Raw genomic sequence first — 72089 nt, forward strand, 5'->3', positions numbered from 1 at the left:
GCTTCTTGCTCAGATCTCTGAGATGCGGCACTAGAGTGCACCTCTCTGAGCTGTCTGGTTTCTTTCCTTGTTCTACGCGGGGGTTTTCTACTTCAGGATTGAAAATTAATTCGCCTGTACGGGAAGAACGAGACATAAACTAAAAAAAATACCAGAAATTTAGAATAAAATTGAAATTAAAAAGAAACAAATAATTGATGCTAGTCCCCGGCAGCGGCGCCAAAAATTGGCAGGTCGTCGAACCTGTGCAATAATAATAGTAAGAACCTAAACACCACTAAAATCAGTCAATAATTAATCCTAGGTACTGGAGCAGGGACTCTAGGTGTGCAATGGGTTACTTGAGTCACCTTGTTCCCTAAGAGTTTGTTTAATCCGATATACCAGAATTAATTAGGTGACAAAAATTACTGAAAAGTAGACAGTGGCAAGTAGGGTCGTCTCCTCAGGGACTGGGGATATTTTTCTCTTTTAAATTGCAATTGATAAGGGGGGATTTCACCGGAATGAAACTAAAAGCAATTAAATAATTCAAATAAAAATCAATAATTAACTAGCACGAATATAGCAAGAAGTAAATCAAGAATAAGTAAATTCTAGCCAATGATACAACTACTCAGACACAGTCCATTTATCCGATCATTGATGCAAGAAAGGTTCGCTTAATTTATTAATAGGCTAGTTATAGTCGCCGATAGACTCTAACGACCAATTTTTCCTTAATTTATAGATGACCAAGGTACGACCATTGATCACCCCTAACCAGAAAATACTCCCAAGTACGACCGTAGGAATTAATTTTTCAATTGCATTAATAACTAAAAAAACCTAACCCTAATCAATAACACGCTACGAGAGTTATTTAAATTAGATTGCACGTTCCCCTAATGTGTACACACACCAGTTGCCACTAATATTAATCAATCAAACAATTAAGGATTTAATTGACTAAATTGGCACGAGGTTAATAAATCACATTGAACATCGGGCCCCTAATATCCAATTAATAAAATAATTCCATGAAAATTCAAGCAGACAACATGCAAATATTGATAAATTGAGGAACGCATGAAAACTAATTAGATCTCACAGATTTTTCGGGACTGCGCCGTCGAGTTGGCCCTTGATAGATGGAAGGCTTAGCCACGCCGCATAAAATCACCACACGAATTAATGGATTGCAAAGGCATTGCATTTTTTTTACTAGAAAGCAAGGAATAAAAGATGTTTTCCCGTTGGGAATTTTGTCGAACATCTGGCGTGTGTCAGAGGCCAGTCAAAAAAGAAAGAAAACTAGAGCTAAACTAAAAGCTAAAACTAAAGCCGTCCGTCTTATGTACGTTTGTTGCCCTCTTAAAGAACCAAAAGAAAGATTACTAAAAGCTATCTAGGTGGTCCCCACACATGTGGACAAAGCCCCCAAATTACTTCTTGTTTCAAGTCTTTGTACGTCCCTTTTTTTGAAGAGCCCAAATGACTAAATGCCTTTCACTAGCTTTGTGGTCCCCACTACTTCAAGGGCCCAAGGATTGAAACCCGTAGAAGTCTCCATTTTCTCCATAAAGTCCCTCCTTTTTGGTAGTTTTCTGCTTCATTCCTGAAATTAAGTCCAGATACCAAATATAAGTAGATATCAACAATTAACACAATATTTGGCAGGGATAAAAGGGGAAATTACTAATAAAATTACTAACAAATGATACCCTTTCACCAATTAAGCAACCCTAAACAAGCTCTTAGGATTTAACCTATTGACAGCATTAATAATTAGAGAAGCTACCAATTCTAACCAACAAACACACAAACTCGGTTCATTTAAGTTAGATTATATATTCCCATGACATAAATTCGAAAGTCTCTTCTACAATCAAATTATATCACGCGCCACAGATACTAAAACCATCAAATAATTACAGATTTGATATTTTAGATGGCAATAGACTATTTCGACAATTAAATATTGATCAGGTATTTAACTATAGAAAATAATGAAAATCATGAATGAACAGAGAATGTATAAATACTCATAAATAAATGAAACAAACAAATCAAATTAGATCTCACAGTATTGTTGAACCAAAGTTTCAATTATCCTTCAACTAGAAAAGAAACTAGTTGCTCCTCATGATGGATTTGCATTCAAAACTAAATCAGGGTTTATTGTTTTTTGAAGAGAAAAAGAAGAAAAGGAATCCAAACTTTTTAAAGCCGAGAGCCTGTGTCCCCTTTTTTTCCTCCTACTAATAAGGAAAGGATTTCTTATCCTTTCTAGCTTCCTACCGAAGATCAACTACCCAATTAAAACATATCAATTGGTTTTCAAAGTACATTAAATCATAACCAATTAGGATCTCCAATTTCGTGACTAATATGGACAACTGAGAGACGTATTTGATTTCTCAATCAAACTGCTTGTTCATCTTTTGTCGCGTGAACTCTTGAATTCCTCGTAGTATAAGACGTGGTCACACTTTATAGAATGTAGTCTTTTGGAATTCCATCTTTTGATTTGTCTTTTACTCCATTCTCACCAACAATTCCTAAAAATAACATCAAAATTCAAATATGAGTAAAATTCATCGATTGACACCATATTTTAGCAAAATAAAGAGGAAATTATTCACAAATTATATGCATAATTAGTCACTTAACAAATTTCCTCACACCTAAACAATGCTTGCCCTCAAGCATTCGCTACCCAAGAATCACAGTCAAGATGACAAATATTTCATAACACAGTGCATATTAACACAAGTATCATGTCTTCTCAACAATTTTATCAAAATCAGGATGCACAAGATTCAACAGCCCTCACACGGATAATAGTGTATACATTCTGAACTCAAATGTTTAAGGGACATTTAGCACTTAAATCAATTCCATGAAATGACATTACCATAAGCTTGCTAATATATCATATTTCCACCACTTAAAATGAATTTAATGCAAAAATCAAAGGGTCTTTATAAGAGTTATAATAGGGCTTGGGTTAAGGGTTGGATAAAAGGGAATATTTTAAGTGTAAATATATCAAAGGAAAGACCAATAATAATTTGCATGAAGTCAAACTTCTTTGTCATTCAGATGTATGGCTAGTTTCAAAGCATGTCAATAACTTCTCCAAACTTGGCAGGTGCAAACGCAATTTAGACATTGGCCCAACTACCACAAAACAACACAAGTGCACTTCACAACAAAATTTTTTTTTCTTTTTTTTTTCCAATTTTTTTCAATATTTTTTTTGTATTTTTTTCATTTCTCTCTTTTTTTTTTAAATGCATAACATAACTAGCACACTTGCCAACCATAAACGTACTTTTGGAACACATTTGAAATTTTCATGCAAGAATATTAATGTATTCCTTTGACACAAGGTTCAAATGAGAAGGTTCAAACGAAACAGATTTAAGGTAACAAATTAGGTTATTAAACAAAGAAAAGGATTGAGACTCAAACAGGGTTAACTATGGATAAACATAATTAGGGACAGCATTTAGAAAGTTAAAGGGGTTAAACCTAGTTGTCCTTATCATTTAAATGTTTTGAATTCAAGCGTGGTCTCAACATGCATAACAAAGCAAGTTCTAGAATGTCAAATCATGTGTGATATCACTCAACAAAAGAAGATAGAGCAAAATGTACTAAATAGTTCATAAAGCCCAAAAACTCACAAAGTGATTAAAATTATGTCAAATCTCACACATCCATCATTCAAATCAATTGCAAGAAAATAACATGCTCATGCTAGTAACATTACACTATTTATATTTGCATCTTCATTGCTTTTCATAAAACACAATAGAAGCTCCAAAACTAGATTTGAAAAATTTTTATAACAAATTTTCACAAAAAATTTTCACTAATTTTTTTCACTGGAAATATTCCCTCCATCATACCTAAATCAAACATTGTCCTCAATGGATGAAACTTAAGTGCAAAAAGAAGAAAAGAGGACTTCCCTGATTATTGAACTAAACATTCGGGAGGGAATAAGTTACTTAAAAATCAATGTAGGTGAAGCATGTAGTGAGGTTCAACTTGAGATCGCAATATTGGAGGTTTTGTTGTAAGACGTGGGCACACTGTATAAGAAATAGTCTTCTGTCCATCAATCTTTAAAAGCACCAATTTGCATTTGACATAAAGCGTGGGCATGTCTTATAACAGGAAATCTTCTGTCCAAGAATTTGCCTTTAATCCAAATAAAAACTTCACAAACACACCTGAGACTTACAATAAAAAGTTTTTTTTTTCTAAATAGGAAACAAAATAAACTTATCTTTAACACAAAACATGAAATAAAAACACAAAATGACCAAAAATTAAAACTCTTGGGTTACCTCCCAAGTAGCATCTTTCTTTAATGTCTTTGGCTAGACAATACTAGTACTCAATCAGGGTGTAACTCAAAATTCTTTGCAACTCTTGACATTTCTTGCGACTCCAAATTGCGATCGATTACAACCTTCAACGCATCTCTGCCATTTAATTCAAACTTTTACTGCATGACAGGGTCAATTACATCTATAACAAAAACAGAATGTGTCTCACTAGAACATTTAATGACATCACAAATATTGAATTTTATTATTTCATCATCAAATTCCATTTTCAAGGCTCCTGAATAAGCATCAATTTTTGTTTTAGGTGTCATTAAAAATGGCCTGCCTAACAAAATTGGGGGTAAAACAGAAAAATCATCATCCATATCTAACACATAGAAATCTGCAGGGAAAACCAATTTATCAACTTGAACTAGAATATCCTCCAATACCCCGTCAGGATATGCATTAGACCTATCAGCAAGTTGCATAATAACACTCGTTTCTTTTAATGGTCCAAGATTCAGAGAATTATAAATGGAACGAGGCATGATATTTATTGCAGCTCCTAAATCTATCAATGCTTTTGCGACCTTAACATTTTCTATTTTGCAAGGAACAGTAAACATACCTGGATCCTTATATTTCGGAGGCAATTTCTGTTGTAGCACCGCTGAAACATTTTCTCCCATATAAATCTTTTCAAAACCCTTTAACTTTTTCTTAGTGGTGCACAATTGTCTATGAAATTTTGCATATTGAGGAATTTGCTTAATGGCATCAAGAAGGGGAATATTTACCTCAACTTTGCAAAAAATATTAAAAACTTCTTGCTCTTGCTCCTCCTTCTTGGATTTTGCATATCGACTGAAAAATAGAGGAGGAGGTGTCGCCACTACTGAGGATTCATCTCTGGGCTCTTTTCTTGGAAGGGATTGAGTTGGAGATTTCATTGTTTCTTCCTGAACTTGCTCTTCAAGATCATGCTTAGATACTTCTTTTTGATACTCTTGCAATTCTTTGCCACTTCTCAAAGTAATTGTACTCACATTTTACTTGGGATTGACGATGGTCTGTGAAGGCAATTTTCCCAAAACTTGGGACTCCAATCGACTCACTATAGACGCCAATTGACTCATTTGATTCTCCAAGTTTTGAATGCTCATTCTTGTCTCCTGTTGAAATTGTTGTGTGTTAGTTGCTAATGATTTAATAATTTCTTCAAGAGGTATACCTATTGTAGAAGCTGGTTGTTGATGTGGAATTGGTAGCCTTCTGCATAATTAGAGTTTGAGTTATCTCTCCATCTTTGAGTGTACATGTTCGAATAAGGATTATACCTCCTTTTGGGGAGTACCTGGAAAGCCTCCAACAACATTCACATGAGCATTTGGCTCATCTTGAAGTGTAGGGCACTTGTCAATTGGATGATCCGAGACTGAACAAATTCCACATATTTTATTCTGCTGCACTTGTCCTACAACCAACTTTTCTACAAGAGTAGTTAGAGAATCTAATTTTTGTTCAATTAAATGAGCACTTACCTCATTAACTTTACGAGGAATATAGTCTTGTTTGTCATCAAGCCATACTTGAGATCAGTCCTCTTGCTTCTGTGGGCATTTTATTCACCAATGCTCCTCCACTAGCAGCATCAATTATTTTCCTATCCGTTGATGATAGTCCCTCATAGAAGTACTGGATAAGAAGTTGGTCCGAAATTTGGTGATGAGGGCAAGTTGCACATAATTGTTTGAACCTTTCCCAATACTCGTGCAAGGTCTCTCCATTGAACTGTCTGATCCCACATATATCTTTTCTAATACTTGCAACTCGAGAGGCAGGGAAAAAATTTCTCAAGAAACTGCTGCTTCATGTCGGTCCACGTGGTAATTGATCCAGAGGACAAATAATAGATCCAGTCCTTAGCTTTATCAGCTAAAGAAAATGGAAAGGCTCTTAATTTTATTTGCTCCTCAGTGACTCCTTAGGGCTTCATGATCGAGCATACCACATGAAATTCCTTGAGGTGCTTGTGAGGATCTTCACCTGCAAGTCCACGAAAAGAAGAAAGTAAGTGAATTAATCCAGATTTCAATTCAAATGGTACTTCTAGAGTAGGATATGTTATGCAAAGAGGTTGCTGATTTAAATCTGGTGTAGCTAGCTCTCTCAAGGTTCTCTCACCCGCCATGGTTTCAATCTCCTCTTCAAATTCACAAGAAGGTTCAACCAAGTTAGACGACCTTGCTTGTTGCTTAGTTTTCTTTTTCAATCTACGTGTTGTCTTCTCAATCTCAGGATGGTATTGCAATTCACTTGTACGAGAAGATCGGGGCATAAACTAACAACAGAATAAAAAATAATAAAAATAAAAATCCAAAGAAAATAAATTAACAAAGGCACCAGTCCCCGGCAACGGCGCCAAAATTTGTTAGCTTGTCAAACCAGCAAAAATAAAAATTTCTACTCTAATAATATGAATTCGAGTGTAGCGGTGAGTAGGGTCATATTCACAGGGATTGGGTGATTTATTTCTTTGTGAAGGCAATAAATAAAAAAAGGGGATTATGAGAAATTAACTAAATAGCTCACTTGAATAAAAATAAAGACAATAGTACAAAATTAAATAAAACTAAACCAATAAAAGGCAATACTCTTGTCGAAGGTCTAATCTCCACTTTGATTCATTTAACTGATCATCGATGCAAAGGTGACATCAATTATTTATAAATAAACTGATTATGGTTGTCAACAAACTCTGACAATCTGCTTCTCCTTACTGTTTCGATAACCACAACAAGATCTGTGGTTATTTCTCTTGCCAATTAAGCAACCCTAAACAAGGTCTTAGGATTTAACCTATTGACAGCATTAATAATTAGAGAAGCTACCAATTCTAACCAACAAACACACAAGCTCGGTTCATTTAAGTTAGATTATATATTCGCATGACATAAATTCGAAAGTCTCTTCTACAATCAAATTATGTCACGCGTCACAGATACTAAAACCATCAAACAATTACGAATTTGATATTTTAAATGGCAATAGACTATTTCGACAAATAAATATTGATCAGGTATTTAACTGTAGAAAATAATCATAATCATGAATGAATAGAGAATATATAAATACTCATAAATAAATTAAACAAACAAATCAAATTAGATCTCACAGTATTGTTGAACCAAAGGTTCAATTATCCTTCAACTAGAAAAGAAACTAACCAGTCCTCATGGTGAATTTGTAGCCAAAACTAAATTAGGGCTTATTATTTTTTTAAAGAGAAAAAAAAGAAAAGGAATCCAAGCTTTTTAAATCCGAGAGCCTGCATCCCCTTTTTTTCCTTTCTACTAATAAGGAAAGGATTCCTTATCCTTTCTAGCTTCCTACCGAAGGCCAACTATCCAATTAAAACATATCAATTGGTTTTCAAAGTACATCAAGTCATAACCAATTAGGATCTCCAATTACGTGACTAATATGGACAACTGAGAGACGTATTTGACTTCTCAATCAAACTGCTTGTTCATCTTTTGTCGCGTGAACTCTTGAATTCCTCGTAGAATAAGACGTGGTCACGCTTTATAGGATGTAGTCTTCTGGAATTTCATCTTTTGATTTGCCTTTTACTCCATTCTCACCAACAATTCCTAAAAACAACACCAAAAATCAAATATGAGTAAAATTCATCGATTAATACCATATTTTAGCAAAATAAAGAGGAAATTATTCACAAATTATATGCACAATTAGCCACTTAACACAAGTTCTTCGCATGTTTGTATTGTCGAGAAGCTGTAAATCACAAGATAATCAGCCTAATACCTTTTGACAATTAACTTTTAAATCTAGTTATCCTAGAAGAAAATTTAGTACTGCTTTTACAGTAGGTAAAACAGATGGAAAAGAAACGCTCCGATTCAAATATTAACCAAATACTTCAGCTTCTCAGTTACCATACCACAAGAGAATTCTCGTTTGTAAAGATGGCAAAGGATCAAAACATTTATGTATTTTGTGCCTAAAAAATCACAACACATTGAATAACACTACCCAACAACAATACACATTTTATCCAACTTCTTGTTGCAATTTGCTCAAAAAAAAAACTTCTTGTTGCACTTTGTCATTACCGCTTCAAAAGCTCGTCACTGTTTTGCACCAATGCGACTACTCAAGAACCAAGGGGGTGGGGGACTTCAAATCAGGCATTGCTAGATTTAGAAAAAATTAAAGAAGTGTTCCAATTTTATCCCTAAAATCTATATTAGATTGTTATCCTGAAACTATTTTACTTCATTTTTAGAATGTGTGAGAGACAAAAAAAGTTTTTTTTTTTTCAAAATATGGAGATACATTGATGAAGGGTAGCGCGTTGATCTTGCAAATAAAGTTTTTTCTCAATACAAAAGGCAGACACGTTGATCTGGCATTGAGGACTCTAACCATCAAGGGCATTGCAGCCAAGAGTCAATGAACCCTAACATTATGAAGCCTTGGCTGGCACCCGCTCTACATATCATATATTTGTTATCCAGAGACTTCTTTGCTGAATTTTGGTGGTCCTAACATTTTTGAAATGGAAAAATAATTGATGAAGACTAACATTATTTATTGTAGCATATATGGTTGACTAAGGCTGCTTGGTGACACAATGGTCTGCAGCTGCTTGATCAACCATCAAGGGCAGCATAGCCAAGTAATAAGTCAATGACTCCTAACATTATGAAGCCTTGGCTGGCACCCTCTCTGCATCATATATTTGTTATCCTAAGATTTGTTATGAAGTCCTGGTTTGGTGGTCCTAAGATTTTTGAAGCGGAAAAATAATTGATGAAGACTAACATTATTTGTTGTAGCATATATGGTTGACTTAGGCTGCCTGGTGACGCAATGCCCTACAGCTGCTCGATCAACATCAAGGGCAGCGCAGCCAAGTAATGAGTCAATGACCCCTAACATTATGAAGCCCTGGCTGGCACTGATGCAGAAGTCAGTGGAGATCTCCTATCTATGACCTTGAAGCTACATATATGGCGGAGAAGTAACTTCAAAGAACAACAGATGAAGAAAAATGTTATTAGATGAATGGCATAGAGATTACAAGGGGAAGAAGAAATGTAAAAAAAATGTTACAAGCTATTATCAGAATGTTGATCCCCTTTCCCAGCCCCCAATTCCTATTTATAGCAGTTTATGTCGGTTACTAAGTTGGTTGTCAGGTCAGGCTAGTGCTGACCTCTGCTGACGTCACTAGATCCTCACTAACAAACTAGCTAACCAACTCCAGCTAACAAACTCCAGCTACATGGCCATAACTGACGTATGCATGGCTATAACTAACGTATACATGGCCATAACTGACGTCAACTAAGCTGCCTAACCTCCCCATCTGCATATCTGTGGCTTCTCATACGCACAATATGAAAAGATTCAGCATGTGCATCAATACCCTCCCCTCACAGAGTCCTTGTCCTCAAGGACTGAAATTGGGAAATTGCAACTGTAAATCCTGAAGATACTCCCACGTTGCATCCTCCGGGAAGCTGTTGCTCCACTGGACCAACACTTGAGTAGCAGCAACCCTCCCTCGTCTAGCGAAACGCCTGTCCAATATAGCTATAGGCTCCATTAGAAGTTGCCCCTGATGAGAAGCTCCAGCCGGAATGTGAGTCTGAATGTTCCCTGAGCCTACCTTCCTCTTGAGCACAGACACATGAGAAGTATGGTGAATATGAACATGTGAAGGTAGTGCCAACCTATAGGGCACAGAGCCAACCCTTGCTAACACTTGAAATGGACCAAAGCAGCTTGGAGATAGCTTCTGACAGTGATGATTCCGCAATGAGTGTTGCCTATAAGGCTGAAGCTTAACATAAACCCAATCACCAATATTGAATTCCCTTTCTGTCCTATGTTGATCAGCCAGTTGTTTCATTTTGGGTTGTGCTTTGGTCAAGTTATGTCGTAGAGAATGAATGACCCTTTCCCTTGCATGCAAATTTCTATCAATAGATTCAACTGAAGTGGCTTTAGGCAGATAAGGAATGTGAAGAGGGGGAGGCTGTCCATAGACTATTTCATAGGGAGTGAACTTAGCAGATGAGTGATAATTGGTGTTGTACCAATATTCTGCTAGTGGTAGCCATAAGCTCCATTCCTTAGGATGATCACTAGCCATACACCTCATATAATTCTCCAAGCATCTGTTAACCACCTCCGTCTGACCATCACTCTGAGGATGATAAGCAATAGACATATTCAACTTGACATGTTGTAACCTGAAAAGCTCTTGCCAGAAGGAGCTAAAAAAGGTAGGGTCCCTATTACTCACAATTGTCTGCGGTAAACCATGCAATCTGTAAACCTGATCCATGAATAGCTGAGCAATTGAGATGGCTGTGTAAGGATGAGCCACTGCCATAAAGTGTGCATATTTGCTGAGCCTATCCACCACCACAAGAATCACCTTCTTGCCATGTGAGAGTGGCAGCCCTTCAATAAAATTTATAGAAATGTCGGTCCAGACTCTATGAGGTATAGGCAAAGGTTGCAGCAATCCAGGATAAGCTGCATTATTTGACTTATGCCTCTGACATACATCACAAGAAGCTACATGATGAGCCATATCCTTAAACATGTGTTGCCAATATAAAACCTGTTTAAGTCTCCTATAGGTCACCTCTACTCCAGAATGCCCTGCCTGTGAACTAGAGTGCCACAAAGAAATCAGTTTGTTCCTGCCTGATCATTGCCTACCACCAGTCTACCTTTTCTTTTTAGTAGCCCTTGCTGTCAGGAGTAACTACTAGGGTGCTGCTTATTGTGAATTACCTTTTGAATCAGCTCCTGAATATGCATATGCTGCTACCAACTTTGCTGTATATCTTTGATCAGTGAGGATGTGATAGTGACCAAAGCATACATAGAGCCTCCCTCTAGTCATCTTCTGGAAAGTGCATTTGCAACAATATTATCACACCCTTTTTTGTATTGCACCTCATAGTCAAACCCCATTAGTTTGGCTATCCATTTCTGTTACAAAGGTGTGTGCACCCGCTGCTCCATTATATATTTTAGACTTTGATGATTAGTTTTAATAGCAAAGTGCCTTCCCACCAGATAAGCTCTCTATTTCAAAACCGCAGTCACTATAGCCAATATTTCCTTTTTATACACAGATAAGGCCTGATGCTTGGGACCCAAATCCTTGCTGAAGAATGCCAGAGGTTGCTTCCTCTACATCAATACTGCTCCAATTCCATTTCCAGAAGCATCATGAACTCCTGAGTGAAATCTGGTAGAGCCAAGACAGGAGGCTTGCTCATGGCTTCCTGCAATTGCTTGACAGCTTGAGTGGCCCCCTCATGCCACTGGAATTGGTTCTTTTTAAGCAAATCTGTCAGTGGCTTTACAATTTTTCCATAGTCCCGTACGAACCTCCTGTAGTATCCAGTGAGCCCCAAAAATCCTCTTAACTCCTTGGTTGTCTGAGGTATTCACCAATCCATGATTGCAGAAATCTTCTGTGGATCTGCTTGAACTCCGTTGGCATCAATAACATGTCCCAAATAGTCAATCTGTTGTTGAGCAAAAGCACACTTGCTACTCTTCATCTTTAGGGAATGTTGCCTTAACAATCCAAACACAATTTTAAGGTGTTGTAGATGTTTCTCCCACTCCCTATTGTATATAAGAATATCATCAAAGAAGATCAGAATGAATTTCCTCAAGAATGACATGAAGATATCATTCATCAAGCTCTGAAAGGTTGAGGGAGCATTGGTTAGCCAAAAGGGCATAACCAGAAACTCATAGTGATCATCATGAGTTCTGAAAGCTGTTTTCTCCACATCTTCAGCCTTCATCCTGATCTGGTGATACCCGGACCTTAGATCCAACTTAGTGAAGAATTTTGCCCCATACAATTCATCCAGCAGCTCCTCTATCAGAGGAATAGGGAACTTATCCTTTACAGTGGCATTATTCAACTGCCTGTAATCAACACACATCCTCTATGAACCATCCTTCTTCTTTACTAACACTACTGGAGAAGAAAAAGGACTAGAGCTGGTTCTGATAATGCCACATGTGATAGGTTACAATTTTTTCATTTATTTTATAATTAATTTCCCTTATTACCTGATTAAATGCCTATTAATTGTCAGATTCTACTCATTTGTGGCATTTGTACTTATTGCAGGGAGTTGGAGCAAAATGTGGTAAATAGGCGCAAATTTCACACTACAAATACTGCTTGGCGTGGCCACATCAACTCAGGCCTTAACATGTCGAGAAAGTTCAGGAAAGACGTGCGACACCTACTCGTGTTTGGAAGTGCAACATGGGAGCCGCAACTATTCCGTTAGTTGGTTATTTGAGTAGTTTCGGCAGAGGAAGGAAACTTACTAATAAGTAAGTTTCCTTATTTTTTGTGTAGGGCGGCTGAATAGAGAAAAAGAAGAAATGGAAGTTAAAGTTTAATTAGGACTCTAGGCTGTTGGGAGTAGGGCTGGCCGCATAGTAGAAGTAATAGGATTTAGATAGAAAACATAGCAGACAATTGGGTGACAACCTTTAGATTAGCTTTTCTCTTTTGACTTTTGGCTTTTTTGTCTTTAGTGGTTTTCTTCCCTCGTATGTCAGGGACAATTAGCAACAATTGAATCATTCCCTGTAGTTTCTCGTTTTCTTTCGTCATTCAATCAAATTGAATTCTAGCGAGCAAGGACAATGGCCGCTATTGTTGTTTCAATTTTGTGTGGGTCTTTTTTGTTAGGGATAAACTAAATCCCCTTTTCTAGTCAAGAAACAACGGAGGTTTTGGTTCACCTAAAAATTGTGAGATCGATTTAATTTTATCTTTTTCTTTTATTTATAAGTATTCGCATATTCTCTTATTACAATGCTTATGGTTGTTCAATTAATTGATTGTTTTCGATCTCAATAATTAGTTAATTTGGTAATCTATTGTCAATTGGGACGTTAAATCCGTAATTGTTTAATTGCTCTGAAATAGTGACAACTGGCATGATTGGATTTGTGTCAGGGAAATACGCGGGCTAACCTAAAATAACCCTGGTAGTGCGTTATTTGGTTAGAATAAGGCTCCTTTAATACGTAAGGCAATTGAGAAATTAAATTTTATGGGCATACCTACGATTATTTCTCAATTAGGGCAATGATTAACGGGCGTACCTTAATCACCGACACAGTAAGGAGGGGTTGACTGTTATCGCTTGTTTGGCAGTTATAACCTATTTATTAGTAAATAATTGGAATTGCATTTGTATCGATGATCAATTAGGTGAACCATTGTTGAAGTTATTTCTTGGCTAGACCTTTAATTATTATTACTTTAACTTTAGTGAATTGTCATTTAATTTCTAGTTAACTATCTATTTTTGTTTGAACTTCTTTGATTGTCATCGTTTACACAAAAACACCCCCTTGTTACTGTGAATTTGAAAAGAAACGAAATATCCCCAATTCCTGAGAATACGATCCTACTTGCCCTGTTTACAAATCAATAATTAATTGTGAAAAAGCCATCCCATTCGGGTATATCAGATCAAGCAAACTCTTCAGGAACATGGTGAATCAAGTAACCCATTGCATATCTAGAGTCTCTGCTCCAATACTTGGAATCGGGTTTTGGTTACTTTACTTGGCAATTAGGTTTTTTTTTATTATTGGCACAGGCATCGACAACCTGTCAACATGCAAGCATCTCAGCCACTAGCCTTTCAATCTCACATTTCTGGAAAACAGGATATCTATAAGGTCTCACATTAATAGGTCTAGTTCCCTCCTTAAGAACAATTTTATGGTCATGAGACCTTTCTGGTGGCAAACTGTTAGATTCTTGAAACAAATCCCTATACTTCTCCAACAAGTTTTCAAGTTCCCTTGAGTGACTTACATGTTGCTCTCTTATGTCGGTAGAAATGATGCAGAGAGGTAGTGGCTCTGAGGTAGATTCCTATATCACTCTGATCAAGCATAATTGTGCCTCAACAATCTGCTCAGGTTTTTGAAGGAGTTTCTGCATCTTCTTTTGTCTGATCAACTGCAATCCTTGCTATTTGATCCCTCTCAGGACCACCTTATGACCAGTTTCCACCCTAAGTTTCCCAAAGTTCCACTTCACATCACCTAGGGTAGTCAGCCATTGCATCCCAAGAACTATTTCACATCCTCCTACGAGTAACATTAACAAAACTGCCTTAAATTCTTGTCCCTGCATTTTCCAAGTAAATTCTTTACAAAGGTCCCGAGTAGTCAATTTATTCCCATCAGCTACCTTCACCACTAAGGGATCAACCCTCTGTGTTTTTAGCCCCAACTTCTGTACCACCTTGGGATGAATTAAGTTGTGTGAGCTACCACAGTTTATGAATATGTTCACAGATTGTTTTCCCACATGGCCAGTGACTCTCATGGTCCTAAAGTTAGGGACAGTCATGCTAGTCACAGCATTAAGGGAGATGTGTGCTAATTGTTCTTCATCCATTGTTTTTCTTTCACTTTCTGACTCCTCGTTCTCTCTTGTCATGTCATCCCAGACCTCCAACCTATGAAATTGCCTATTACCACACATATGTCCTGCAGTAAATTTCTCGTCACATCAAAAACATAGCCCCTTATCCCTTTTTCTCGTCCATTTCTGCGCTGCTCAGCTTTCTAAAAGGTTTCCTGATGACTGGTTCCTCTGCTTCTCATTACTGGGCAATGCTGGAAAGGTGGGGAGAGGTAATACTGGCCTAGAGTCTGTCTTCCACTTGTAACCAGGCGAGTTGGCATGTGAGAGAATAGAAGTATTGGTGTGGTCTGAATAGTGTGTAAAAGGTTTGGCTAACCCCCTTCCTTTCTGCTGCATCAGCAATTTAGTTTCCTCAATTTTGGCCAAGATTCTGGCATGCTGCACATTCTTAGGCATAAACATTCTTATAGTTAACTGGATTTCTGGCTTCAATCCGCTCACAAAACAACTAGTAGCATAGTCCTCAAGGAGATCTACCCTGTTGAGAAGTTCTTCAAACAGGTCGTGGTATTCTTGTACTGGACCAATCTGCTTCAAGCTCTTGAGTTCTCCCATTGGATCATTGTACTAGAAGTCCCCAAATCTCGAAGACAACTTCCTCACATGCTCCTCCCACGCAGGAATCTCACGCGTAAGTCTGGACCTCATGAAAATCTGGTGCCACTGAAGAGCCTTCCCTTCCAAGTTCATTGCAGCTATTTCAACCTTCATGGAGCTTGAAGTCTCATCCACTTCGAAGAACTACTCGCTTTTGTACAACCATCCCTTAAAGTCCTCTCCTTTGAATTTTGGAAAATCAATTCGTGATAAGCGATAATGAGCCTGGTAACCCTCTCGATTGCTGGTGGTTGTGTCTGAATTATGGGGAGAGTCATTCCCCTCCGCTGGACCTTTTACGTGTGCAACTCGATCACCAAATTCCTTAAAGCTGCCACTTCTCTTTCAAATTGTTCTCGCTGCTCCTTCAGCATGGAACGAACGTGTTCCTCCATCTTCCTGATGTCCTGGACCTAGTGTCCTCTGCCATTGATGAACTGAGCTGGCTCAACCCAGCTCTGATACCACTAATGCAGAGGTCAGTGGAGATCTCCTATCTATGACCTTGAAGCTACAAAAATAGCGGAGATGTAACTTCGAAGATTAACAAATGAAGAAAAATATTATTAGATGAATGGCATAGAGATTACAAGGGGAAGAAGAAATGTAAAGAAAATGTTACAAGCTATTATCAGAATGCTGATCCCCTTTCCCAGCCCCCAATTCCTATTTATAGCAGTTTATGTCGGTTACTAAGTCAGTTGTCAGGTCAGGCTAGTGCTAACCTCTACTGATGTCACTAGATCCTCACTAACAAACTAGCTAACTAACTCTAACCAACAAATGCTAACTAACTCCAGCTTACAAACTCCAATTGCATGGCCATAACTGACGTATGCATGGCTATAACTAACGTATGCATGGCCATAACTGTCTTCAACTAAGCTGCCTAACCTCTCCAGCTGCATTTCTGTGGCTTCTCATACGCACAATATGAAAAGATCCAGCATGTGCATCAGGCACCCCCATTGCATCATATATTTGTTATCTAGAGGCTTCTGTGAATCTTAGTCCCTAACTTTTGATGTTTACAAAACAAATGGATGATACTAATATCTCTTCAAGAAATACTTTCAGTCATGACACAAATCAGATTCAAAGATCAAGTGTAAAATGAAAGAAACAAAGGTTGCTGATAGATGTCAGACGCTTGTGAAGACAGGACCGGACGTCCGATAATCATTGTGCAACTTCGGACGCATGAAGAACTCCACCACCGGACGTCCGAAGGAATTAAGACATTCTCTCTAACTAATTAATCTCGTTCGGATGCTAAGCATCAGAGCACCGGCCGTCCAATAAAGTTTGCGAAACTTCGAACGTAAAGCATTGTGGTGCCGGACGTCCGAAAGAACTGAAAAAGATTTCAAAATGATCATCTGCTTTTGAACGTAAATACCAGAGACGCCGGACGTCCGATAGAATTAAAGAATTTCCCTCAAACTCACTGCCTATTGTCGGGCGTGAATTTTAAATGGACCGGACGTCTGATACTCTCAACGGCTAGTAAACTTTTCAACTACCTTCTATCCGTTGGAAGCATTAATGTGACATTTTTTGATCTCATATATATAGTGCATAGTCAACTACTCTAAAATGACTTTTGTAAATTAAAAATACGAAAGATTAAGAGTAGTTTTAGTGAGAAAATATTCTTCAAAGAAGATTTGTACTCTTAGTTGTGTAAATGTCGTATAACCTTTTCTTGTGTGAGAAAAATACTTCAATAGTATAGTTTTATGAGGGTTATCCGAGTGATTATAAAACTTTTTAAATTGACAAACTGTAGTTCGGAGTAAGGAGGAAGTGATCATTCTTTTGTACACAAAAATTGGTTGTATTTGATCAACTTAAGAAACTTGTTCTATAAAGTGATACTCGATCTCAAGAGGAGGTTGGAAGTAAATTGGTTTGCTATTCTTCCTTATTACTTTTTCTCTTGTGAACATTAACTGCTCATCTCTTCCACTCACAAGTAATCTTACTTTCTTATTAATTGTTCCATTGAGTGGCGATTTAGAAAAGATGGTAAATTTTATATTGAGTCAAAAAACGTCTCATAACCTGATTAGTTTTAAAATTACTTAATTCACCCCCTCTTAGGTTGTCTTCGATCCTTACAATTGGTATTAGAGTCAGGTCTCCTAGAAATTAAGTTCAAATAGTTTTGGAGTAAAATAATAACCAACAATGTCATATTTTTTGAAGTACAATCTATCACTAGACCCCCAATATTTAATAGATCCAATTATGTGAGTTGGAAGGAAAATATGATTATCTTCTTGCAATCTATTGATATTGAATTGTGATTTATTGTTAATGAAGGTCCATATGACGCCTCTGTAATAGATGAAGTCACTCATAGATCAAGACCAAAAATCAGAAATAAATTGACTGGTGATAATAGAACCCACCTCACCTTGAATGCCGAGACTATGAATATTTTGTATAGTGTTTTAGATTCAAATGAGTCTATTAAGATCAAAAGTTGTAGGTCCACTAAAGAGATTTGGGATAAACTGAGCGAAATTCATGAAATGAGAATGTGAGAAAACAAAAGAAATCTATCCTAGTTACCAAGTATGAATCATTTAAGATGGAACTTCATGAAAATATTGATAAGATATATTGTAAATTCAATGATCTCATTAAGAATTTAGAGGTGCTGAAAAAGGAATACTCCTTAGGTGAGAAAAACAGAAATATCTTGAATGCCTTGTCCAAAGATTGAGAGAATAAGGTGACTGCTATTGAAGAGGATAAAGATTTGAATTCTATACATATTAAATCTTTTATTAATTCTCTAATCTCTTATGACCTAAAACTTAAGTCTAAGGTGCAAAAGGAAGAGGATGCAAAGGTGAGAAGGAGTATTGCTCTAAAAGCATCTCAAGATGAAGATGACTCGGTTTTCTTGGATAGAGAAGATGTAAAGGTCGATGACAATGATCTTGCTCTCATCACAAGAAATTTTAAGAGAATTCTCAACAAAAGGAGATTCAGAAAAGAAGCATCTAAAAATTCATTTCCAAATCAGTTCAACAATGCAAGAAACAAAGGAAAGCAAGAGGCCAATAAAAAGTAAACTGACAAATGCTTTGCGTGTGGCCAACTTGGACACTACATGAGTGAGTGCCCAATGAAGAAGAAGAAAGAAGAAAAAGTTGAACGACAATCAAAATTCAACAACTTTCAAATCACATGGAATGATTGCAACTCGGATGGTGATATTGAAGAAGAAGAAGAATCTACTCAAATGGCTTTCATGGTCATTAGTGATGATGAGGCAATTACTTGCAACTCTTAACCTGTTAGTGATGATGAATCTGATGATGATATTGAATCTTTCATTGAGAGATTGCATAATAGTTTGAAAGAATTTTATGCTAGAAACAAGGAACTAAAACTGAAAATTAGTTTTTTGTTTCAAGATAATACTAATCTTTTTCAACAAAATAAAAATCTGAAAGCTGAAAATGACTACTTAAAAAAGAATGGAACTGTTTTACTTTTTGAGATTGATAGAAAAATAAAACTTTGTGATTTGTTCAAAAAGGAACAAAGTGATTTGAAAAGAAGAATGAATTGTCTAAATGAGTTACTTCAATGCAAGAAACAAAAATGTTTTAAAGGAATGAATCAAAACCTCATTTTGGCATTCATGAGAAAAGATTGAATTGTAGTGCAAACGAATTTAACATTTATAAGAGAAACCAAGTTACATTTGTTAAACTTGTCCATGCAAGTAATTCACGGACTGTGTGCAGTTTTTGTTGTCAAATTGGTCACATGAAAAGTAATTGTTATGTAAGGAAGAATTTGGAAATGACATGAAATGCATGAGGATAGTTAGAAATAATGCTAACTCTCAAGAACCCAAAAAGTAAAGGGTACCAAATATTATCTTGTGAACTTTTGTGTAGGTAAATTTGGTGAATATCATTAAAGAATCAAAATGGTTCATAGATAGTGGATGCTCAAGACACATGACCTGTAATCTATCACAATTCATCAAACTCAAACCAAAATCAAGTGAAAAAGTAACATTTGGAGATGATAATAAGGCCAAAACAATTGGAGTTGGAAATGTTGGTAAGAATGATCAAATTTTTGTTCACAATGTTCTTCTAATTGATAATTTGAGTTATAACTTGTTAAGTGTTAGTCAATTGTGTGATAGAAATCTATTTGTATTATTCAAAAAACATGAATGTCTTGTTCTTGACTCAAAGTTCAATATTATCTTCAAAGAAAAAAAAGTAAATGACATTTATATAGTTATTCTTGAAAATGTTAATTTATCTAACTTTAAATGTTTTAAAGTTACAAATGAAAATAATTGATTGTGGCACAGAAGACTTTGTTATTTCAACATAGATTTGTTAAAAGATATTTCCAAAAAGGAACTTGTTAGAGGTTTGCCAAAAATTAGATTTGAAAAGGACAAAACTTGTGATTCTTGTCAATTTGGAAAACAAGTTAAAGTCTCTTTTAAACCCAAAACTGTGTTTCTACTTCAAAACCTTTGAAACTTTTATATTTTGATTTGTTTGGTCCTACACAAATTGCTAATTTGGGTGGTAAAAGATATTGTTTGATTATTGTTGACGATTATTCTAGATACACTTGGGTGATATTTCTTACTCACAAGGATGATACTTTCAGAGTTTTTGTTTTCTTATTTGTAAAAGTTCAAAATCTGATTGGGTTGAACATTATTAAGATTAGAAGTGACAATGGCTCGAAATTTAAATTTTGTGATTTTTCGAAATTTTGTGATAATTATGGTATTACACATGAATTTTTGATTGCAAGAACTCCTCAACAAAATGGTGTTGTTGAAAGAAAGAAAAGAACTTTTCAAGAAACCGCAAGAACCATGTTAAGTGAATGCAATTTATCAAAATATTTTTGTATTCCATTTGAGCAGGTATTTATTATTGTACGGCTCGACGACCTGTCACTGATTCTTGAATTCACGCAGAGCAAGACGATCAGTCTCATTTTGAAAGTGTTTAGAAGCTGAAACATGGCTTACTGAAAAGTCCATGGCAACTAACAGTATTAGAAAAATGTTTGCTAACGTCGATGATTGAAATTCGCACATGGTATTCGGAATTTGAATGAGCCGTGAATACCAAGGTGGATTAATTTGCAACAGCCTGATGATTGAATGATAAAAGTTTCTGTGGATTGGGGACATGTTTGAGCTGTGACAGATTCTTGTAGTTTTGCTTATATTAGCCCAAACCATTGTAACAAATGGGACTTAATTTTCTTGGTATATTGTCGAGGAAAATGAACTAAAAACTTTGTTGTCAGAACTTAATACAGAAATGTTCAGCAAGCTTCCGCCACTTACAATTTACGCATAAAGGATAGGATCGTGAATTACGTACTTTTCAATGGGGATTAATCTGAAGTGCCAGTTTCAAGGTTTTCTTAACAAGAGTCGAAAAAGGATGTCTTGTCCGATCTCTTAAATCTTAATTACTGTGGGCCGTTGTTCAGACTTGGTTCTACAAGTAAACTCCTCCGTAGCCGTCCTTGTGATCATAACAGGAAACCTTTCGATGTGTGCAATTCTAATCTTTCCAATGAACACAAACCACAAGATGGATAATAAATGTTGATGCAAGAATCTGTCAGTATTGGTAGCTGGAGTGGACTAATTTAAAAAAAAAAAAAAGATTTTAATTGACTTTATAAAGCAGATCACAAATCTAACGCTATCATGGATGTTTATAAAGCTTTCGGGATAAAATTGTGCTAGAATTTTCATGTTAATTAATCATACCAATTTTGTTCGTAGCATGAAGGGTGATATTTTAATTCTTCAAGTCAGTTTCACTGGATTGTTTTCATGCATGATTTTCAATAATCTGCAAATATTCTGCAACTTTACATCAATTTCCTAACTGGCTCTACCATTATATTTGTGCCTCATGCATTTTAAGCATATCAGTGACCAACTTCTACCAATCCTCGTACATTTCACAATCAATACCCAGGCAGCCTAACGCCTTGTGTGAGGCCCGCCGTCAACTAGTTGTTAGTAACTTAGTATTATAATGGAGGTTGTTATCTTAGTTTATTTGTCACCATGTCTCAAACGATGTTTTATTGGACAACAATGACCTTAGCTTTTAAGTTTATTTGATAGTTTTTATAATTTAAAGAAACATATATTTACGTAACAAAAAATAGGAAAAACAAATGTCTGCATTGCAGTAGAGGATATTTTCAAACATTTTGCAAGTGCATAAGAATATCAATTTCTAATTTAATATCAATTTATCAATTCAGAACATTTCAATTACTAATAACGATGTAAATAGCAATGTCTATATTTTTAATTCTACAAAATTAAAACCTAAACAGATTTCAAGGTGGAATATGCAAATATATTGACTTAATACAAACGCGCGTCTCCATTTGGTTACACTTGATTATGTGTAAGTGTTAAAAAAGAGTTTAACAAAATAAAGGTGGTAGATCACAACAGAAAAGAGGAAAATTATAAAGAAGCTCTTGAGAAAAAATAAATGTTGAAAAATAAGAATTTCTATATAAAACTCACAATAAAGATTAGGGAGTGAATATTTTCCTTTAAAAAAGATTTTACCATAAAAAGTTTCAATTTGATATTTAAAATCTAAGCACATAAGTGTTTAACACATGTATAAGTTGTAAATTTAGAATGAACGGGTGTGGATTTAACCCCTTCCAAAAATAAATTGAATTAATTGAGAGGACAGTAGTCTAAGCTTGTTAACGATCTAAATCGTCCAAGACTCATGATATATTTAGAGAGAGTTGGTATTTTTATTATTTCATTTTATTTTATTTTGTTGTTCCTTGCATACCCTGAGCATGACTTGAACTAGAACAAGGCACTGGATTTTGTTGAAGTAAATTACAGTCTGACAAATACTTTGGGATGATATTGTCCTTTTTGCTTTGTTCTAGTCTTTCGCCGCCCTTTTGAGTTCAGTCTGCAATCAAAACTGTTAAGAATCTCATTAATGTGCTTGGGAAGCAACAAAGAAAATTCTCTACCAACAATTTTTGAGCAAACAGAGATGATTCAATTTTCAGGTCCTCCTCCCCTAAAAAAAAAAAGTTAAAATCTTGAAATTAGAGAGACCCTCTTAGACCCCTCATTTCGGCCGTCAATACTGGCCAATCTGAATACTCTGAAAATTTCTATGTCCGTGATCCACAATTTATTATTCTTTCACATCAATAAATAAACGACTTGTCTGTGGCAAGTGGGAAGGACCAAAATATCGATGGTGACTTGCTGTCAAGTCTCTATATATCCACTTCACTCAACTACTTGCTACGAAAGACCAAAGTTGCTGTTGACTTACTGTTCAAGTCTATAATTTTAAGCTGGTATTTTTGTACACTGCATGTCTACTCTGCACGGATTAGAAGACTTCAGTCTGATGCTGTAAATACTAGGAAGATGAACAAAGAAAGAATAGGTTTCAAATAATAAATTATAATCACTTTGCTTTAGACTATATTTGTCCATTATTAATGTGTCCAATACAAGGGATAAATATCTTTTAGAATAAGAGGAAGTTTATTTGTCTACAATGTGTAATTTTATAGTATTATAAAATGTAAAAAATGATTTTCTGCAGTAAATCAATCCTCTACGTGATCTTATATAGTTAGAATTGTTGCCATTCAGGAATTGTATCTTATAGTCAACTGTCGAGCCACTCTTCCAAGTTTTGTTTCATCCAAATAAGTGTTTTACATAAGAAGCCTGAGCGACCAGAAACATTCTCTGAAGTTAAGGCACCATTTGGTGGTAAAATAGCCACTTCTAATCGTAAAAACGTGCCAAAACAATTTTAAAGACTTTTAACCATTAACAAGGATCCGACCATGGATCCAACATCAAAAGACTCTTCTCAATTCTCAAAAGTGAGTTCGGTCCTGAGATCCAGCTTGAAACAAATCATATCCAACGTCAAATTTAGTAAGGAAAATTTTCCTTACTTATCAGAACAGGATCTGGCCCGAGATCGGGTTTGAAGCAAATGCCAGATCTTCGAGTGGGTGCAATTTTCTTACTATCTCATTCATAGGCATTAAATATCTACTTTGATAATGTGGGTGGAGCCATGCTTGACGCTGCTCTTCTTAATATGAGAATTCGTGGTCGGATTGCTCTTCTTAATTTTCTATTATATATTGTTTTTTTGAAACTGCTGTATTTTTTTTTCACTCAATTAATATTTATTGAATTTTAAGGAAACAAAATTCAATAAAAAAGCAATATATAATAGAAAATTAAAAAATATAGCAGAAAATTCATAAAAATCTCATTTTTTTTTATGCATTTTGATTTTTTGAGTTTGTTAAATTTTGTGTATTACTCAATTAATACAAGCAGTAACCCGATGACCCACCTCTTTCACCGGGTTCCTCTCCGGACCGGGTTTAATAACTATGATATTATGGAAGCATAGGATCCAACATAGTATGGAAGCATAAAGATGCTCAAGCAGAATTGAGCCAATTGACTGCCTTTCAAAACATACAATTCTTGTAAAGAAAGACTAGGAATATGTTTTAATCATCCATTTATTTTTTCAAATAAAAAGCCACAGATGTCTTCTTTATCAGTTCAACTTCATCTTGGTGATTCAGACCAGTAAGCAGCCGCAAATCAAGATTTCAAGCATTAGTACGAGATGACATCCTTTTCCATGCTAGTGGGCACAACCCATGTAGTATTACTTTTCTCTTGTTTCCTTTTTTTTTTTGGGTCTACAATGGATTCTGAATGATAGAAACCAGTTAGCTTACAAGACTTCGTCCAAAATAAAAGAATTCATCTAAATTAGAAAAAAAATGAACTTCAACTTGTGGGCTGTATTAAATTCTCGAGTATACCTGTGGCTATTAAGCTTGAACATTTTCTTGTTGTGCCCTGACATTAAGGAAAACATCCTTAATGAAATGTAATTTTCTGACAGCTTCATTCATATGCATCCTATCATTTGGTAATCTTGCAGAGCACTTAAGTCCAATTTTCAGTAGGGAAATAATGCACTCCATCTCTTTTCCACCATTAATAGTTTCCTCTCCATGAGTAATTCTACTGTTTTCATCTCTTCCTTCAGAAAGATGCAATGGGTCCACGATCTCGGAAACTTGTTCATGCAAAGCTCTGTTAACATAGTTATATATATCTAGCTCATCCATGAACATATCATCTGTTGGCCTCCTCTTTGTGATCATCTCTAGTAAAAGAATGCCGTAGCTGTAGACATCCCCTGGAGTTGATGCCGCATGACCCATGCCATACTCTGAATTTTTGTTTCTAGATATATTAATGTTATGTTGTAAAGGAGAAACTATATATATATATATATATATATATATATAATCTAAGGGAGTAAATTAAATATAGCTGCTATGTTTAAGTACTAGTTTATATATATATATATAATCTAAGGGAGAAAATTAAATATAGCCGCTATGTTTAAGTACTAGTTAGTAAATAAGACTTGATTGAAATTGTTAAAATTAATCACTATACATTTAGGTCAATTGCTTAATGTCCCTATTGTTTTATTATCAATAAGTATCTCCTTAAAACTAATGTCAATTATACATGATATATCATCCAAGAACTTGACAAAAAGTCATTTATAACTTTTTACATTAAGTGCAGCAATTAATTTGCTATTCCTCATCTTTTTTTTTCTTATCCATATGGACATGCCGTATTTTCTTGCCTTTTGTTTCAATCATATGTATATCTTCTTGTTTTGTCCTATTATTATTATTATTATTATTATTATTATTTAATATTAGTTTCAATTCGCATTAAAAATTTGTGGTATTAGAATAGATTGTTACTTCAAAATGTGCTTTAAGATAAGAGCTCTGTGTATATTTTTTTATATATTATCCTGCAGAAAAAAGAGATTGAGAGAACATAGAACTTGGAGAAAGTGTTTTAATTTTTTTTTCTTTTCAAATCTTCGAAGAAGAATCTTAAAGAATCAAATTAACAATCAAAAAAGGAAACGCATTAGTACAGCTATTTCCATATGAAATTTATATTCATCAAGTTATGCTTCGCAAGTTTGAGTAATCATCAAATCATTTAATGAATCAATGATGAAAATGAGAAATAGCAATCCAACAAAACCTAAAGTTATTACAAAAGGCTATTCTGAAAAAAAGTCATATAAGACCGTTTATTGAATAGTGGTTGACCATTTGCTTTGGGGCAAAGTGATATTTAAATAATATCAAGGGCACAAATTGCCCCTAATTACAAGAGTAACTGTTGAATTAACCCTAACAAAAACAAAATGCATTTTACATTCAACTTTTTCTTGCATATGCAACAAATTGTTAACATGTACCGACAGATCCTTGGCATGTAACGATTTAACCCTCTAAGGTTTTATTAATTCCGTTTTAAACTTAGATTATTTCATTTCATTGAAGCCATTTATCTTTTGAATCTTCTTCAATTGGCAAATATGGTGAATAGGGTTAAAAGATAGTAAATGCAAACATAGGCTAACAATCTTTCAAACATAGGCTAATTACATCGCAACATTTGATTTCAAATTAAAAGATCAAGAAAGGGATTTAATGGTACTAACTCAAAGCTGAAAAAATCACCATATGAACATAAAGTCTGGGAGCAATGAAAAGGATGATTTGAACTACATGCGTTGAGTTTCAACAACATTATTGGAAAACGCAATTTAGTTCTTTGAGATTATGTTGACCTATAACCGTTTAACAGAATTTTATATTCAAGAGGAAGTATAAAAAGTTTTAAAAAAAAAAATCTCATGGAAATTCTGATAAAGAGAATAAAGATAACCGGTGATTATATCTCTGCTTCACTATGTTTTATATATCTAAACCTTATAGTCTGTGCACAATTAAGTAACATTCGTGATTACCTGGAGCTGCGTAACCGATTGATCCTTTCATGGCAATAGTACTGCTGGTTCCTTGCTCGGAAGATATGTTGATGGGTTTTGGGAGGAGCCTCGCCAATCCAAAATCACCCACATGGGCAACAAGATCATTGTCAAGAAGAATGTTACTTGGTTTTAGATCACAATGAACAATCTCTGCTTCGCAGTGGTCGTGAAGATATTGCAATGCTGAAGCCACATCAATTGCAATATTTAGCTTCTGAAGAAGATTAAGACTTGTTGAGTGATCAGTTGTCTCTGCAGGATGCAACCACAAGTCCAGATTCCCATTTTCCAAAAACGCATAGACTAGAGCTTTGAATTCATCACCCTTGGAATCAATACTGGAGCAATAACTCACGATAGAGATGAGGTTTCTATGGCGAATGTTTCTCAATGTTTTGCACTCGGCCTTAAAACTTTTGGAAGCCCCATTCTTTTGAAGATCAAGAACTTTGACTGCTACAAGCTTATTGCCATGTTTTTCTAGTGTGCCTTTGTAGACAGCTCCAAAATGCCCTGAACCAATTAAGTTTTCTGGAGAAAATCCTGAAGTTGCACGATGCAGTTCATGGTAAGAAACTCGCAAGAGCTTATCGACTCTTGTAGGCATGCTAGAGAATCTGGCCACCAGTCTTCTTTCTCTTTTTCGATATACCAAGAAATATAACAACACTGTAACAAGAACCAGAAGCGTTGCCGGTAAAACAATGGACAGCAATATGACAACCTTCAGCTTTCCTCTGTTTTTCCCCTTAATCACTGGGCAAGGAGGGAACTCCAATTCTGGAATGCCTCCACAGAGTTTGTTGTTGCCAATCAATGATATTTGACTTGCATTGCTGAAAATCCCCGTGTTTGGTATCTCACCCTCGATGTCGTTGTAGGAAAGGTTTAAGTACCTCAAATATTGAAGCTTCTCAAGTTCTTTTGGTATTGGTCCAGTCAAATTATTACTTGAAAGATCTAATTGCTGGATGCTCTTCCAAGAAGCCAAATTTGGTGGAATTGTTCCTTGGAAAAAATTGGCCTGCATAAAAAGATTCTCCAGATTTGAACAATCAGCAAGTGAGATGGGTATATCTCCAGCAAATTGATTTTGAGAAACATTGAAATCCACCAAATGTATAAGCTTTCCAAATTCAGGAGGCAGAGAACCACTAAATGAATTTTCATCTATTTTGATGTACATCAGTGATGAGTGCGTCTGCAAAAATTGTGGTGATATAATTCCAGTGAAGTTGTTATGAGATATATCCAGATATTGCAAATTTTGACAGTTCATAAGAACGTTGTCAAATATATTACCCCCTTCAAACTGGTTAGTTGATAACTCTAGAAAGTATAGAGCAGTGGCATTGCATAGGGTGGGGACGATCTGTCCTGACAACTCATTTTGGTCTAGACTCAGAAGTTGCAAATTTTGTAATTTGGCAAAATCTCTTGGAATGAGCCCAAAAAGAGAGTTTGCTTCAAGGTTAAGGATATCTAAATTGACAAGATGTCCAAACCCTTCTGGAATAGTTCCTGACAGTTGATTCCACCCCATGTACAATTCAGTGAGTTGATGTGAGAGATTGGCCATGACTTTAGGTACATTACCTCCAAATGTATTGGCACTCAAGGAAAGAATTCTTAGATTGCTGCAGTTGGTCAATGATGCAACAAAGTCCAAGTCTCCGGTAGGATTATTGCCGAAGAAATTAGCAGCAAGATTTAATAATTTAAGTTGTGTCAGATCTCCTAAATTAGTTGGAATTTGGCCTTTAAAATTATTTCTAGGAAGATCGAGTACGTCAAGCCCAGAAGCATTGGTGATTGAAGTCGGAAAGTTTCCATAGAACTTGTTTCCCCCAAGATATAATTTTTGCAGATTTGGTAGGGTGTGACCTACGTTGGTTGGGAGATTGCCATGAAAGGAATTGGCGGCTACTGAAAATGAAATAATGGCTGAACTATTAAAGATGGAGGCAGGGATTATACCAGATAGTTTATTTTCTGCTGCTGAAAAAAAAGATAACCTTTTTAAGAGCCCCATTTCCACGGGCAAATTTCCCTCCAGATTGTTTAAGCTGAATCCAATCCGGATCAATGATGATAAGTTCCCAATTGAGGAGGGAATCTCTCCTGTGAAATTGTTTTTGTAAAGATAAAAATTTTCAAGCTTCTTCAAATTGCTCAGCTGATCAATCGGAATTTTCCCTTCTAGCTTGTTGTCACGTAGGCTAATATTTATCAACTCTGTGCAGTAGCTCAGGTTTGCTGGGATTTCTCCAACGAGTGCATTAATTGACAGGTTCAAGGCTCTTAGCCTGAAGAGGCGACCAAATTCTTGGGGAATCTCACCATGGAATTGATTCCCCGGAAGTTGGATGAACCTCATGAAGCTTAGATTTCCGACATGAGGAGATATGGTTCCAGACAAGTGCTTTTCCCTTAGAGTCAAGGCCATGACCCTTTGATGTCGGGCACTGCATGTGACTCCTTCCCAGTGACAATGGTGTTGTGAATGGTTCCAGGACTTTAGGACTCCAAATGGATCATCGTATATCTGATTCTTGAATTCAAGCAGAGCAAGACGATCAGTCTCATTTTGAAATTGTTTAGAAGCTGAAACATGGCTTACTGAAAGGTTCATGGCAACTAAGAGAAGGAGAAATATGTTTGCTAATGTTGATGATGAGCGAAATCCCCACATGGTATTGGGAACTTCAATGAGCTGTTGGATGCGAAGATGGAATAATGTGCAACAAGCTGATGATTGGATACTAAAAGTTTCTGGGTATTGGGAACGTGGTTGAGCTCTTACAGATTCTTGCGGTTCTGCTTATATAGCCCAAACAATTGGAAGTAATGGGACTTAGATTTTCTTGGTTTATTTTCAAGGAAAATGCTCTCAGCGATAAGCGGTCTCTTAAGGACTCTTGTAATCTTGGGTTCGAATCTTACTCTGGACTTGAACCCCCGTGACTTGCCGGGGTCGCTGCGTGGGGCTGTGGTGCACTCATCCAGTTTGGTGTGCCAGCTCGGGTCCTAAGGGTTTGAGTCGGGGTATGTTCCGGGTTACAAAAAAAAAAAGTTGTTTAAAACAAAGGACAAGAAAACTTGCACAAATATCAAATATTTTAAAGATCAAATTACACTTTACCTCTTGTGGTATAGCTAATTTTCACATTACTCTCCTATGGTTTTAAAAACTATATATATCCCCCTCATAATTTGGATTAAAATGTCAAAGTGACGGAAATAATCATTTGTAACAAAATCTATGAAAATATCGAAATTACTCTTGTTTAAAAACTAAAATAGCTGAAGTGACCAAAATATATAAATATAATATGCATGACACTTTAATCTCGTATGATTTTATATTTTACCACATAAACTCCTTACGGTTTAGTGTTTTATCATATAACCTCCTTATGATTTTCAATATATATACATAACCCCCGTATGGTTAATAAATAATTTTTAACTTTACATAGGAGTATTTTTGACATTTTAGTTGACTCCGTTATAGTTTCCAAATTTCGTCACTCTGACACTTTAATCCAAATTATAAGGAGCTTATGTATAGTTTTTAAAACTATAAGGAGGTTATATAAATAAACACTAAACCATATGGGGTAAAGTGTAATTTGCCTTATATTAGATCAAATAATAAAAGAATTAAAATATCTGAAAATTCTTAAATTAAAGAAATTAATTATCTGATTCTTCTCTTCAAAGGACTTTAATTGAATGGCTGAGCATGCTTATTCTCCTATTAAAAGGGTGTTTCTTACAATTTGAGCGTAAAAAATGAATGATTTGGTGATGACATTTGAACACTTGAATATTCAATCTTCAAGCCTTCAAGATGAATGGACTTGATTTGGATTTGAGGGAATTTGAAGCCTTCAAGACGAACAGAAGGAAGGATTTCTTTGCCTTGGATTTTATTTGGATTCAAGGGACTTGAAGGGATAGAGTTTTATCGATTTGGATTTAAAATGTTTGATAGAATTTTTTCAGAATTTAGGGATTTCTAATGTGTCCCTTTTACTTCAAGGAAGATCTCTATTTATACCAAGCTTGACCTTTAAAAAAATCTTCCCGAACCTTCCTGCATTTTGGATGTCTTATAACTCAAGAAACCTATTTAATTCTTATAACTCAAGAAATCCATTTAATTTTTACTTTAGTAATAGACTGATCCAAATTGTTCACTCTGAATTAATAAACCTATTCATTCACTCTAATTTAAATGGACACTACACAGTTAATTGATTTAAGCCCCACATAATTCTGACCCAATTCATAAGTCCAAATCTTAATGAACTTTCATAATTTAATTTAAATTAAGATCAATTCAATTTATTTATCTAAATAAATTAAATAAATTTTTATTTAATCTTGACTACATAAATTTTCTTTGTGTACAGTCAGCCAATTGAAAGGTTTTCTTACCAAGTCCAAAAAGATACATGATGCGATGTCTTAAATCTTGAGTAAGGGTCGTTGTTTGGACCTGCTTGTACTAGTCAAGACGCGAGAATGTTGACTACTGTAAAGCTTGACAAAACAAACTTGGAAGAAGGGAAAATTGCTACTTGTTAGGGTATCAGGCCAATTATTTGAAAAGAAAAAGATTAATAATTTAATAGAAAATAATGTCTCGCATGAACAATGAGCAACGCACAAGAATTAACGTGGTTCGGCTTAATCATCAAGCCTACGTCCACGGAGAGAAAAACTTATTCTTACTATGAGAAAAAAACACCACAAGATTACAACTTGATTCTTAAACCCAACTCTTGTATAACCCTCTCACCCACTAAGAACTCTCTCACTCATTTCTTGTATCTTTGTAGTATGTCAATCCACCTATTTATAGAGAACATTACTTGGCAAAAAAACCAAATAACAATTGGAAACCAATACTAATTTCTAAACTCATATAGAGTAGGAAATAACATCTAATTCTAAACCAAATAGGACTTTACTTGACTACTATTTCAAGTAACTAAAATCTAAGTAGGAAACTAGTTACTTTCCACACCAAATAAGGATCTTGACTAAAAGAAATTAAACTAATTTCCTAACAAATCTCCACATTGGCGAATATTTCTTTTAGCAAACACAGCAAACCATCCCAAAAACTCCATTTGCCATTTTCCACCAAATACCTTGGTGCCTAGCTACACACCCGAATCAAGACGGTCTTCTTTTCAACTGATTCAATCGGCAAATGAACGTGTGTAGCTAATCGAGTCTAACATCTAGTTGATTCGTGAGAGGGGCCTCAATTCACCCTCTCCCACAGCAGGACTTTTCCTCTCACCACCATTTGTAATTTGAGAGCATTCCTGGATCCCCTTCCTCTCCCAATCCATTGAGGTATTGTCTATCAATTTGAAAAATGACCTAATTGTCCAAGTTACATTTCAATCTTCCTGGCGGCCGGGGGCCTTGGCTCATTCTCATTTAGCAAACAACTCCGCACTGTGCAGTAATTAACTCAAAGCTGAAATTCTTTCCAAGTAACCCTGCAATGTCCATCACTAGACAGGTTTCTCTTTCGAAATTTGATTATAACCCTGCAATGAAGCCAAACATAGTAGTATTTGGTCACAAGTTCTTCACATGTTGTTCCTCTGTATCTTTGGATGGGGAGAGGACTGTTTGTATTGTGGAGCAGCTGTATATCACAAGATTATCAGCCCAATACTTTTTGACAATTAATTTTTAAATCGAGTTATGCCAACAGAAAAATTATTGCTTTTATAACAGGTAAAACAGAATTTTTTTTTTTAAAGAAAGGAACGCTCCAATTCGATGATTCATGCATTAACCAATTTGCTCCCCCAAATAAAATTTTTTTTTTCTTGTTGCAATTTGTCATTATCACTTCAAAAGCTTTTCACTGTTTAGCACTAATGCAACGACTCCGGAACAGGACCTCAAATCTGCTTTGGTGTCGCCTAATTAACATCAAGAAAGGTTTCATGTCCATGCGATCTTTCGATGATTTATGGCAACATCCCAATCCAACTTGAAAGATCGAAACAAGGCATTTTTGCACCTGGTTTACATCACCTAATAGACCTACATCCTCATCTTCTGTAGCAACCTGAAATACTTGCCGATTTTTTGTTGGGTGTGCCTTTGTATTTCACATCGAAAATTTTATAAAGAATCTCTATTCTTCATAGTTATAAATATAGTGGACTTATATGAGTTTAAATGTGCTAAGAGTATCAATTCAAGTGCTGTATACACTAACTCAAGAGAGTTTTACGGACCCACGTCCTAATCTAAGAGAGGCTTTGGTTAGATATCAAACCAAAAGAACAAGTTATGGGCATTTGAACCGTTAAGTATTTTGTATTATTTAACCTCTTTTATGTTTTCAATTTTGAGTGTCTTTCGGGCCTTGGAATTGTTTTCTAGAGTTTTGTACTCTCTCTTTTTATACTCTCTTTTATTATAGTAAATCTGTTACTCCTTTGCCTGTAGGTCAATTCGACCGAATCACTTAAAATCCTATGTTTTTTATTTGCTTTGCCAGAATCCTATTGTTTTCGTTAGTCAACTTCATAGGACCAGACCTAACATTTTGTTCTATTTCTTCTGCAAGTAGCGAAGGGTCGACGATCTAACAAATTTGTTCAGGCAAAGCCATCTTAACATAGTTATGCAAATCCTAGTCATTGACAAATGTAACAGGCGCCAACCAACAACTCTAGGGAGAGCTTTAAAGTTCTCATTAGGTGTAGATTAAGGGATCAAATCACTTGATCTGTTTTTTTATTCAGGATTTATTAAAAATTTCATCGGTTGGTGCAAAGGCATCCATCAAAAAAAGAAAAATGGTCCCTTTCCTGAGAACATCTCTTGCAAAAGCATGCCATAACTGTAGACATCACCTTGAGTTGATGCCTCCAATTTCAACTCATACTCTGAAAAAGTTGATTCTGATCAACAGCATGGCAAAGAAAAAAAAATTTGTGGCTATTGTAATTGATGATTTACACTTTCTATGAGCCACTCAATTCCATTTTAATCTTGACTTCAGATTTAATTACACCTTTTTCTATGAAGAAAGTTTTGAAAAATTTTATTAAAAAACGTAATTATGCAGATATAGCTAGAAACATAATTATGACAGTGATTGCAAATTGGCTGGATTTTCAAGATTTCCCTCATTTTCAATCAGAAAGGTAAAAAAAAAGGAAAAAAGAAAAAAAATCCTTGCATTTGCCCCCATGAACTATGACCGTGTCCCTAAAGAACTTTATAGGCAATTTACCCTTATTGTTTTAATTATTTTTGTCTTTTTAGCTTTCCTTTTAATCTTTAATTTCTTTTCTGCCTCTTATTTTTTCTTTTATTTTTGTTTTGTCTGCATTCCCTCGTTATATTGAAGTCTATTATATAACTGGTAGTAATTAATTAATTATAAGTTCTAAGCTTTATATTTGTATTTAAATATGTTTAATATCTAGATTGCATATTGTTTGTGATACAAGCAACAAACTAAACTAACTACAAGTTACAACAAAGTTAACTCTGGAGTTTGTGAATAATCATTAATGATGAAAATTAATGAATAAGCAACTTCTACGAAAACAAATGAATGATGTGCAGAAAATAAAGAAAGCTAAACTTTACAGTACAATAATGTATATGGTAATTGTGTTACAAAGACGTAGAACTAATCGAAACAATAAAAAACAAAAAGGGTAAAGACGTAAAAGGAAAATATGAAAAATGAAAATAAGTTAAATATTATGGTTAATTCCTCCATAAACATGAATTTAGAGGTAAATTGTGTAAATAATTCTTTAGGAAGGCTAAGCGCAACCGTAATCATAATTCATGATGGTAAATTACAATTGCTAACTTTAAAGGTACGTGGGTTGATTCACTGAACATTCAATCTATGGGGTATAGTGATTCGTCAGGGGACGAAGTGATTTTGGGACCAAATTGCAAGGGGGCTTAATGCAATTAACCCTATTGTTTTCCCACTCTTGTTTTTTTTGTGGAACACTGGAAGCCAATTAGAGTGTTGCCGTTCATGACTTTTGGCAGCCGGCAGATTACCTGCTCTGCTCTAAGTCCACAAAAGCACAGGAAACTGAGCTAATACTTCATTATCTTTGTCAATTAACACAAATAATTTATCTGAGATTGGAGAAAATGTATTCTCCTCTCTTGACCTAAAGTCTTATTTTTACATTTTTTCCCCTCATCTTCTAATTAACAATTTATTACTCTTTCAGGTCTATAACAGTCAGTCTGCTAAATGACTTTGTCTCTGCAATAAGGGGGAAGGACCAAAATATTGATGGTCTATATCCATTTCATTCAACTACTTAATAGGAAGGACCAAAACAGTTGCTGTGCTGACTTACTTTTTGAAGTCTATAATTTTAAGCTTGTGTTTTAGTACACTGCATGTCTACTCTGCAAGGTTTAGAGACTTTGGTGTAAATACTAGGAAGATGAACAAAGAAAGAAACGGTTTCAAATTGTAAATTGTACAATCACTTTTCCTTCTTATGCTATATTTGTCTTCTATTAATGTTCAATACAAAGGATATATATCCTTTAGGATAAGGCAAAGTTTGTTTGTCTACAATATACACTAATATGACAAACTGGTTAAAACAATAGAGAGTAGTTTTAGAGTATTCTAAAATGTGAAGAATGATTTTCTGCAATAAATCAATTCTCTGCAGTTAGAATAGTTGTGATTTAGGAATCGTATCTTATAGTCAATGATCAAACAACTCTTCAAAGTTTTGTTTCATCCGAATAAGTGATCAGAAACATTGTCTAAAGTGAAGGCAGCCGATCATCTGGCAATGCTGCAACGTAATTTTCGTACAATTGATTCCCACCTTCTATCCCTTGGTGTCGTGCTCATCATTCATATGGAAGGGCATGCTTAATAGAAGCAAGAGTATGCAATGCATTGTAATAAAGTAGTACAATTTATTACATAATGTAAATTACAGAAGCATAAGACCCAAACCATAATGTTGTTCAAAACATCCAATTTCGTCATCAACTCATCAACTTCTGTTCGGAGATTCAGACCAACAAACAAACAGCTGCAAATCAAGCTTTTATGCATTAGTACCAGAAAGAAGACATCCTTTTCCATGCGAACAACACATAAACTTTTGCTTTGTTTCCTTTTTTTTCTTCTTTTAGCTAAAATAGATTCCGAATAATAGAATGAGTTAGCTTATAAGACGATATCAAGAATAAAATTGCTCATCTAAAATAGAAGAAATGAACTTCAACTTCTGAACCGTATTAAATTCTTGTATGTACCTGTGGCTATTAAGGTTCAAGATTTTTTTGATATGCCCTGACACCAAGAAAAACATCCTTAATATGATGTAATTTTCCGACAACTTCATTCATGTGCATCCGATCATTTGGCGATTTCTCTGAGCATTTGAGCCCGATTTTCAACAGGGAAATAACACACTCCATCTCTCTTCCACCATCAGTTTTATCCCCTCCAGGAGTCATTCTTTTGTTTTCATCTCCTGCTTTAGAAAGAAGCAAGGGATCCATGATCTCATAAACGTGTCCAGGCAAGGCCCTGTTAACAAAATTATGTAGATCAAGCTCGTCCATGAACATATCATATGTTGGTCTTTTCCTTGTGATCATCTCTAGCAAAAGAATTCCATAGCTGTAGACATCCCCCAGAGTTGATGGCGCAACACCCATTCCATACTCTGTATTTTTGTTTTTAGATATATTATTGTTATGTTATACAAGAAAACCTAAAAAAGTAAAGGGAAAATTATTTTAAGGGACATAAACTGAATCAATTATTTACGGCTATTTCCATATGAATATATTTGTTAACCTATACTCTATGAGTTTGATTATTCATGCAATTATCAAATGATATGATAAATCCACGGTTGAAAATGATAAATGATAAATGACAAAAAAATATTTCTCTCTCATTGAGAGACTCTCTCTCTAACTTTAGAGATTTCTCTCCTCGGTGTAGGAGAGTGGGTGAGGAAAAGTGACCCAAAAGCTTTCAAATTTTCAAAATTTCAAACTCAAACACAAATCCCAATCTCAACATTTCTTTTGCCACCAAACCAGAAACAAATGGAAACCCAGCAATCTTGATCGCGGACACAGCCAGAGTAGTAGGGTTAATTTATTGGAGTAGTAAATACAGTGGACTAAACATGACCCATAAAGACAGTCTCATGGAGCATAAACTTGGTCGGAAGCTGGACAGTCGTTTGGTTCATCTCTCTGTTTTTCGTTTTTCGTTGTTGAGTCTTGTGGTTGTTATTTGTAGTAGATTTTTATCTCAGTCTTTGGTGTTTTTAGTTAGGATTTTCGGATAACATTGTTTGCCTTGTCTAGTGTCTTCAACACAGGTCAGTCAGCTGCACTTCTAAAGCTCAGAAGTAGTGCTTGGGTTCCTCTGGAAATCAAGAGACGCAGAAATGGAAGACGCCCTAGCTAGAGCTTTCCAAAAATTTGAACTGTCAGAAACAGAAATAGGAGTAGATCTGAGTGGTGAAGATATAGAGGAAGGTGTTGTGGGGTGCAATGGAAGTTTAATAGGAAGGCTGGTGGGGGAAAAAATAGCAAACTTCACAGGGATAAAAAATTTCACAAACCACGCCTGGGGATATCCCAAAAAGATGAAAGTCACTGAACTAGGCCCCCAACTTGTTCCAGTTCCATTTGGAGGAAGAAGAGGAAAAGAAAAAGATCTTGACAGGAGGGCCATGGGTTATGGATAATCAGGTACTAATAGTTAAGGAATGGGTAGCGGGATGTGAAAGGAGCAACAATTTTTTCCAGCATGCTTTCTTCTGGATACAACTATGGAAGATGCCGGTCCATTGGATGAGCAGAGCGGTGGGTTTTAAACTAGGCAAGAGCTTTAAGTCAGTTAGGGAGGTGATTATCCCAGCAAATGGTAGGAAAGGGGGGAGACACATGAAGATTTTAGCGGAGGTGGACGTCACTAGACCACTGTTTCGAGGGACAAAAGTTAACAAAGAGCAAGCAGTGTGGGTTGAGTTCAGATACGAACGATGTCCGGATTTCTGCTATAGGTGTGGCATCATTGGGCATAGTGACAAGACATGCAATGTGGGGGGAAGGGATGGAACAGCAGAACGTGAGGAACAACATGGAGCGTGGATGAGAGCTGGGAATATAATGGTGTCCCCCTTAAAGGGACGAGTGGAAGCAGAAAAGGCAATGGAAAATAGGAAGGGGGAACAAGGGAACACAAGCTGCCAAGTAAAAACAAGAACAAAGGAGAAGGAAGCCACTATAACAAGTGGTGGAAAAAATCAGTTGGAGTTGGAGAGTAAGGAAATGGAGGGGAAAGAACAAAGATTGAGGAGGCAGAATGAAGAAGGGTAGGCTGAGATATTGAAGGACCAGAGGTGTGTGGATAAGGAAAATCAAGAGGGGGGAAACATGGTTACGGTCTCACCTGGGGGGAAGGAAAAAAAGAATCAAATGGAAAATGAAGAAGTTAACAGAGGGAACATACCGTTACAACCTTCAGAGAATGAGGAAATGGAAGTGGAGATCACAAATGAGAAAAGTGGAAAAAAGATGATAGGAATAGAAAAAGAAAAATGGTCAGACGTAAGGATAGAGAGGAAAGCAGAAGTAATTGATGAAATTGAAAACAAAAAGGAAAAAAGGAGTACATTCAAAAGAAGAGGGAGGCCGGCTAGGACCCCTCTACAAGCAATTACAAACATAGAGGAAATGAGGGAACTGGGAGGAAAAAGGAAGGTGGCAGGTTTGCTTCAAGGGACTCAACCAATGGAGGAGGATGAGGCTAATATTCCAAAAGTAAAAGTCATGAAGTTGGATCTAATCAAGAAGAAAACAACTAGGGAACTGGAGGCTAACCCCCATATGCCTCCACAGTGTAAATGAAGGCTGTGGTGTGGAATTGTTGAGGTGTAGGAGGCCCCTTGACAATTCCCTAGCTGAAGGAAATTCTAAACGTCCACTCTCCTAATATGGTATTTTTATGTGAAACAAAAAATCAAGAAAAGTTCATGAGAAAGGTACAAAGGAGAATTGGTTTTGAGAACTGTCATCTTGTTAACTCAGATGGAAGAGCAAGGGGGCTTGCGTTATTCTGGAACAATGAGATGAAGATAGATCAGATAAGAAACACGGAATGGTACATTAGTGCTCGAGTAGAGGATAAGGAAACAAATAGCCACTGGTGGTTCGTGGGTGTATATGCAAGCATAGACAGCAATACCCGGAAAGAGCAATGGAAATTTTTAGAGGATATGATGAAGGAATGGGGGGAGGCCTGGATAATAATGGGAGATTTCAATGACTTGAGATCGAATGAGGAGAAGTGGGGAGGAAGAGATAGAGCTAAAGGTAGTTTTAGAGAGTTTAACAGGTTTATTAGAGCTAATAATCTGATTTAGGATATCAAGGTATGCCGTGGACATGGAGCAATAGTTGGGAGGGGGATGGTGAGGTGAAAGAAAGGTTGGACAGGTGCCTATGTAGTACAAAATGGGTGCAACGATATGAGAAGGTACGGTGCAATCATGTTGAAACAGAGGCATCAGATCATCTCATGCTTCTTGTTGACACTAATCCAGATACCAAAAGGAAGCAAAGGAGATTTTATTTTGATCAAAGATGGACCAAAAATCCAGAAACAAAGGAGGTGATTCAAGGAGCATGGAGAAAAGATCACCTCGGATTCAGAATGTTCAAAGTGACTAGGAAAATAAAGGAATGTTGCATTGCAATTCTGGAATGGAGGAAAAAAGTGCAAGGTAATTCCAAAGTAAGAATCAAGGAGTTAAAGGAGAAACTAGTTAAGGTGAGAGAAGGAAATGATAGTGGTAAGGGTGGACAAATTGCTGAGCTAAAATCCCAGTTGAGTAAAGCATATAAGGAGGAAGAGCTATATTGGAGCCAAAAATCAAGGAGCAAATGGCTCAAGGAAGGAGATAGAAAAACAACCTTTTTCCACTCAACGGTAATAGCAAAGAGGAGGAGAAACACTATTAGTAAGCTGCAGAAAATTGATGGGACTTGGTGCAAGAATGAACAAGAGATAGAGGAGGAACTCAGTGAATATTATAAAGACCTCTTCACCACTACAAGTCTGGACAACTTTGAGGATATTCTCGCAGAGATACGAAGCACTATTTCTAGCCAAATGAATGAGTAGCTGATAAGGGTAGTGGAGGAAAATGAGATTAGGCAAGCTTTGTTCTCCATGCATCCAAACAAAGCACCAGGGACTGATGGTATGTCTCCTCTCTTTTTTCAACATCACTGGAATATTGTCAAAGTGGATTTAGTGGCAGCTATTAGTAGTTTTTTCCATACGAGGTACATGCTCAAAGTTGTGAATGAAACTATTATCTCTTTAATTCCAAAAATTGAGGTTCCCAAATCAGTTGCGAATTATAGACCAATCAACTTGTGCACTGTCATGTATAAAATCATTTCCAAAATCATAGCAAATAGGCTGAAAATGATTTTGCAACACTGCATTAGTAACTCTCAGTCAGCTTTTATCCCAGGCAGGCAAATTCTTGATAACGTTGTGGTAGCTCATGAAATTCTTCACTTTTTGAAAAATAGGAGGAAGGGAATGGTAGGATACATGGCTCTAAAACGTGACATGTCAAAAGCTTACGATAGAGTTGAATGGAAGTTTGTGGGGAGACTAATGATGAAAATGGGTTTCTGTCCAATCTTTGTCAGATGGATCATGACTTGTTTGTCTACTATATCTTAGTCCTTCAATCTAAATGGCCAAAAAGTAGGTTATATCCAACCGAGTAGAGGGATTAGACAAGGTGACCCCTTATCACCATACCTGTTCAATATTTGTGCTGAAGGGCTGTCCAATCTTATACACAAAGCAGTGGTGCGGAAGGAACTCACAGGAATCAAAATATGCAAGGATAGTCCGACCATTTCTCACTTATTTTTTGCAGATGATTCTTTACTTTGCTGCCAAGCAAACAAGCAGGAGGCGGGGAAGGTCAAAAGCATTCTAGAAAGATATGGCAAAGCATCAGGGCAGGTGGTAAATTTTGAGAAATCAGCTATCTTCTATAGCAAAAATACTCCAGACCTGAGGAAGAAAGAGGTGAAAGACGAACTGGAAAATATGAAGGAGGCAAGGAATGGAACATACTTGGGGCTCCCGATGGCAATTGGAAGATCAAAGACACAAGTATTTGGATTTGTGAAGAGCAAAATCGAAAACAAGCTTCAAGGTTGGAAACAAAAGCTACTGAGTCAAGGGGGCAAGGAAATACTCATCAAAGCAGTAATTATGGCGATGCCAACATATGTGATGGCTTGCTTTAGACTCCCTCGAGGCTTATGTGGACAAATCACAGCTAAGATAGCTAGATTCTGGTGGGGAAAGGGAGAGCAAGAAACTTGTGTACATTGGGCAAGCTGGAAGAAGCTGTCAGAAGTGAAGGGAAGAGGGGGGGATAGATTTTAGAGACCTTGAAGATTTCAACACGGCCTTGCTGGCAAAGCAAATTTGGAGATTCCTAACAGCTCCAAATTTGCTAGTAAGCAAGGTAATGAAGGCAAAATACATGAAAGACCCAAACTGGATGGCAAAAATCCCCCACAATCAGCTTCCTGGTGTTGGAAGAGCATACACAGTGCAAAATCTCTATTGTTAGCTGGCTTGTGGAAAAGAATTGGGGATGGCAGGTCGGTTAGTATATGGAATGATAGATGGATAACTGGATCGGAAAAAGGCTTGTTATCTGGCTCAAAACCTGAGGATTGCACGTTAGAATGGGTAAACGAGTTGCTAGAAGAGGGGAGATGGAAATTTGAACAACTCCAGAAGTGGTTCAGTAAAAAAGATGCTGAACTCATAAAAAATATCCCAACTAGCATAGGAAGAAGAAAGGATAAACTGATCTGGTGCTACTCAAATTCTGGAACGTATACCGTTAAGACGGGCTATGCAGTAGCAAGACAACTTGATACAAATCAAAGTGAACCGAGAGGAAATGATGCTGAAACAAGTTGGGAGATAAGAAAGCACAGTGTGTGAAAAAAGTTATGGCATATGAAGGTGAAGGCAAAGCTCAAACACTTCTTGTGGAAATGTTTATAGAATTGTCTACCGGTCAATGAGGTACTGTCCAAACGGCTAAGAAAGGGTGAAGGTAGATGTGGCTGCTGTGGGGAAGCTGAGGAAACAATGGAACACTTGTTCTTCTCCTATGAAAATGCAGCAGAGGTATGGAAAATGGCTCCAGTCAGATGGGATGGTTTACAAGACAAGCAACATAATCTATGGCTTTGGTGGGAGCAAGTTACTCAAGCACTATCATTGGAACACGGACAGGATAGAGTTAACCTCACCATACACATCCTGTGGCAAATCTGGAAAGCCAGAAATAAAAAAGTTTTTGAAGATGCAAAGCAGGAACCTTTCAAAATTTTGCGGAAAGCACAAGCTGACTGGTTAGAGTTTGAGCAAGAGAGGGAGCCAGAACAGGAGGGGATTACAATCCAGACAAGTTCCGAACTCAACTCAAGAAGGGAGATGCCAAGGGAGGGAGTGATAAGGTTGTATACGGATGCAGCTATATCAGCCAAAAGGATCAGGACTGGGCAAGAAATAATAGCAAGGAACTGGAAAGGAATACTACTGAAAGCTAAAGGAATAGTCACCCAGGGAAAGGGAATAACAAGTAAAGAAGAAGCACTTGCCATAAGGAATGCATTACTGATGACTAAACAAGCTGGATGGACCAAAATTACAGTCCATTCAGACTGCAAATCAGTAGTTGAGCAAATTAACAGATGCAGTGAGAATGATTCAAACATTGCAACTATTCTAGAAGATGTACAGGATCTTAGAACAAGATTTGACAGATGCTCTTTTGTGTTTATTTCTAGAACAGAAAATGAAATCAGCCATGTATTAGCACAGTTTCCAGTAAAGCTAGTACATGATATTGAATGGGAAAATGATTTCCCAATATGGCTGGTTGATTTAGTAAAGAGGGACAGTAGGGTAGTATCCCCTTTTTGTAACTAATCCTTGTAAAATCAAGAGTTAATTTCTATAAAATGTTATCGTTTGTTGAAAAAAAAATGAACAATATATATATATATATATATGTATATATACATATTACAAAAATCAAAGAATGAGTTAAAAGTGATTTTAAAAAGTTATTCTAAATATGCTAAACGAGATGAATGGAGAGAAAGTGTGACATGACAAAATTGAGAAGGAAAAAAAATAAAATAAAGAGAATCAGCTATTGTATCTCCCAAAGTCCTTTACTCCGCTTCACAATGAAATAAAGAATGAGTTAAAGAGCAAAATAATAGTACTATGTTTTTTTTTATGTCTAAACCTTAATAGTTTGTGTACAATTTAAGTGACCATAAGAATTTGTATTTACCTGGGGCTGCGTAACCGATTGTTCCTTTAATAGCAATAGTACTGCTGGTTCCCTGCTCGGAAGATATGTTGATGGGTTTTGGGAGAATCCTTGCCAATCCAAAATCACCCACATGTGCAACAAGATCATTGTCAAGAAGAATGTTACTGGGTTTTACATCACAATGAACAATCTCTGCTTCGCAGTGGTTGTGAAGATACTGCAATGCTGAAGCCACATCAATTGCAATATTTAGCATCTGAAGAAGATTAAGGCTTCTTGAGCTTGTTGCCTGATCAGTTTTCTCTGAAGGATGCAACCACAAGTCCAGATTCCCATTTTCCATAAACTCATAGACTAGAGCTTTGAATTCATGACCCTTGGAATCAATACTGGAGCAATAACTCATGATAGAGACTACGTTTCTATGGCGAATATTTCTCAATGTTTTGCACTCGGCTTTAAAACTTTTGGAAGCCCCATTCTTTTGAAGATCAAGAACTTTGACCGCTACAAGCTTATTGCCATGTTCTCCTAGCCTTCCTTTATAGACAGTTCCAAAGTTACCTGAGCCAATTAAGTTTTCCGGAGAAAATCCTGAAGTTACACGATGAAGTTCATGGTAAGAAATTTGTAAATGCTTATCGACTCTTGTGGACATGCTAGAGACCCGGGCTGCCACTCTTCTTTCTCTGTTTTGATATGCCAAGAAATATAACAACAATATACCGAGAACCAGAGTTGCAGGTAAAACAATGGACAGCAATATGATAACGTTAAGCTTTCCTCTGTTTTTCCCCTTAATCACTGGGCAAGGTGGGAACTCCAATTCTGGAATGCCTCCACAGAGTTTGTTGTTGCCAATCAATGATATTTGACTCTCCTTGCTGAAAATTCCTTTGTTTGGTATCTCGCCCTCAATGTCGTTATAGGAAAGGTTTAAGTATCTCAAAAATTGGAGCTTCTCAAGTTCTTTTGGTATTGGACCAGTCAACTTATTACTTGAAAGGTCTAATTGCTGGATGCTCTTCAAAGAAGCCAAATTTGGTGGAATTGTACCTTGGAAAAAATTGGCTTGCATAGAAAGATTCTCCAGATTTGAACAATCAGCCAGTGATAAGGGTATATCTCCAACAAGGTGGTTGTGGGAAACATTGAAATCCACCAAATGTATAAGCTTTCCAATTTCAGGCGGCAGAGAACCGCTAAACGAATTTTCACCTAATTTCATATATATCAGCGATGATTGTGTCTGCAAAAAATGTGGTGATATAATTCCAGTGAAGTTGTTTTGAGATATATCCAGATATTGCAAATTTTGATAGTTCACAAGAACATTGTCAAATACATTGTCCCCTTCAAAATGGTTGGTTGATAGATCCAGATGGTACAGGGTGGTGCTGTTACTTAAAGTAGAGACTATCTGTCCTGAAAATTCATTATGGTCTAGCCGCAGACGACGTAAATTTTGTAATTTACCAATATCTCTTGGAATGACCCCAGAAAGAGAGTTTTCTTCAAGGCTAAGAATATGTAGGTTGACAAAATTTCCAATTCCTTCTGGAATGGTTCCCGACAGTTGGTTTGCTCCCAAGTACATTTCACCCAGTTGATTTGAGAGATTGGCCATGACCTTAGGTATATTACCGCCAAATTCATTGCCACTCAAGGAAAGAGATCTTAGATTGCTGCAGTTGATCAATGATGCAACAAAATCTAAATCTCCGGTAGATTTACTGCCGAAGAGATTATCATAAAGATCAAATACTATAAGATTTGTGAGATCTCCTAAATTAGCTGGAATTTGGCCTTCAAACTTATTTCTGGAAAGGTCAAGTACCTCAAGCCCAGAAGCATTGGTGATTGAAGTTGGAAAGTTTCCATAGAATTTGTTTGCCCCGAGATATAATCCTTCCAAATTTGGTAGGGTGAGACCTATGTTGGTTGGGAGATTGCCATGAAAGGAATTGGTGGGTACTGAAATGGCAATAATGGCTGAACAATTAAAGATAGAGGCAGGGATTATACCAGATAGTTTATTTCCCCCAGCTGCTAATATAGCAAAGTTTTTTAAGCGCCCCATCTCGCTGGGCAAATTTCCCTCGAGATTGTTGAAGTCTAGAGCAAGTGTTGTCAGAGATGATAAGTTCCCGATGGAGGAGGGGATCTCACCTGTCAAATTGTTTGTATGAAGATGAAAATTTTCAAGCTTCTTCAAATTGCTCAGCTGAACAATTGGAATTTTGCCTTCGAGCTTGTTCCTGTTTAGGATAATAGTTATCATCTGTGAGCAGTAGCTCAGGTTTGCTGGGATTTTTCCACCGAGTGCGTTGCTTGACAGGTTCAAAACTCTTAGCCTGAAGAGTCGACCGAATTCTTGGGGAATCTCACCATGGAATTGATTCTCCCCAAGCTGGATGAACCGCATGAAGCTTAGATTTCCGACGTGAGGAGATATAGTTCCAGATAACTGCCTATCCATGAGAGTCAAGGCTGCGACCCTTTGATGTCGAGTACTACATGTGACTCCTTCCCACTGGCAATGGTATTGTGAGTGGTTCCAGGAATTGAGCACTCCAAACGGGTCGTCATATATCTGATGCTTGAATTCAAGCAAAGCAAGGCGATCAGTCTCATTTTGAAATTGTTTTGCAGCTGAAAGTGAAACGTGGATTGCTGGAAAGCTCATGGCAAATTGGAGCAGTAGAAAAATGTTTGCTAATGTTGATGTCCAAAATGCCCACATGGTATTTGAAATTGAAAATTTCATCAGCTGTGAAGGCGAAGATGGATTAATATGCAACAAACTGATGAATGAATGATAAAAGACTGATTGGGAACACGTTTGAGCTGTTACAGATTCTCGTTGTTCTGTTTTATTGGTACAAATGAACTTAATTTTATTGGTACAACTGTGAGGAAAATTAGGTAAACTTCGTTGTCAAAACTTAATACAGAAATGGTTGCCTCCAGTTTTGCATTTATGCATATCGACTGTGACGTGACCCGAGTCCTGCTGTCCTGGTACTGATACTTTACAAAGCGTGAAAGAGTACCTAAAAGGAGATCAGAAAAAATTAGAAGTTGAATTCCAAATGTTTTGCATCATGGATCATTCATTTGACTAATTAATTTTCACCTCAAAAAAAATTATTATTATTATTTTTTTTTGTAAGTGGAAGGTCTTGAATTCATGACCTACTTACAATCCCTCCCATCTTATCATCCAACCCAATTCAATTCTCCCCTCAACTTCATTAACCTAGAACTTACCATCAAAGCAAGAATTATTTTCAGCCAAATTTTCATTGATATTTTATTGAGCCAAAGCAATGCCATGTTTGATAACCCAATTCAACACTTAAATTTAATTAATTCAAATCTTAATATGTTCAAACACGTTTGATAACAAAAAATTGAACATCTGAATTAAATAAATGACACTGAATTTCTTAGGAAAAACTTGCTCTAAAAAATAAGTGATAAGGTATTCACTTATCATTGAATGTAATATACACTCAAATGTATTTGATTTAATATTTAATAATTCAATAATTTAATATATTCAAACTTTAGATTTCAGATTTCAAATTTCAGTTTTTAAATTTCAATTTTATCAAACGCACCCTAAGTGTACATCTGTAAAATGTTATTGAAATGGATTCTTATGATTTACCCAAAAAGAAAGAAAAAGAAAAGGAATTTCGTGAATTATGTTAATCTGAAAAGCCAGTGTAAACTTTAAAGGTTTTCTTACCAAGTCAAGAAAGATCTCTTGTACGATGACACTGAATTTCTTAGGAAAAACTTGCTCTAAAAAATAAGTGATAAGGTATTCACTTATCATTGAATGTAAAATACACTCAAATGTATTTGATTTAATATTTAATAATTCAATAATTTAATATATTCAAACTTTAGATTTCAGATTTCAAATTTCAGTTTTTAAATTTCAATTTTATCAAACGCACCCTAAGTGTACATCTGTAAAATGTTATTGAAATGGATTCTTATGATTTACCCAAAAAGAAAAGGAATTTCGTGAATTATGTTAATCTGAAAAGCCAGTGTAAACTTTAAAGGTTTTCTTACCAAGTCAAGAAAGATCTCTTGTACGATGACACTGAATTTCTTAGGAAAAACTTGCTCTAAAAAACCTGCATCACTTGTTACCAACAAACCATAAATATCTCATCTTGTGCAATTCGTTGATTTTTAAAGAGAAAATTATCAGTGGAAAGGTGTGCTGCCAAACATACACAAATCCACATGCATAAACAGATATTATGCAATATGCATGCATAAACCCATATGTAAATCCAGTGAAATAATCTGATATTAATCACATGGTTCATGGTTGCACAAGTGAAGTTGCTCTAGTCCCTGCAAGAGAGCTTCTTCGACCTTTTGCAAAGAATGCTGAAGATCATATATTCTCACAACTTGCTGAGCACTAATTATCATGACATTAATTATCATGACATGAGTCTTAACATCAAAAAAACGATACATCTCTCAAAATGGTCCATCGCTTCTTGAACAAACCAAATGTCCTTTCACAAACTCTGTACATAAAACAGTAAAACAATTATTGAGTCGAAGTTGCTCTACACAAACTCTGTTGATCACCAAGAAAACAAAAACCAATTTGAAGCTGTTTTTAGTACATGACTGGTTCCTGCAAATTGATACCAACAAGATCAGGGTTTATGTTGACAAGTTGATCGGTTTATAAATTAGTAATTAGTGATAATTACATGTATAAGATGATTTTCATGCCACACAAGAAAAGACTAATAGTATAGAAATAAGCAGGTTATTGTTGTGTCCACATGAAATTATATTATAGGTCCATAATCATTCTAACTAGTTTCAGCACAACTTAGCTTTAGCTATAGATCAATTCAAACACAATAGGATAGTTATCATAGATAGTAAGTAAACGGTGACTAACAATAAGATTCATGTTATAGACTTATTGACTGATCATCATCAATTTCTAGTTTATAATATTACTCACTTGTAGTATACTTAATAAAGTTAGTGGTGCACCTACAATTAAGACATATTGTGTCAAAATATGTGTTAGGTGATATTTATCATAAGGGCTCTTTTTTTAATATAATAACTATGTTGTGGCATCAAAAAACTAAAACCAGAGGTCACTAATTGAATTAGTAATGCACTAACATGTGATTAAATCACTTATGGCTCAAAGATTAAAATCTTTCCTTTTTGTTAAAAGAAAATTAAAGCATGTAATTGTTGATCCCTGCTTGAAAAACTACATTAAGAGCAGATAAACTGGTTTGACTAACGGCCAAGCTTTTGGAGGCTATTCTTAAACAAAACATGTTAGTCCTACAATCACGGTAGAAAGTGCTAAGGTGCTTTAAGTTGACCAGATTCAATTTGCTGAAGTTGTAGATCTCACAGCTAGGATACATAGAACAGAGTTAATTCTTTGCTTAGTTGAGTCAACGATCAACTTGAGTCAAAGATATTTTAGCCCATCTATATTGTTAAACCTTTCTGTTTACCACATAAAATTACTTAGAAATGAGGATTTAGATTTAGCCATACTAGATATGTGTGAACAAGAATAAAAATCTGAAACTTTTAAGCAATTGACTGTGGCCATCATATTAAACCACCATATTGTTAACATAAGTTAGAGAGTAATGATTTTAAACTTTATCATAGAAAAGGAAAATGTGTCAGCAATCAACTTGATTCCATAATCAATTGACTAATTCCCTTTTATATGTTAGTTGATTGTTGTTAAAAGTTATGCCCAAAAGTAATCATGTGCATGTGGTGAGTATGCAAAGAAGAAATTGTGGTCTTGTTGAGAACAATCACACCACAGCTAGGGATGGCAACGGGGCGGGGTTGGGGCGGGGACCCCTCCCCCGCCCCGTTGCCTATTAGTTCCCCCCGTCCCCCGCCGTCCCCGCCTCCCGCTCCCCCCGCCCCGCCCCGCCCCGCCTTGCCCCGCTTCCCCCGCGGGTGCCCCCGCGGGGTTAATAAAATTTTATATTGAGAATAACGTAGATTCCCAAATCTTCATGATCATTACCCCAAACACATGAATAAATTGAGAATTTTGGGTCAAGGAGCTTTTCCAATCGGAAATGGTAGTTCTGCTCATAGGATTTTGCATCCCAGAGTTCGTGTTGAAGCTAACAACATTTTGTCCAAGAATCAAATTTGTGACTTTGATCAAATATTTTCATGATAGTATCCAGTGCGAATTCCTAGTTTTGAAGCTGCTTTAAGAGCTCATAGCAAACTCCAAAGTTCCTGGAAATATGAGGCTGGCCCTCGAGTGAGAAGCCAATCAGAGGCGAATCAATTGATGAATATGCTTTGCAAGTATGTGGTTTTGGTCCTGCTTTAACTCACTAATTTTGAAAGGATGATGCAATTTAAGATTACTGGACTGTAGTAAAAGAACCTAGAACCCACCTAGAACATTTACAATGCGGTAATGATCGTACAATCCTGTAACAAAAGATCATAGTGTATTAGGCACAAGTAGCTATGTATCATATACCAAGCAGATTGATAAGGTTGTGGGTAATCAATTCTTTTCTGCTCAACTACTGCTTTGCTTGGCTTATATATAATATATATATATATATATATATATATTTTTTTTTTTTTTTGTTTTGCGGGTGGCGGGGCGGGGATACCCCGCCCCCCGCCCCGTTTCTAAGAGGGGGGAAAAAAATTCACCCCCGCCCCCGCCCCACCCCCCGCCCCAACCCCCGCCCCGAGAGCGGGCACCCGCCCCCATTGCCATCCCTAACCACAGCTTATTTGAATCCATCAACTGTGACAAATACAAGTTCATTAACTTGACTAAAATTGCATCCACTACTAAAGACTTCAGCAGAAGTAGTAATTAAATCACCAGAATGCAGCTTTAGGATGAAATAAGTTCCCTTGTTGAATGTCAATAACCTCAATTTTCTTTACTCCATTTTCTTTCTGTCGGTAGATTCTTTCTTTCTCCATTTCCTCCCTCCTTTTGTGCATTTTAGATTCTTTATTTCTTCCTCCTTTTGTACTTTTAGAATCCATTAAATTTAAGCACTAATTGAGTACTAAACTTTATATTGAATCTTGGGAAAATGTATATATCACGTTTCAAACCTTGTCTAAAGTCTGAACTTATTTTATCAAGGGATACAGAGTATTTATCTTTGAGTTGCATATGCAAAAAGCTGGAGTTGAATAGACCACAAACCTCCAGGATGTGATGCAACTTGCCGTCTATCCTTGTTTTGCTCATCATCCTCAAGAATACTAAAGACTTCAGCAGAAGTAGTAATTAAATCACCAGAATGCAGCTTTAGGATGAAATAAGTTCCCTTGTTGAATGTCAATAACCTCAATTTTCTTTACTCCATTTTCTTTCTGTCGGTAGATTCTTTCTTTCTCCATTTCCTCCCTCCTTTTGTGCATTTTAGATTCTTTATTTCTTCCTCCTTTTGTACTTTTAGAATCCATTAAATTTAAGCACTAATTGAGTACTAAACTTTATATTGAATCTTGGGAAAATGTATATATCACGTTTCAAACCTTGTCTAAAGTCTGAACTTATTTTATCAAGGGATACAGAGTATTTATCTTTGAGTTGCATATGCAAAAAGCTGGAGTTGAATAGACCACAAACCTCCAGGATGTGATGCAACTTGCCGTCTATCCTTGTTTTGCTCATCATCCTCAAGAATACTAAAGACTTCAGCAGAAGTAGTAATTAAATCACCAGAATGCAGCTTTAGGATGAAATAAGTTCCCTTGTTGAATGTCAATAACCTCAATTTTCTTTGCTCCATTTTCTTTCTGTCGGTAGATTCTTTCTTTCTCCATTTTCCCCCTCCTTTTGTGCATTTTAGATTCTTTATTTCTTCCTCCTTTTGTACTTTTAGAATCCATTAAATTTAAGCGCTAATTGAGTACTAAACTTTATATTGAATTTTGGGAAAATGTATATATCACGTTACAAACCTTGTCTAAAGTCTGAACTTATTTTATCAAGGGATACAGAGTATTTATCTTTGAGTTGCATATGCAAAAAGCTGGAGTTGAATAGACCACAAACCTCCAGGATGTGATGCGACTTGCCGTCTATCCTTGTTTTACTCATCATCCTCAAGAATAATAGCTTTATTATCTCCTAGAGCTGACATTAAGTTGACACCACAAAATTAAGACATGGACTTCTTTACTATATAGTATATTAGGAACAAAAATTGCATGATAACAAGGTTGTACGTGGGGCTTACGCTCTAAAAATGTCAATACTTCAATAAAAAGAAGATTGAACATGCTGCTCATACACCAATCCAGTACCAAGTTTCTATAAAAAATAGACCTCCGTCCTTAACAAGGGTCTTTCCAACTGTAGGTTCTGAGCCATTGCTGGGCTGTAAAACCAAAGTCAAGAACCATTACTAGAATTAATATCTGGCACTCAAGGGTTAGGCAGCGCTTTGTAAGAAAACGTCAAATTTCAATGCAAATTCTTAGGAGATATTACCTTCAAGACTGAAGAACCCAATTCGAGAAAATTAGGCAGGGGTAAGGAGAGAGCACTCAGATTAGTCTTGCGATTGGCAAGGTGATGGGTGGATGCGTGGCAGGAGAGGCGAAGGGCAGAGGGATGGCTGAAACGAAGAGCGATAGGGGAAACGATGGTGGAAGCGGCAAAATGTTAGGGCAGAGGTAGAAGCGATGGTGGAGAGCAGGAGCACTTGCGGCAGAGAAAAAATGGTGAATTAGAATAGGAGAGAGGGATGCTTGTATATTTGACCCGCTTTTAATTTTTTACCCATGTTAGATCCGCATGTATATCCATTTCTTATGGTTTAGTTGTGGAATTGGAATTGGAATTCTTTTGGTCCAGTAAAAAATTCAATTCATGGAATTGGGCCCTCATAGAATTCAAATTGAATTCTAATTCTTCAAGTGGAGCAGAATCCAAACAACAGAATTGGAATTGGAGCCCCAATTCCAATTCTAAACTCCAATTCCATGGGGAACCAAACGTACCCTAAAGGTTTTCTTACCAAGTCAAGAAAGATCTCTTGTACGACCTCTTAAGGGCCATTTGTTCAGGAGTATTTGCTTGTACAAGTGAACTTCCTGGTCATTCTGCTGTTTGATAGTGTATGAGAGATGATCAATAATCTTCCCAATTGGTACACGACTAAAATCGACTTTGACAGAAGATGGATAATAAACATCAATTCTGAGTTTTTTTTTTTTAATAAATAGCATCATCTGAATATACCACACATTTGGTTACAACTTACACTCTGCTAAATCGTATATGAATAGTTGATGTGTGAGTGTACACAATATACAATGTTCCGTCCACTCCATTTGGATTTCTTTTTTTTTTTTGAAAAACAAGTTTTTCATATATAATGTTACAGTAGTACACAATAAAAAATACCATATCCATACCATATATCAAAAACAACTCCAAATATACAAAAAAATAAAAAATAAAAATATACACCATATTTTTCTTCCATTTATCACCACCACCCACCACCACTATTCCTACCCACCACCGCCATCATCCCCTCCCTTCTCCTCCCTCTCTTTCTTCCTCCACCTCCTTTTCTCCTCCCATCTTTTACCTCCCCTTCTCTTTTCCCCTTCGCCTCTCCTTTCATGTCATGGCCCATCCCTCCCCTTCCCGCCTAAATCTGGCCTCAACCAGAGGTTATGATCTGGCCACAACCAGATCGCAAAATGTCGAAATGTCATGACCAAAGGTCTCGATCTGGTCTTAGCCGAATCTGGGGGGGTGGATGGGGAAGGGTGAGGCGTGACGGGGAAAGGGAAGGGAGGAGGGGAGGAAAGAAATGGAAGAGAAAATAGGAGGAGGAAAGAGATAGAGGAGGAGGGGAGAAGGAGGAAGAAATAGAAGGAGGAGAAGGAAGGGGGTGGTGGCGGTGGCAGGCGGTGGTGGTAATTATTAAAAAATATCACAAAAATTTTTAAATTTTAAAAATACTCCAAAATATATCCCAAAAATAACTCCAAAAACATCACGAAAAATTCTATAGTAAAAAGTTTTTCATATACACTGTTACAGTAAAATATTTTTAAAACACCGCCAAAAATAGCTAATCCAAATGAAACTGTAGTCTTACAAGCTGGACTTTGTTCTCCATTAGTTTGAGATCGAATCCACTAGATAAATCAATGTGAAATGTCATCAATTCATCATTATCAAAAAGCTTAATTTTCCCTTTCTTAGGATTTTTATTGAGAGTTTTCTATGCACTATAATTTTCTAGTAAGAGTTTTTTGAACGGGTGGCAAGTAGAAGAGGGGGACTAGACTCCTCTCCGTTGCAATAAAGAGAAATTTTTTCCATTACACTCTAACAAGACTAAAATGCCTGGAGAGCCCCTAAACTATCACCGTTGGTTCCACTTTTGGCTTCTAATCTACTTTTTTATCTCCGACTAACTCTTGAACAATTAAAAGTGTATAATTTAAAAACTTCTTGCCATTTTAGACATAAGTCCAGTCAGAATCGAAGAGCATTTTTGTTCAACCTTGATTAAAAGTATTGCGAACTTAATCAAAAGTATCGAGAATAAGAGTAGAAATCTTGAGAAGAGAAAACCCTTCATTCTCCTTAAACTCTTCACGAGATTTGTTCACAAAATTCCCAAATTCATTGATTTCATACTTAAGTGGCCAAAGTTTCATCAGATTTTTCATGTCTCTTTCAGGTATGTAATCAATGAATTTGGGAATTTTGTGGAGAAATTTGATGCAAAGTTTAAGGAAAATGAAGGGTTTTCTTTTTTGAATACTTCTACTCCTACTATTGATGCTTTTGATTAAGTCTCGATACTTGATTAAGGTTGGACAAAGATGCCCTTTAGTTCCGATTGGACTTATGTCTAAAATGGTTAGAAATTCTTAAACTATGCACTTTTAATTGTTTAGGGGTCAATCAGAGACAAAAAATAGATCAAGGGATAAAAGTGAAAAACAGTGATATTTTAGGGGCTCCCCAGGTTTTTTACCCCTCCAATAAAATTAATTTAAAATTTATTTTCAAAAATCAATACTGTTCATAATATATTTCATTACTCGCATTAATTGTACATAAAATTTTTATAAAATTGACCATGTTTTGCCTTTCGATTAATCATTGCAAATTTTGTCACAATAATGACCCATTTTTCACCGTTCAAATATTTTGTGCAAACTAAATGTCAAAATATTCTCAAAAAATGTTATTTTTTAGTTTGTTAATCTAGAGATCAAAAGGAAAGTAATGATATAATGACAGGTGTCGAGTTTGTGCAATAATAAATATCTACTCAAATAAAGTATAAATTTTGTATACAGTGGTAAATAGGATTGTATCCACAGGGACTGGGGAAATTCGTTTCTCCTCAAGTTCAAAATATGGGGGGATTTTTATAAAAGTACGAATAACTAAACAAATCAAATAAAAAGGCCGAACTTATAATTTACTAAAAATAAAACAATAATAAATAAACTCTAGCCAAAAAATAACTTCGGAGATGGTTCACTCAATTGATTATGGATGCAATAATAATTTCATTCACTCACTAATAAACAAGTTATAATTGTCAAACAAATAATGACAATCAACTTCTCCTTACTGTATCTGTGATCAAGGTACGATCGTTAATCACTTCCTTAATCAAGAAACAACTTTAGGTACGACTGTAGAGTTCAATTTCTCAATTGCCTTAAGAATTAGAGAAGCCCTGTTCTAACCAAATAACATGCCGCGAGGGTTATTTTAAGTTATCCCATATGTTTCCCTGACACAAACCCAATCATGCCAGTCACCACTAATTTAAAACAATTAAATAATTACGGATTTAACTGTTCTAACTGGTTTTAGGTTATTAGATTAATTAAATATCGGGCGCCCTTGATATTCAAACAAAATAATAACCATAAGAAATTAAATCAAAGAATATACGAATACCAGTAAATAAAAAAATAAAAATAATCAATAAAATCTCACAATTTTAGATGAACCAAATTCTCCGTTGTTCCTTGACTAGAAAAAAAAAATTTAGCTCATCGTTGAGAAAAATCTCAACGTGAAAGCTTGACAAACTCCTCGAGACATGCAGCTAAGAGAGATCACAAAAGAATAACCAATTGACCAGTTTTGTCTCCTAACCGAGACTAATCATCATGTTACCCATTGTTTTCGCCTTAAGACGTACTAATCAAACGGGACTCGGCCGACTTCCCTTTTTCTTTTTTGTTTCCTACTTGATATCTACTACTTAATAATAAAACATTTTCCTAAATAGAAACAAAAGAATCTACAAGAGATAATGTCTCATATTTCCTAATCCAATTGATAGGGTGTTAATTGTTGGTTATTTTATTATTAATTTCCCTTTTTATCCTTGCCAAATATTGCTTAATTGTTAAATATATATTTATATTTGGTATTTGAATCTCATTTCAGGAATGGAGCAGAAAACTACAAAAATGAGAGACTTTTTGGAAATAATTGAGACTTCAAATAAGCCACAGACTTGGCCCACATGGTGATATACGTGGACTGCATTTCTTTTGCTAATTGGGAGTGTCTTGAGTACTTAAGAGTCCTAAGAGCAATGAAAGACGAAAAAGAGGAGGAAACATCAAGAGGCATTGCCTTTTGTACTTTGATTTGGAATCTGCGGCGGGGACCACGGGAAAGCATTGAGTCATTTTCAGCTTTGGAAGGAAAGAAACGTAGGGAGTTTTGAGAGTTGTTTTTGTTCTTTATTCGTGGGGACCACTGGATAGATAGCTTTAGTCATCTCCTTTGGCTATATAAGGACAATCGTAAGAAAGGCTACGGGGGACCTTTTTTTTAGCATAGTTTAGTTTTTATTCTTCCGCATGGTTGTTCTCCATTAATGGAGGACTAACCTCTCAATTCTAGTCAAGGGGACAACTGAAGATTTGGTTCAACAATTACTGTGAGATCTAATTTATTTTAATTGCTTCCTTAATTTATTGGTATTTATATGTTACCTGCTTTTAATTGCTATAGCTCGTGTGAGTGATTGAATAGATGCGCAATATTTAATTATTCACATAGGCTATTTTGCTAAATAGGGATAATTGAATCCGTAATTGTTCGTTATCTTTATCTCAGTAGCAACTGGCGTAATTGGGTTTATGTCAGGGGAACATACGATCTAATTTAAACAAACCCTCGTAGCGTGTTTGTTAGTTAGGATTGGGCCTTTCTATTTATTAATGCAATCTAGAAATTAAATCCTACGGTCGTACCTAGGGTTGTTTTTGGGTTAGAGAAATAGTTAACGGTCGTACCTTAACTATCGGGAAATTAAGGAAAGGTTGGTTGTTTATCGCGTGCATGACAACTATAACTGGTCTATTAATAAATGTGGAATTATCTGTGAATCAATGATTAGTGCATGAACCATTTCTGAAGTGTACCCTTGACTAAAGTTTCTCCAATAATTATTTCTTTTATTTATTTTCTGCATTTAATTTATTTAGTTAGCATTTAATCCAAAAATCCCCCCATACTTTGAACTCTAGAAGAAACGAATTATCCCCAGTCCCTGTGGATTCGACCCTACTCACCGCTATATACAAAATCTGTATTTTTCTCGAGTAGGTATTTATTATTGTACAGGTTCGGCACCTGTCACCAATACTACTACTAATAAAGATAATTAAAATATTCCCAAATCTTCAACCATAAGCTGTGGTGCAATAAATTTCCGAGTCTTCTGGACTTGAATGTAGGTCTTGAACGTGCCACCATCAAATTAACTGAAAAATTGCTACTTTTAATCATATTTTTCTCCTTTTCCTACAATTAGCACCATTAACCAAATATAAAGAGAATCCATCAATTAAAATAATATTTGATTAGAATAAAATGAAAAATAATCATAAATTGAATGACAATTTCACACCCTATCACATAATCACATGATATTATAACATTATCTAAATTTAAACATAAATAAGAGTAAATGACAAAAATGGTCACTAAACTATTCAAATGGCATGAATTGGACATGATTTTATTTTAGTCAAAAAAGTTGCTCAACTCGTTAAAACGAGACTTTTAGATCACTTTTCGCTAAATTAACCAGAACTGCAAGTTTTTAGGGGCAAAAATGTCCAAATAATGCCATCTCACTCTTTTCTCAATCTCCATCATAGCACCACCCTCTACTACCTTCTTGCCACCTTCTCTTCTCTTCCCTCTTCACCACTCGCCGCCAATTTCTTTCCTCTCTTCCCCTGTTCCTCCTTTCTATCCTCTTTCTTCCTAACCACCATCCATTTCTCTTCCACTGCCCTTCCCCCTCCATCCCTCCCTTCCCATTCCCTCATTTTCCCTCAATAGCCCATCAAAAAAGAAAAGAAGAAAGAAAGCAATACTTCATCATTTCACTTTTTCCCTACATCAAGATCATCACCGTCATTGTCATCGTCTTCTTCTTTGTCTTCTTGTTTGATACGAGGTTGTGATGATACTTCTCTTCCTCTCTGAGTTGTAAATCGGGCATCGAGTTTACGTGTCTTGTAACTTGGCTGGGCAAACCCCTAATGGCATTATTTGAAATGGGCTATCCATGTTCAAATGCACTAGGACTTGCAGCCATGGCATCATTTCTCCCTCTTTGCTTGACTTTGTGATAGATTTGAGCCTTTCTTTTTTCTGTTTTGCTCGTATAGTTTTAGCTTGATAGAATGAAGCAGCTAAGAGATGGGTTTTTTCTATTTCTCTCTGCTTAGCCTATGATTTCTTCATTACCTAGTTCGAGGGTTCCACCGAGTTGATATCTTGAAATTTAATTTGGTTGCCAGGGAAGGAGGGAAGAGGAGGAGGAGTAGGGGAGAGGAGGGGACAATAGGGAAGGAGAGAGAGTGGGTCGTGTAACAATTACAGTGGGTGGGTAGTTGGGTGGTGGAGGAGGAAGAGGAAGAATATGGTATTGTTTGTGATTTCTTTTTGTTAATTGCATATACCTCCTATGAAGTTTGGCCAAAATACAGATAAACCCCTAAAGTTTTTTTTAAAAGAAAAATTGTGTCAATCAGAAAAGGACATTTTTACCCTCGAGAACCAATAATAGTAGGTCAAGTTTGCTTTTTTCTGGTTGGTTTTCCGTTAAATTGGTCAAAATGATCCTAAAGGCTCATTTTAAAGAGTTGAGTGACTTTTTTGGCCAAAAAAAAATTTGGTGGCCAACTCATGCCATTGTGAATAGTTTAATAACCATTTTGACCATTTACTTTATAAATAATTGAGAGAGCAATTGAGAGAAATCCAATACAAAAGATCCTAACCTAGGAAGGAAAGGGAGAAAAAGTCCAAGTGTAATGCTGCTGGGAGGGATGGGTTTATATAAATTCTACTATAAGTTAGGTAAAATTTTAAATAAATCGCCTAAAAAATTCACCAACCAAACACGCTCACTCATCACTATATTTTAGACAAACACCAATATTTTTTTGTAGAATAATGATATTAAGTTATAGTAAAATTTTAAATAAGTATTCAAAAAACACACCATCAAAGAAGACTCTCAATTGACTCTATACTCATCCGTAGGCCTGTCAATGGGTCGGGTTTGGATCGGAATTGAAAATTCTCGACTCGGACCTATCTTAATGTACGAGATCCGGACCCAACTCGTATACCCGACCGATCTTGTACTTAAGATTTCAGAACCGGGTTCGACGGTCCCGAGTCGAATTCAGGTCTACTCGGAAATAAAAAACCCAACATGTATCATTCATTTTCTTTTATCCATGTTAGCTAAAAGACCTAACATGATCTCAAAATATTTAGCAAAAAGCACTTATATGTAACTTGTGATGAATATATTTTTGGGTTAATTCCACTTTGTCCCCCCAAACTTTGGACGATTATCCACTTAAGTCCCTAAACTTCAAAATGGGACACTTAAGTCCCTAAACTTATAAATACCTCCCACTTAAGGAAAATTGTTAACAAATCCTGAATGCCGTTGGTGGTCGAAGTGTCCCATTTTATAAGGGTTTAGGGTTTTAAGTGTCCCATTTTATAAGTTCTGGGACTTAAGTGGGAGGTATTTATAAGTTTAGGGACTTAAGTGTCCCATTTTGAAGTTTAGGGACTTAAGTGGATAATCGTCCAAAGTTTGGGGGGACAAAGTGGAATTAACCCTATATTTTTGATCAAACAAGTTTGTCTCTTCCAAATCCTAATTTCTTAGATATTTCATTTGGGATACGGGTAATTTGGTTAATTTGGTAAAAGAATAATTTTGTTAATTTAGTAAAAGAATGTATCTAGAAATTTTTATATTTTATAATTATTAATTATTAATGTATTATTCGGATCCAGATCAAAATCATATATTCCATATCTGACCCACTTTTTTGATAGAGTAAACGGGTACGGATCCGGGTGCACGTACTGGAATTATTTTTCAACCCATACCTGAAAAAAATTATAGAATTCGAGTCGGGTCCGAATCCAAACCCAACCCGTTGACAACCCTACTCATCCGAACGAATAACGACGGGTAACTTAGTGGCTAGATACATGAATCATGATTCATGACCCATAAAATGACTAGCATTGAAACTGAAATTTTGCCACACGAATGATAGGGATGTTATGAAGCACTAGGACACTTACATTGGGCAAACCATCCTAACACCACTAAACCTTTTGAAATTTCTTATTTTGTTCACTTGAGACCCTTTTTTAATTTTTAATTTTTAATTTTTGTTCCAATTCGAATTTGATTACTTCTCAAGCTTAGGTGCCTCATATTTCCCATTTGTCTAATTTCTGCCTTTTATCTCAGTAACTAAAAGGTAGCACATTCAATTTGGTATCTACTCAAAGGCATTTTCCTAGGTCATTTAGCATTTAAATTTTTTTCTTTGTTTTTGTACAAGAGTTATGATGAGTTTTAGGATTGACATGTATGGGGAATGATAGGAGAAGGAATGATGTTTGTCTCGAACATGGTGTGTCTATCACAATTTAATTAAAATCCTTAAAATGTGCACTTGGTTTTTTAGTTTCAAAATTGGCATATTCTTCTTCCAATTACATAATACATTGGTCTTTTTTTGTCGACACGATAGTTGTTTTATTCTACGCCTATTCCTACTCTATATTAAGAGAGAGGAGGTGGGTCTAAATGGGCCAAGGAAAAACCAGAAAGGGATGTCAGGCCAAGAAATCTATGAGAGGTTGGATGAAGGTTAGCAGAGCAAGAGTGGAAAAGTGTTTGAGAGAGAAACTAGAAATGAGAAGAGAAAAAGAAGAAGAGGGAAGAGAGAGTAACAAGGAAGAGAGAGAAAATGAATCTTGTTATTACTCATGCCAATTCGGTTACAAGAAAATGGAATTATTTATACAATTCCATTATTCCTCTAACTAACTGGACATAAAGCTACCAGATTAAGTCCAACTACGTCGTTTTGCTTATTTTGCTCCTTACGATCAAAACGCATAGCAGTCCTTATAAAACGACATTTTATACTTTTTTTGGTGCCTGACATTCCCTTCCTGCTAAAGTCAAGCTTGTTCGCAAGCTTGAAGACCTGGAAACTGTTTATCAATGAAGCTTTTGCCTTCCCAAGATGACTCTGATTCTAATAAATTATTCCATTTTACCAGATATTGAATGACTGGTTGAGAATTACGCATAACAGCTCTCCTCTTCAGTACCTTCTCAGGGTATAGTATGCACTGATCAGAGGCATCAAGCTCAGGAAGAGTAGGCTCAATGTCCTAAGCAATGCCAATCTTCTTCTTTAATAAGGAGACATAGAATACTGGATGAATTCTAGCTCTTTCTGGGAGTTGTAACTTGTAAGCTGCTGCTCCAACTTTCTCTATGACCTGGAAGGGTCCATAGTACTTAGCAGATAATTTTAAGTTCCTTCTGATAGCCACTGTCTGCTATCTATAAGGCTGTAGTTTCAAGAATACCCAATCTCCTACTTGGAAGGTCCTTTCTTTCCAGTGTTGATAAGCAAAATGCTTCATTCGATTCTAAGCTTTGGCGAGGTTATCCTAGATATTTGATGGAACTTGAAGTCTCTCTTGCACTATGTCAGATGCTGCAGGAATTATACTATCATGAAAGGGTCCTAATGGGAGATACACTGGCTTATAGCCATATAAAGCCTCAAAAGGTGTGAGTTGCAAACTTGTGTGAAAATTTGTATTGTACCATAGTTCAACTATAGACAACCAATCACTTTAGTGTGAGGGATGTTCATTGCATATACACCTGAGATAATTTTCTAGGCATTGATTTACCCTCTCACTCTGGCCATCTGTTTGAGGGTGGTAGGATGAGCTACAGTGCAAACCAATACCCATGGTATGAAAAAGCTCCTGCGAGAATTTACTGATGAATATCTTGTCTCTATCAGAAGTGATAGACTCAGGCAAACCATGCAATTTATACACATGGTCAGACCCCTTTTTGTACTAGATCTCATAGTCTAGGTCCAATAATTTGGTAAGCCATTTATGCTGTATGGGGTGAGTAAGCCTCTGTTCCAGAAAATATTTGAGAGCCTGATGGTCAATTTTGATAATAAAGTGGTGGCCAACTAAGTAGTGCTTCCATTTGGTCATTGCTAATACTAAAGCTGTCAGTTCCCTCTCATAGACAAACATTTCCAAATTTTTTTTGGGACGGGAGGGGGGATAAAGCTTTGCTAAGAAAAGCTATGGAGTGTCCTTGCTGCATCAAGACTGCTCCAATGCCAATTCCACATGCATCAGTCTCTATCATAAAAGGAAGCTCAAATTTGGCACTCTGAGGACTGGTGCAGTTATCATGGCCCTTTTGAGGTCTTCAAAGGCTATTTGAGCATTGTGACTCCACACAAAACCCTCTTTCTTTAATGGTTTGCAAATAGCCCTATATCCTTTAATAAACCTTTTGTAATATCCAATTAACCTCAAGAATCCTCTCAGCTCCTTAACTGTGCTTGGAGTAGGCCAGGACTGAATACATTCTACCTTAGTTCTATCCATACTCACTCCATCCTCAGATATTATATGTCCCAGATACTTCACTGAAGTTTGAGCAAAAGAACACTTAGATCTTTTGCAGTAAAACTGGTTGTTAGCTAAGACTCCCAACACAATCTGTAAGTGCTGTGCATGTGATTCCAAGATAGGACTGTAAACCAAAATGTCATTAAAAAACACCAATACAAACTTCCTCATGTATGGTTGAAATATTCTGTTCATCAGGGATTGAAAGGTAGCTGGTGCATTAGCTAGTCCAAAGGGCATTACTAAGAATTCAAAGTGGTCATCATGCGTTTGGAAAGTAGTTTTATGTGTGTCAACTGTCTTGACTCTCAATTGATGATAACCAGCCCCAAGGTCCAGTTTAGACATATTTTTTCCCATGCAATTCATTTAACAATTCATCAATGTTTGGGATAAGAAATCTGTCTTTGACAGTGAGCTCATTTAGTTTCCTATAATCCACACATAGCCTCCAAGAGTTGTCCTTATTTTTAACCAATAACACAAGAGAGGCAAAGGGACTACAACTGTGTTTAACAATTCCATTTGTAAGCATTTCAGCAACCTGTTTCTCAATTTCAGACTTATGTGCATGGAGGTACCTGTAAGGTTTGAGTTTGAATGGCTTCGCTCCTGGTTTAAGGATAATTTGGTGATCTAACTCCCTTTCAGGGTGTAATGCCTTAGGAGTTGCAAACACCTGAGGATATTGTTGTAGAACTAATGCTACCTATTTTGGAATATCCTTCTCCTGATTGTTCTGAGATTCTACTTGTAGTGAGGCACAGCTCCTTTGCTTCTCTTGTATAAAAGCCCTGAGATCCTTACCCCTCACCAATTCCATTATAGGCTGATTAATGAAGCCTTGGAGATGTAATAAATCACCCCTACTACTAAGGGCAATATTGAGTGCATGGAAATTAAAAGTGATAGGGCTGAACTGGCACATCCAGTCAACCCCTAAGATGATGTCCCATCTTCCCAATTCCATTATCTTCAAGTCAAACTGAAACTGATAATTTTGTATCAGCCACTTGACATTTGGACAAATTACTCCACTGGTTATGTCAGTTGCATCAGCCGGGGTTACCGTAAAAGGAATGACTGCTTGATGAGGAAGTTGAAGAGACTTAACCAGTCCATAGTATATGAAGCTATATGAACTTCCTGTATCTACAACAATCTTGATAGGTACTCCTCCCAGGTTGCCTAATAGCATAATAGATTACCTCTTTATTGCTATTGCTAGAGCATTCAGTGATACCTCAACCATTTCCCCTACCGTGCCTGTAAGCTCATCTTGCTTTCTTTTTACATCCTCAAAGTCAATTTCCTCCCATTCATCCAAATCTAAACAGTTCAATCCTCTAGATTTGCATTAATGGCCTACCCCAAACTTCTCCCTATATCTGTTGCACAGGTTGTGTTTATGCCTATATTGCATTGCCTCAGTTGAAATCCTATTATATTCCATGGATTTAGTTTCAACCTTCTTGAAATTTGGGTCAATAGCAAGAAGTTTGTAGGAATTTGGATAGCTCTGACCATTTGTGTGGTTCCTGTACATCCCATACTTAACAGAAAACACAACATTAGTCTTGATAAAACACAGCTGCAATTATTTTTTAAAATAAAAAAAAATTTGTTTTCTAGCAGGGGAGGGGTAGTTGGGAGGGGAAAGGGAGATTTCAACCTTAGCCACTAAACGAATACCTCATCGGCACAGTTGCAATTAATATTGATAAAACATTAAAGGAAAATGAAGATTACGATATTATCAGAAAATTCCACAACATTAACCAATTTGGCAAAATCACAACTGTCCTCTGAACGAGAAACCACCCCAGCCATCTTATTCATCTCTAATAATTCCTTCACAGCATCTAAAATGTGCAATCTGTGACGCATCGTTGCACCTAACAAAGATTCTTTAAAAAAAAAAAGTTTCGTCACACTTTTCACTTGGCTCCTATAATATCCCGATTAGAAATTATTACAAGATTGTTGAGTCTGGTAGTTAGTTACGGAATATTTCCACGTCAGCAATTGTACAGTTAGGGAGAATCTCAGTAGTAACCGCCATTTTTTTTTTTTTGTATAAATAAGAGAATTAGAGAAGTGCAGAGTGTGTGTTGATTTGATGTAACTAATTCTCACTCTCTCAATAAAATTATCTCTCTTCTCTCCCAATTTCTTCTTCTTCTTTTCCTTTTCTCTTTCTTCAACCCTCCACCGGGTCATTACAAGGTGGTATCAAAGCTATCTTTCGTCGGCCTGATCTGAGGTAGTTAGTTCCACTATGGCGGAAGGAACCAGATTGAAATCTCTAGAGGAACAGCTTAAAAGGCAGGAAATTAGAACCCAGCGAGTAATGGACAGCTGGGCGGCGACAGAGAAGCAAATGAGGGATTTGATGGCCGTCCATCGGCAACATTTGGAAGAGAAAATTGAATTGTCCAACAATGAATTGAAGAACTTAATTGCAGCTCTATCCAATCAATTCGGAGCTGCGATGAGGACTGTTCATGGTGATAGAGGAATTTTGCAGACCCCCACAGGGCATTCTGACAGGCAAAATCACTGGGGACGTATAGAATAAGATTCCGGAGGAAATAGGCAGTTCTTGCAATTGGCCATTCCAAGGATGGAATTTCCAGTCTTTGATGGAGAAAACCCATGGGAATGGATCCGAAAAAGACAAAAATATTTTCATACATTCCATATTCCTGACTCTCAAAAGATGGATATGCCATAGTTTATTAAGGCTTCAGTAGCCTTTCAGCATCCTGAGTTGATCAAGAAGATTAAGCCCTTTAGGGTGAAATTAGCTAATGGAGATAATTTATTGTGTAAATTCTCACATGATTTCTACGTACTGGATACGGAGCCTTATGATGTGATCATTGGTGTTGACTGGATGAAAGCATATAGCTCTCTTACTTTTGATTTCAAGAAGTTACAATTAGTCTTTGACAAGGAACAGGAGTTGGTTAACCTGCAAGGAGATTCAAAGACTGCTGGTGTGAAAATGCATTAGGGAAACAGAGCAACCAGGATCCATAACAGGCATAGGATTCATATCAAGAGAAAGAACTTCATTCCAGGACACGAAATCATAAACAAGTATAAGAAGTTATTACTAACTAATTTATACCACTAATCTGAGGTGAACTCAAGTTTCAGGCAATGCTCGAAATTTCAGACACACAAGGAGACTGATTTTAGTATGAACAAAAATTGGAATTATGGGGATCCATTTTTTCTCGGAGAAGAGGAATAGATTTGTAAATTAAGCGTTGACTGAAAGTTTCTACAGGCCAATATTAAGCAAGGACTAAATACTCTTATAGTATAATGTATAGTATGGAAGCATAAGATCCAAGCATAGTATGGAAGCATAAAGATGTTCAAGCCGAATTGACCTAATTCACTACCTTTCAAAACATACAATTCTTGTAAAGAAAGACTAGGAATATGTTTGAATCATCCATTTATTTTTTCAAATAAAAAGCCACAGATGTCTTCTTTATCAGTTCATCGAACTAGCAACTTCATCTTGGTGATTCAGACCAGTAAGCAGCTGCAAATCAAGATTTCAAGCATTAGTACAAGAAGACATCCTTTTCCATGCTAGTGGGCACAACACTTATATAACTTTTCTCTTGTTTCCGCTTTTTTTTTTTTGTGTGTGTCTAAAATGGATTCTGAACGATAGAAACCAGTTAGCTTACAAGACTTCGTCCAAAATAAAAGAATTTATCTAAATTAGAAAAAAAAATGAACTTCAACTTGTGGGCTGTATTAAATTCTCGAGTATACCTGTGGCAATCAAACTTCAAGATTTTCTTGGTGTACCCTCAGACCAAGTAAAACATTCTTTATGAGATGTAATTTTCTGACAACTTCATTCATATGCATCCTGTCATTTGGTAATCTTGCAGAGCACTTCAGTCCAATTTTCAGTAGGGAAATAATGCACTCCATCTCTTTTCCACCACTGCTATTTTTCCCTCCAGGAGTTATTTTTCTGTTTTCATCTCCTTCAAGAAAAAGCAATGGGTTCATGGTCTCAGAAACTTGTTCATATAAAGCCCCATTAACATAATTATGTAGATCCAGGTCACCCACGAATATATCATCAGTTGGTCTCCTCCCTGTAAGCATTTCTAGCAAAAGAATGTCGTAGCTGTAGACATCCCCCTGAGTTGATACCGCAAGACCCATTCCATACTCTGAGATTTTGTTTCTAGACATATTATTATTGGGTAGTAAAAGAAAAACTATATAAAAGAAATAAGTGATTAAAATAAATCAAATGTTAGATTGGGGCATAATGGACCTTCTGTTAGAACAAAATGACTTTAATTAAAATTTTTACTATGTATCGGTGATTAGAGATTTCATGTAAATCTGAAAAAAAAATTAAAAAGAATTAAATGTCCCAAAAGTTCTACATTTCTGTGCACAATTAAGTAACATCTTGACCATAAAAAGGTTGTAAATTATAATTACCTGGAGCTGCGTAACCTGTTGTTCCTTTTATGGCAATAGTACTGCTGGTTCCTTGCTCCGAAGAAGTGTTGACGGGTTTCGGGAGAAGCCTTGCCAATCCAAAATCACCCACATGAGCAACAAGATCATTGTCAAGAAGAATGTTACTTGGTTTTAGATCACAGTGAACAATCTCAGCTTCGCAGTGGTCGTGAAGATATTGCAATGCTGAAGCCACATCAATTGCAATATTTAGCTTCTGAAGAAGATTAAGACTTCTTGAGCTTGTTGCCTGATCAGTTGTCTCTGAAGGATGCAGCCACAGGTCCAGATTTCCATTTTCCATCAACTCATAGATTGGAGCTTTGAATTCATCACCCTTGGAATCAATACTGGAACAATAACTCACGATAGAAACGAGGTTTCTATGGCGAATATTTCTCAATGCTTTGCACTCCGCCTTAAAACTTTTCGAAGCTCCGTTCTTTTGAAGATCAAGAACTTTAACTGCTACAAGCTTATTGCCATATTTTCCTAGCCTTCCTTTGTAGACAGCTCCGAAATTTCCTGAACCAATTAAGTTGTCTGGAGAAAATCCTGAAGTTGCACGAACAAGTTCATGGTAAGAAAGCCGTAAGAGCTCATTGTTTCTTGTGGGCATGCTAGAGAATCCGGCCACCATTCTTCTTTCTCTTTTTCGATATACCAAGAAATATAACAACAATGCACCGAGAACCAGAAGCGCTGCTGGTAAAACAATGGACAACAATATGATAACCTTAAGCTTTCCTCTGGTTTTCCCTTTAATCACTGGGCAAGGTGGGAACTCCAATTCTGGAATGCCTCCACAGAGTTTGTTGTTGCCAGTCAATGATATTTGACTTTCATTCCTGAAAACTCCTGTGTTTGGTATCTCACCCTCAATGTCGTTGTAGGAAAGATTTAAGTAGCTCAAAAACTGAAGCTTCTGAAGTTCTTTTGGTATTGGTCCAGTCAAGTTATTACTTGAAAGGTCTAATTGCTCGATGCTCTTCCAAGAAGCCAAATTTGGTGGAATTGTTCCTTGGAAAAAATTGGATTGCATAAAAAGATTCTGCAGATCTGAACAGTCAGCAAGTGATATGGGCATACCTCCAGCTAGTTGGTTGTGGGAAACATTGAAATCCACCAAATGTATAAGCTTTCCAACTTCAGGAGGCAGAGAACCACTAAACGAATTTTCACCTATTTTCATGTAAATCAGTGATGAGTGCGTCTGCAGAAAATGTGGTGATATAATTCCATTGAAGTTGTTTTGAGATATATCCAGATATTGCAAATTTTGACAGTTCATAAGAACATTGTCAAATATATTGCCCCCTTAAAACTGGTTGGTTGATAAGTCCAGATTGTATAGAGTGGTGGCGTTACATAGGGTAGATACTATGTGTCCTGAAAATTGATTATCGTCAAAACGCAGAAGTTGCAAATTTTGTAATTTGCCAAAATCTCTTGGAATGACCCCCTAAAAGATAGTTTTCTTCAAGGCCAAGTCGAATTAGGTTGACAAAATTTCCAAATCCTTCTGGAATCGTTCCTGACAGTTGGTTATCTCCCAAGTACAATGTAGTCAGTTGATTTGAGAGATTGGCCATGATTTTAGGTACATTACCTCCAAATGTATTGACACTCAAGGAAAGCATTCCTAGATTACTGCAGTTGGTCAGTGATGCAATAAAATCTAAGTCCCCAGTTGAATTACCGCCGAAGAGGTTTATTTCAAGATTTAATCTTTGAAGATTTGTCAGATCTCCTAAATTAGCTGGAACTTGGCCTGCAACTTTATTATGGGAAAGATCAAGTATCTCAAGCCCAGAAGCATTGGTGATTGAAGTGGGAAAGTTTCCAGAGAAATTGTTTTCCGCAGCAGCTAATAGTTTCAGATTTGGTAGGGTGAGACCCATGTTAATTGGGAGATTGCCATGAAAGTAATTGTTGGTTACTGAAATGGAAGTAATGGCTGAACTATTAAAGATGGAGGCAGGGATTATACCAGAGAGTTTATTTGCTGCAAGAAATAATCGCACCAACCTTTTCAAGAGCCCTATCTCTAGAGGCAAACTTCCCTCCAGATTGTTGAAGTAAAGTTGAGTGCGTTCAATGATGATGATAAGTTCCCAATGGAAGAGGGAATCTCTCCCGTCAAATTGTTTTTGGTGAAATATATTCCTTTAAGCTTCTTCAAATTGCTTAGCTGATCAATTGGAATCTTCCCTTCTAGCTTGTTACTGGTTAGGTCAATAACTATCATCTCTGTGCAGTAGCTCAGGTTTGCTGGGATTTTTCCACCGACTGCATTACTTGACAAGTTCAAGACTCTTAGCCTGAGGAGGCGACCGAATTCTTGGGGAATCCCACCATGGAATTGATTCTCCCCAAGTTCCATGGACCTCATGAAGCTTAGATTTCCGACCTGAGGAGCTATGGTTCCAGACAACTGCTTATGCCTTAGAGTCAATGCAATGACCCTTTGGTGTCGAGTACCACAAGTGACTCCTTCCCACCGGCAATGGTGCTGTGAGTGGTTCCAGGAATTCAGCGCTCCAAACGGGTCATCATATATCTGATTCTTGAATTCAAGCAGAGCCAGACGATCGGTCTCATTTTGAAATTGTTTAGCAGCTGAAACATGGCTTACTGAAAAGTTCATGGCAACTGAGAGTAGGAGAAAAATGTTTGCTAATGTCGATGAGCGAAGTCCCCACATGGTCTTTGTTGGGATCGGCTACAAACTGATGATTGACTGGTAAAAGTTTCTGTGGATTGGGAACACGTTTGAGCCGTTAAAGATTCTTGTGTTCTGCTTTATGGTTGCCCAAACAACCATAAACTTCGTTGTCAAAGCTTAAACAAAGATATGGTCAGGTACTTTTCAAACCCCGAAAATTAATTGTAAAGGAGATCATAAACACTTAGATGTTGAATTCCTAATGTTTTGCATTATGGGTCATTCATTTGACTAATTAATTTTATATTATCCAGTCCAAGTTTTATCATACAGTCCACTTTTTAATATCATACCAGTCCAGTATGATATTATCCAGTATGATATTATCCAGTCCAATATATTTTAATCAATAGTCAACTCGACAATCAGCTGATATCAGTATGATATCATAATTATTTTATATTTTTATAAGTTTTAAAATATATTGAAATTAAATTCTTGGTTATATTTGGCCAATCATGAAAATGTTTCAAAAATATTAGACTTGCAATCAAATATACACCTAATAATTATATACAAAAATGTAAATTTATGGTTAAAACATGTCCATTCTCTAAAATTACTTAAAAAACTAAATTAAAACAAATTAATGCAAGTTGGAATCATTGATGCTAAATTAATGAAATCATAGGGATAAAAACATCTTGATTTAGAGATCATTTAGAAAAGCGAGTGATTTTGATATTTACACTAGATGGATGACTTTTTCTTTTATTCCTATTAATAAATAAAAGTGTTACAATTTAGGTAACTCAAATTATGTTTGGGGAAAAAAAGAAAATAAAGTTTGAGAATCGGATCAACTAGTTGAATCTGGTCACTGGTTTAACTGATTTTTGATGGTTTTGATTGATTTTTTACCAAAGCAGTTTTATACTACAAAACCAGTTCAAAAAAGAAGGGCGGTTCACGATCGGATTGATCGAACCGTCCGGTCCAGTTTGGATCTTCATGGTCGGATCGATCGAACTGTCCGGTCCAGTTTGGATCTAACAACATTTGTTTTTGTAACAAATAGTTTTAGGACACTCGTTAATACATCTAACCTAATATATATATATATATATATATATATATATAGATAAACACACACACACACATATATACTAATAATTATTATCTTCCCTTATATTTATATACTTTTCCTATTTAATTTTGCCTATCTTCCCTTGTATTTATTTACCTTTCCTAATTAATCTTATATTTATAAAAATATAACACCTAAAATATATCTTAACAAGTGTCCTATGGGCACACGTTACTATTATTGTATAACCTATTTGAGACACCCCCAACAAAATAGGAATAAAAATAAAAAAGGTTAGTACATACCGACTGATTATGCAGGTGATGATGCATATGATTATCATTTAATTTCATACTAAATGAAATTTTTTTTACAATGACCACCATGGCCATCCATAACTTAATCGGGCAATGTATGGATATGCTAGCAAGGGAACATATGGGTTTATTGTGCAATTGATTCCTGCCCTCTACCCCTTTATGTCGTTCTCATTGTGATTAAGATTTCATGTGGTAGCAAAATCAACATTCAAAGAAAGGCATGCTTATGTAAATCAATCATTGGAGCAAGAGCATGCCCTGTAATTAAGTACAGTACAATTTATTGTATAATGTATATTATGGAAACATAAGATTCAAGTATAACACAGGAGGATAAAGATGTTCAAGCAGAATTGAGCCAATTGCCTGCCTTCCGAAACATTCAGTTCCTATAAAGAAAGAACATACCAACATATTTGAGTCGTCCATTTAATTTTTCAAATAAAAGAGCCAAAGGTGTCTTCTTTAGCTGCTCACACAGCTATCAACTTCAGCTCAGAGATTCAGACCAACAAACGGCTGCAAATCCAGATACATCTTTTTCCACGCAAGTGAGCACAACACATCACTCCTTTTTTTTTTTTGGCTAAAATAGATTCTGAATAGAAAAAATCGTTTGTCTAAAATAGAAAAACTGAACCTCAATTTGTGACTGTATTAAATTCTCATGCATACCTGTAGCAATTAAACTTCAAGATTTTCTTGATGTACCCTGGCACCGAGAAAAACATCCTTAATGAGATGTAATTTGCTGACAACTTCATTCATGTGCATCCGATCATTTGGCAATCTTTGTGAGCATTTGAGGCCGAGTTTTAACAGGGAAATAACACACTCCATCTCTCTTCCACCATTGATATTTTCCCTTTTAGGAGTTATTCTTCTGTTTCCATCTCCTGCTTTGCAAAGAATCAAGGGTTCCACGATCTCACAAACTTGTTCAGGCAGAGCCCTATTAACATAGTTATGCAGATCTAGCTCGTCCATAAACATATCATCAGTTGGCCTCCTCCTAGTGATCATCTCTAGCAGGAGAATCCCATAACTATAGACATCCCCAAGAGTTGATGCCGTAAGACCCATTCCGTATTCTGAATTTTTGTTTTCAGATATATAATGTTACGTTGTAAAAGAAAAACTTTAAAAAAAATAGGGAAAATTATCTAAGGGAGATAACTGGATCAATTGTTTAGATTGGGGTAGATTAAACATATCTACTAGGTACTGGTTCATAAATGAGACTTAATTGAAATTGTTAAATATGAATCACTAAAAGCCTAATGTTTAGATTGGGGGTCAATTGCCCGAAACCATTTTATCAATTAGTAACTCATTAAAATTAACTATCAATTATACAGGGTATATCACCCAAGATTCTAACAAAAGATCATTTATAATTTTTTTTTACTTTAATTGAACAAAATTTATTTGTTGCTCATCATCTTGTTTTTTTTTTTTTTTTTTTTTTTTTGCTTCTCCTTGTGGACATGCCGCCATTTTCTTGC

General features: G+C 36.2%; 5 protein-coding genes and 1 long non-coding RNA gene across 7 annotated transcripts in view; all 6 read right to left on the reverse strand.

Moving 5' to 3' along the window:
* Window positions 1-24393: 24393 nt before the first annotated feature.
* Window positions 24394-29142, reverse strand: LOC113756576 (LRR receptor-like serine/threonine-protein kinase EFR). Its single transcript, XM_027300210.1, has 2 exons — window positions 26427-29142; window positions 24394-24800 (listed from the first exon to the last, which is right to left on the reverse strand). The coding sequence occupies exons 1-2, from the start codon at window positions 29140-29142 to the stop codon at window positions 24394-24396; spliced, it is 3123 nt and encodes a 1040-aa protein (XP_027156011.1).
* A 6280-nt stretch (window positions 29143-35422) lies between these two features.
* LOC113756592 (putative receptor-like protein kinase At3g47110) lies at window positions 35423-44928 on the reverse strand. The gene is made up of 3 exons (XM_027300229.1): window positions 42914-44928; window positions 35772-36187; window positions 35423-35545 (listed from the first exon to the last, which is right to left on the reverse strand). The coding sequence occupies exons 1-2, from the start codon at window positions 44520-44522 to the stop codon at window positions 35781-35783; spliced, it is 2016 nt and encodes a 671-aa protein (XP_027156030.1). The 5' UTR covers window positions 44523-44928; the 3' UTR covers window positions 35423-35545; window positions 35772-35780.
* LOC113756577 (LRR receptor-like serine/threonine-protein kinase EFR) lies at window positions 44548-45638 on the reverse strand. The gene is made up of 2 exons (XM_027300211.1): window positions 44733-45638; window positions 44548-44580 (listed from the first exon to the last, which is right to left on the reverse strand). The coding sequence occupies exons 1-2, from the start codon at window positions 45636-45638 to the stop codon at window positions 44548-44550; spliced, it is 939 nt and encodes a 312-aa protein (XP_027156012.1).
* Window positions 45639-51065: 5427 nt separating this feature from the next.
* On the reverse strand, window positions 51066-51524 carry LOC113756595. The gene is made up of 3 exons (XR_003465984.1): window positions 51441-51524; window positions 51187-51327; window positions 51066-51083 (listed from the first exon to the last, which is right to left on the reverse strand). It is a non-coding gene; the product is annotated as an uncharacterized LOC113756595 (long non-coding RNA).
* Window positions 51525-64852: 13328 nt separating this feature from the next.
* On the reverse strand, window positions 64853-68545 carry LOC113756593 (receptor kinase-like protein Xa21). Of its 2 annotated transcripts, none has more exons than XM_027300231.1 (3): window positions 66492-68545; window positions 65799-66211; window positions 64853-64974 (listed from the first exon to the last, which is right to left on the reverse strand). In XM_027300231.1, exons 1-2 carry the CDS (start codon window positions 67801-67803, stop codon window positions 65808-65810), a joined length of 1716 nt encoding a protein of 571 aa, XP_027156032.1. In that variant the 5' UTR covers window positions 67804-68545; the 3' UTR covers window positions 64853-64974; window positions 65799-65807. The 2 variants fall into 2 exon arrangements, with proteins under 2 accessions (XP_027156032.1, XP_027156031.1); XM_027300230.1 differs by lacking the exon at window positions 64853-64974 and adding an exon at window positions 65281-65559.
* Window positions 68546-71268: 2723 nt separating this feature from the next.
* Window positions 71269-72089, reverse strand: part of LOC113756578 (putative receptor-like protein kinase At3g47110) — a 3806-nt gene continuing 2985 nt past the window's right edge. Inside the window, exon 2 of the mRNA XM_027300213.1 lies at window positions 71269-71675. Within this exon, the coding sequence (XP_027156014.1) occupies window positions 71269-71675 (407 nt within the window). The remainder of the gene's footprint in view (window positions 71676-72089) is intronic.

Source organism: Coffea eugenioides, unplaced genomic scaffold, assembly GCF_003713205.1.
Source record: "Coffea eugenioides isolate CCC68of unplaced genomic scaffold, Ceug_1.0 ScVebR1_23;HRSCAF=104, whole genome shotgun sequence".
Taxonomy (NCBI): Eukaryota; Viridiplantae; Streptophyta; class Magnoliopsida; order Gentianales; family Rubiaceae; genus Coffea; species Coffea eugenioides.

Coding starts and splice junctions, on each gene's coding strand:
- LOC113756592 (XM_027300229.1), bottom strand. CDS start 44,522: ATGGCCAATCTCTCAAATCAACTGGGTGAAATGTACTTGGGAGCAAAC. Junction 36,188..42,913: donor AATCGGTTACGCAGCCCCAG/GTAAATACAAAT, acceptor ACAAAAATACAG/AGTATGGAATGGGTGTTGCG.
- LOC113756577 (XM_027300211.1), bottom strand. CDS start 45,638: ATGTGGGCATTTTGGACATCAACATTAGCAAACATTTTTCTACTGCTC. Junction 44,581..44,732: donor CCAATGCTTCTGGGCTTGAG/GTACTTGACCTT, acceptor GATCAACTGCAG/CAATCTAAGATCTCTTTCCT.
- LOC113756593 (XM_027300231.1), bottom strand. CDS start 67,803: ATGAACTGTCAAAATTTGCAATATCTGGATATATCTCAAAACAACTTC. Junction 66,212..66,491: donor AACAGGTTACGCAGCTCCAG/GTAATTATAATT, acceptor ACAAAATCTCAG/AGTATGGAATGGGTCTTGCG.
- LOC113756576 (XM_027300210.1), bottom strand. CDS start 29,142: ATGTGGGGATTTCGCTCATCATCAACATTAGCAAACATATTTCTCCTT. Junction 24,801..26,426: donor AATCGGTTACGCAGCTCCAG/GTAATCACGAAT, acceptor ACAAAAATTCAG/AGTATGGCATGGGTCATGCG.